Source organism: Trachemys scripta, chromosome 8 (genome assembly GCF_013100865.1).
Source record: "Trachemys scripta elegans isolate TJP31775 chromosome 8, CAS_Tse_1.0, whole genome shotgun sequence".
Taxonomy (NCBI): Eukaryota; Metazoa; Chordata; order Testudines; family Emydidae; genus Trachemys; species Trachemys scripta.
The window spans coordinates 5,281,719-5,353,807 of NC_048305.1; the positions used below are offsets into that span (position 1 = coordinate 5,281,719).

The following is a 72,089-nucleotide window of genomic DNA, read 5'->3' on the forward strand; positions in this document are numbered from 1 at the left end:
TTCTGACAAGACAGGATCAGCATCCAAACTATGCTCCTAGAAACTAAATGTTGTCTCTCAAAATGCTCGTGCCCAAAAATACCTGATATTAATAACAAGGACAAATACAATCCTTTGCTGGTACCAAGCAAAACAATTTCATAGCTTAAACAAATGCAAGCATGAAGAAGCAAGCTTGACTAATTCTAGCTGTTGAACTACAAAAACAGATCTCTATTGAGAGAAAATCAGTCTATTTGCTATTGCCTGTTGCCATAAAAAGCAGATTACTAAAATCAATAGTGACTTAGAAATCTGTCCCTGGAAAAAACAATTTTTCTCTGTAGCTTCCAGCTGGAGGTAGCTTTAGTTAACTTTGTAAAAGCTTTTAGACTGAGCTTGCAATGCCTGGTCTCTCATACTGTGACAAGAACAAGGATCTTGCAGCTGGTCTCGCATCCAATATTTCAGATTCACAGTTCTATTCACGCCACATTTCTAATTCAGTAAATGCATCAGGCAGGGCAGCTGATATGAGTAGCCAGGACCTCCTTTATTATCATATAATCTGATGCATATAGCTGGCCAATGACTATGTGTGAAAGGAGGGGCTTTCTGTCTAAGGATTCCTCACAAGAGAACAGCTGTTATAACAGCAAAACCTCAGCTGAGTCCAGCCGTATACACTCACTTATATCTCTCAGTGTCTTTGTGCTGTCAGGTCCAGCAGGGCATCCGTGTGTGGCTCTCTCTTCCTTTCTCTGTTTCTAGAAGTGAGGAAATTGCAACAGACAAGCCTTAGCTAGCCCAAGTAAGATTGGATCTGAGTCGAGATACTTTCCAACAGAACCAACAATGGACTGGGTCACTAATATCTCATGGTTTGATCACCTATCTCTGAAGGAGGAAGTTTTCAGGAGATACTTAAACAGCACCGAGGACTACCTAGCCTTTTTATGTGGACCCAAACGGAGCCATCTGTTCTTGCCCATGACCTTGGTGTATGCCTTGATTTTTGTGGTTGGGGTGACGGGCAACCTTTTAGTTTGCCTGGTGATCCTTAAGCACAAGAACATGAAAACGCCTACCAACTACTATCTCTTCAGCCTTGCCATTTCAGACCTGTTGGTGCTGCTCTTCGGGATGCCCCTGGAAGTCTACGAAATGTGGAGCAACTACCCCTTCCTGTTCGGCCCGGTGGGGTGCTTCTTCAAGACAGCCCTCTTCGAGACTGTGTGCTTTGCCTCTATCCTGAGCATGACCACGCTCAGCGTGGAGAGATACATAGCCATCCTCCATCCTTTCCGAGCCAAGCTGGACAGCACCAGGAAGCGTGCCCTGAGGATTATCATCGTGCTCTGGATCCTCTCAGTCCTCTTCTCTCTGCCCAATACCAGCACCCATGGCATCCTGCTGCAGTACTTCCCCAATGGCACACTGGTCCCTGGCTCGGCTACCTGCACTGTGGTCACGCCCATGTGGATCTACAACTGTATCATCCAGGTCACTTCCTTCCTCTTTTATGTGTTACCCATGGCTGTCATTAGTGTGCTGTACTACCTGATGGGGCTGAAAGTAAGTCCAAATTCAACTGTGTTCCTTCCTTGTGTAAAAGTGCCCGCATCGGCTGTCTTTCCATCCATAGACAAGGGAAACCATTTCAAGTGGTAGCCCCAGGAAACAATGTACCAAATTCATCCCTGGAGTAACACCACTGTAGAGTTAAAACAGCTACCCAGGGGATAAATTTGGCCAATATATTTTAAGTGTCATTGTTTTAGGTCTCAATTGCTGTTTACTGTAATATGTATTAATTCTCTTCCTCCTTCCTCCTTCCCCTCCCCCGCACATTTCCACATTTTTCAACAAACAGAAAATGTAAAAAGAATAAAAAGGAGGGTGATTGTCGTGACAGAATCTTATGCATTATTTGCCTCTCCCTTGCTTGTGGCTTTAGAATTTCCACTGCATCTTTTCTCTCTGACACAGGCAGGCAGTAACTGTGGAAAGAACAGCGTTGTAGCCGATATTCTTTTATTAAAAATTCACGTGCAAACTGCCATAAATCGATATGCTGCTTCACTACTGCAGACAGCACGTTCAGCAAATGATTTCTTTTCAGTGAGTGAATTTCTAGGGAGACACACATTATGCTAGTATTTCACATCTATACTCCCTCCAGACACTAGAGTTGCTTGTGAAGGAACATCAGTGTATGAAGATGGGGTGGGGGGGAGGGGAACAACCTATATCTTACTGTACTAATGCACCTTTATTCACTGCACAACTAAGAAATATACTGCTATTAATACTGGGTGGCTGTATTATTTTTTTCTATTTTTTTTAATATAACTAGTAAATCTGAATGTAACTTTGGCTGTAAGGCAGAAAAAACCTAGCTTTGCTGCCTTGCACAGAAAACCTGGGGAGGCACATAGATGTATGGACCATGACACTAATCGTACTAAGAACAAGAATCAGCGGTCGAATGTTTGTTGCCATGTTAATACATAGCCTCAGCTGTCTACTGCTTTGTGTCTCTTAAAGGGGGAAGAAAAGACTCGCTTGCAGCATCAGTGACCATCGATGAAGATAAACAGCCTAAAACTTATAGCAAACCGCAGAACTTTGAAGGGGCAAATGGGTTAAACTTCTGCAAAACTGCAATTTAGTGACTATTGTGGGGTCTTGGCACGGTTTCACTCAGTATCTTTACCTGCACTTCAGGGCACACTGCGCACTAATTTCTGTTTTCTTGATAGTGTAATAGCTGAAAAGCTTAAAACGGGGAATGAAAAGCTTTTGCTTCACGTGAAGAACTGTAGCTACTCACCATTGCCCCAGACATTCCAAGTCATCATTCAAAGCACAGCTCACACGCACTGATTTATGAATGTTCTGTTCTGTTCAGTCCCTACCTCATAAGGGCTGGGTGTCCATTCAGTTATGCCTATTTACTTTGTTTTATGCTCATAATACACCGCTCCATTTTAAGCCACGTCTATCCCTGGCGCAGATCAATTGGCTTCAACACAAGTTATGTCAGGGCAGAATGTTTAATTTTTAAGTGGAGGGGATTGACAAACGGTCCAGTGAGATCATTTTCAGGCATAGATAATTTACATCTAGTCAGTGATGAGCATGAAATCAGTTAATAAATCCAAGGGTCTGCCCCCGTCTGAGCGTCGTGTGCTTTCGGTAATGCTGCAGTGAAAATTTTCAGAATTGACCCCGGAGAACAGCTCAGGCAATATTCAGGGGGAAGTTTCCTTTTAGTTCGGAGATTCCCAGCCAGTGCTCTGGAAGAGGGACAACTGGAGAGTCCAGCTGGTTCTCTCACTCCTGCCCAAACCCTCAATGGTAAGGAATACCCTGTGATACTGCATTGCAGGAAGAAAGAATGACCCATGAAGAAGCAGCTCCGTAAATCCACAGCAGGGTTGCAAATTGGCAAGTGTCCTGCAAAGTTGACAACTGTATTTAAAGTAAAAAATACCTCTCTCCTTCATTGTGAAACGCCTGCCCCATAGAACTCCTCCTGACTCGTCAAACTGGTTACCTCTACTGCCTGGGTTTGATTTCCAGTCTGGGTTGCTAACGTGTGTGCTACAGAGACCTCTATCCCTTGTGTTGAAAGAAAATGCAGCTGTCACTTAGGGTCCAGTCTTGCCAAGTGCTGAGTACATCTGGAGTACGGTGTCCAGTTTTGGGCCCCACATTACAAGAAGGATGTGGAAAAATTGGAAAGAGTCCAGCGGAAGGCAACAAAAATGATTAGGGGGCTGGAGCACATGACTTATGAGGAGAGGCTGAGGGAACTGGGATTGTTTAGTCTGCAGAAGAGAAGAACGAGGGGGCATTTGATAGCTGCTTTCAACTACCTGAAAGGGGGTTCCAAAGAGGATGGATCTAGATTGTTCTCAGTGGTACCAGATGACAGAACAAGGAGTAATGGTCTCAAGTTGCAGTTGGGGAGGTTTAGGTTGGATATTAGGAAAAACTTTTTCACTAGGAGGGTGGTGAAGCACTGGAATGGGTTACCTAGGGAGGTGGTGGAATCTCCTTCCTTAGAGGTTTTTAAGGTCAGGCTTGACAAAGCCCTGGCTGGGATGATTTAATTGGGAATTGGTCCTGCTTTGAGCAGGGGGTTGGACTAGATGACCTCCTGAGGTCCCTTCCAATCCTGATAGTCTATGATTCTATGAATATCTCCTTCACAATGCAGTGTGCCCTCAACACAGCCACTTGCAGGACTGATCTCTTGCTGAGTGGCACCCTGGCTCAGTCGGGAACCTGTCCTGGTTGCTCTAGCCAGATGGCTCTTGAGTGCAACAGGTCGCTGGAAGGATGAGGAGGAGAGACTGTGTCAAAGCGGGAGGTATGATGGGAGCAGCCATAAGGAACTGACAAATACACAGTGGAGCCACTTGAAAAGAAAAATCCCTGCTGTAGAAGGCATTCGCTCAAGGTCCCTGCCTTTCAAACGAATGGAACACCAACAGCGTAGTCAATATGAACCTGCAGCATGCTTTACCTTTCAATTTTGTGGTGTTGCTAAAAGTATTAAGCCTATATTGAGCCGTTTATTTTTAAGTAGAAATCTCCATTGAAATCAGGGGGGATTTCTGCTTATAAATTGATGGCAAAATTCACTGGCAATACAGACACCCACAACGACAGTTGTGTGTGTTCTGATGGCTCTGGTGATTGGTAAGGGCATATAAAACCTTTTGCTTCTGCTTTGCCTGTTCGAATTCTGTGCAGGTCAGTAGTAGCTGAAAGTTATTGCTATCTGATGATGGTTTGATGTCATGGAAAATAGGTTCAAAACCTCAAAAAAATTCTCATGGGACAGGAAAGCTGTTTCCCACCCTGCCCTTCTCAGATGCTGTTGACAGTGGATATATACGTAACTTTACATGCAAGATCATAGATATACCTCTGAGCCACACAGTCATAAATGCAAGGCAAATTCTGAGGGGATCAACCCGTTCTGAGGTAACCACATAACACCAATGTGGTCACCAAGGGTAGGTCTACACTTACCCAGTAGTTCGGCGGCAAGCAAATCGAACTTCTGGGTTCGACTTATCGCGTCTTGTCTGGATGAGATAAGTCGAACCCGGAAGTGCTCGGCATCGACTGCGGTACTCCAGCTCGGTGAGAGGAGTACCGCGAAGTCGATGGGGGAGCCTGCCTGCCGTGTCTGGACCGAGGTAAGTTCGAACTAAGGTACTTCGAACTTCAGCTACGTTATTCACGTAGCTGAAGTTGCGTACCTTAGTTCGAATTGGGGGGTTAGTGTAGACCTGCCCCAAATCTCTCTGTGGGAACATATTCCAGGATTCTGTCCCTGATCCCCATGGCCATCAAACAGCATGCTGGGAAATGATGTCAGGAGAGCAGTGCCAGGAGATTAATGTGCACAGTTATCTGATGCATATTGTATGCAAAACATTTTTGCAGGTTTCATTGCCTAAATAATTTGTTGAATATAAATCATTCAACCAGCTCTCTATAAGCTGAGCAAATCATGGGGAAGGGGAGGGAATACTGAATAGCTTATGGAGGTAGGGAAAATCCCACCATCTATTAGCAGTGCAATCAGGGTGATAGAATAACTCTCACATCACAAGACAGTGTCCCCATCTGAGAATCTCCCATAGATTCATAGATTCTAGGACTGGAAGGGACCTCGAGAGGTCATCGAGTCCAGTCCCCTGCCCGCATGGCAGGACCAAATACTGTCTAGACCATCCCTGATAGACATTTATCTAACCTACTCTTAAATATCTCCAGAGATGGAGATTCCACAACCTCCCTAGGCAATTTATTCCAGTGTTTAACCACCCTGACAGTTAGGAACTTTTTCCTAATGTCCAACCTAAACCTCCCTTGCTGCAGTTTAAGCCCATTGCCTCTTGTCTTATCCTTAGAGGCTAAGGTGAACAAGTTTTCTCCCTCCTCCTTATGACACCCTTTTAGATACCTGAAAACTGCTATCATGTCCCCTCTCAGTCTTCTCTTTTCCAAACTGAAGAAAAAAGCTTTTCCATGACTGAAGAGACACATTGGGCCTAGGGGGCATTCATCTGCCCCCATGGTTGCCAGTCCTCTGCCACCCCCAGACCCTGGAGAAGGTTTGACTGAGGAGCCCCCAACTGGACCCTGTCTCTCCCCATCATGGTAGCTATGAACCCTCAAGAGAGCCAGACAGTGGGAGGTGTAGTGGTCCTTGAGGATCTCCGTTTTTATAAAGTGACCCACAGAACAAAAAAATTGGAGAATTACTGTTACAAATCTTGACCTGAGGAAACCATCACTAGAGGGAGAGGATAGGTCTGTTTCCATGCCTATCCAGTCCCTGGCCCTTTAGTTGATACGGCCAATTGCTGTTGTGAGAGACAAGGTGGGTGAGGTAACAGCTTTTATTGGACCAACCTCTGTTGGTGAAAGTTACATGCTTTCGAGCTCCAAAGGGCTCTGCTTCCTTCCTCAGCTCTCTAATGTCCTGAGACCAACACAGCTACAACACTGCCAATTGCTGTTGTGACATCTGTCCACCGGAAATCAAACTCCACCCACCCAATTCACATCACACTGGTGCTCCTAGACGCCATGTTGACAGAGTGTTTTATTATTGCATAGACAGGCAGGCAAGGCTACCAAACTTTTCATCAGACGACAACAACTTTTGGTTTCTACTAACTTCGGTCAGACTTGAGCCAGTGACCTACAGAAGAATGGTTCCAGTGCTTTCAGTGGACTTGTAACAGAGGGCAGAATTTCACACTATAACATTTGCTGCCTCGTAGAACATACTCCAATATATAAATATATGGCTAAACCCCATTTCTGGTTCCTTGCTCCACACATCTTTTATTTTCTCAGAGCATCTATGTGGAATTCGTTTTCAGACAGCTGAGCTAATCTCACACATGGTTCATTGCATTTAATGTTAGCATTGACACGAAGATGACAAGAATGCATGCAAAAGCCCCTACTCCATCTATCTAGTAGTCATTTCTAAGGCACACATCACGGCATTTTCTCCCTCTTGATGGCTCAGTTATGCCTTCTCTTTGATCATCCCACCACAACGCAGTGTCCCTGGAGAGTCTGAAGATCAGGCATCACAGTGCTATCAAAGCCACTGCATAGAAAAAAAAACCCCACATTTCTATGGTTTATTACTCTGTCCTAGCAATACATTCTCTATGGCTTTTGAGCATTCTTAAAATAAATGGCTGTTGAGACTGAAAAACCACTGACGGGAAACTAAAGTTTTTAATCAATCTAAGCAAACATTTAGGAATGTTTACGTATGGTCCATATCAATCAAGTTTATTCCTTAAACAACTTTGATTATGAGTAAAAATGGCAAAGAAAATAATGAAAAACATGGGAAAGTTAAGTTGCCTTGACGTTGCATAAAATATTATCTATTTTCTTCCCAAGTGTGAGTCCTACCTTATAATTGATCAATATAAAAACATGCCTGTCTTTTATCACAGTTAAAACATTCTTGACAAATGTATAAGATGTAATTAATCATAAAACATGAAACAGAAAACTAAAATGTAAGAGGTCAGGTAAAAAGATGAAATATCCTCTTCTCACGGGAATATTTTATTAGTTCTGTTATTTTTGGCTTCTGTCTCTATGCATATATTTTCCCATATAATAAAAGCTTAACTGCCATTCTGCAGGTACTGAAAAATCTTCACTAAAAAAACCTGACTGAATAGTCATCAGTTAAAATCAAAATGTCTGGGTCCCAATTAAATGGTCTCTACAGATGATCTCAACTATAGCAGGTTGAAAGTTTAATGACAAAATACTTTTCTGTCAGAAGATGCCATTTTATCAGAATGAAAACATTTCACGGGAACAGGTCAATTAAATTTTCTCTGGGAAAGTATTGAAATGAATTGTTTAAACTTTGTCAATTTTGTACCATTTTGTTTCAAGTGTTATTTTTATACAAATTAGTAATGTAAATATTATATATTTTATATTATAGTGTCTCAATGTTAGTAACATGAAACATTTGACCTTATTGAAAGGAAACATTTTGACATTATCAAAATCAAACAAATGAAAGATTCAGCATTATCAGATCAAAAGTTCTGGTATTTCTGAATTGAAATTTGGAATTTCTGTTCTGGGTGAAATTTAGAAATTGATACTTTTTCTTCTAATTTGGAAAGAAAACAACTTTCAAAATGTTGGAATTGCCCATGGGATGGAAATTCCATTTTGCAACCAGCTTTACTTCCAAATAAAATCACATCAAAAGTGAGTTTCCCTCTGATTGACCAGTTAATGGCCCGTTCCTCATTAAACCATCTGATCTCAACTCTTTTCATCAGAAAAGCACTCCAGTAAATATTAGATTATCAAGAGTTAATTGGGATTAATTTTAATCTCATTAGTCATTTTAGTCTGGAGTAGGGGGAGATAACAAGTTGTCTCTGTTTGCTTTATCGCCCCATTTTTGTTGTTTAAAGGCCCAGGGGAATCTGCTCAGAAAGTATTAACTTTTTTTGTTGTAAATGATTGGTGTGTGTTTGAATCTGAGCATGTGCTGCACAAGGTTTCTCTGCTTGATGGAATACAAGGATTCTACTCATCAAATTAATTCCAAGCAAATTAGCCTAAACAGTTAGGGTTTGATTCAAAACGCATTGAAGCCCATAAGTATCTTTCCACTGAGTCCTTTCAATCAAGCCCCTAGTCAGTATTTTCAGATCACAGGGATTTTAGATGATTGCATAGGACCCAGGAATAAAATAGTAGTGGATATTTTGCAGGAAGACAAAACAAAACTGAATTTTAGTAGATTTTATAGCCCGAATCCTACTCTACACCAGACAATGAGATTTTTGGTGGTTGTTGTTTTTACAAACTGACTTAAAAGCATACTTTGTGTGTACATTATTTGAGATCCAAAAAATCTATTTGTTTTTAACCTAAATTTTCACTAAATCTTTATTTTGCCAGATTATAAGTGGGGGGAAAAAAAGAGAACCTTTCATCTGAACCTTTTGCAAAAACCAAACCAAACCAGCACATTTTTGCAAAGCCCAATACCTTGATTTGCCCATTCTAGTAATGGAACAAAACTAAATCCTTTTATCGTACCAGCCACATCCTTATTCTGAACTTTCTTGGCTTCAAACTACCCTTGATTTAAGGTTGATATTAGCAAAACCCAAACCAAACTGGCAATATTTTGTAAAAGCAAAAAATTGCTCCTTGGCCTCTCTTCCACAGTGTCCAAAGTGTCACTCCAGGACCAGCACTAAAGTCAGTTAAAACAAAATGGTTGTCCACATATACAACATCTCTTCTTCACTATAAGCATGCCTGAAATCACTAAGACCCTTCCTTCAAAGGCAGGTTGAACTCATTTAATGTCCTTTCTAAACCACCTAAATAAGTAGCACTGTAGAGCAAGATTTACTTAACTCAACTTTCCCAGAGCGGCTTACCATAGAATTGTCATGGGGAATTCTTAGTGTGGCCGGTCGGACTCCATACTGCTTCAGAGGAAATCATGCTGTTTCTTTCCCTCTTTTTCCCCTGGCCAGCTGAGAGGAGAGAAATCTTTGGCAGCTGATGAAATGGCTGTGAATATTCAGAGACCGTGCAGAAAATCAGTCACCAAGATGTTGTGTAAGTAATTGGTCCTTTTTCCATATGTATTATTTAACATGGGGAAGAAGGTGCAGAAAAAAAACCTAGAGAAGTTGAAGGTGAAGTCTGGGTTTAATTCACAGGTGAAATATGTTTGACGAACAGTTCACGTTAACTACAAACAACCCCTTCCCTAATTAGGCCCCATTGGATATCTCTGATCCAGAAAAGCTTAGATAGGGGCTTATAGACCATGGGACTGATGTTCATTGGGATATACATGTTGGGTTCCACACCTGGATTAGTAGAGGGATTTTCCCATCATGGTTAAGGTGAATTAGCAGCCATGTGTTCAAGAAGGTTGCACAGCAGCTCCCTGTGTTATATTCATCTCTAACCTGTGCTATTAGCCATGTGTGACTGATCCTGCATTGTCCTGATGAGTGCTAAAATTCATGATTGTCCCCCTTCCAGCAATTGCAAACTTCTGAAACAATAAATAAATACATACGTGTTATTTACATATAATCTTTCCCTAAACCCTCCAGATGCAGGTTGGCGAATGTCTGTTGCACAGGCATCACCTCCCCTGGCATCATGTGCTGCACCTTTTTAAAGACAGCTCTTGCCAATCTACATCCATCATTTACCCTTGCTTTCACTCATCCCCACTTCTATCAGGTCCTCAATGTTTCATGGCAAGATGTGGAGCCTCACGCTGGCCTACCACTTGAGCATCTGAGTTCCAACAGCCTTGAAAGCACAAACATCACTTCCTAACTTTGGGCTGTCTTTAAAACATACACAGCCAACCACAGCTACCAGGCAGGCCCTGCAGTCGGAACAGGAACTACCCAAGAAACCTAAACCACTCAACACTTTTCAGGAAATAGCGTCTCCCGGTCAGAAGGCTTTGAGACAACTTTAACTCACCATTTGAAACCTGGCACTGGTATTCTGAATTCGGCCGGCATTTCTTTCCTATCTGTCTGCAACGCCAGTTAGTCTGTGCCAGCAGGCTCAGACGACTGAGTAATCCAGCTGGTGGGGAGGGAAAGGGGCAAATTCTTAACCTGTTTGGTGCTGGTCAGCATGCCAGGGATCTCAATGGATGCAACCCAGTCTGAAAATCATAGGACAATCCCTTGGGTCTGACTCGCCACCCTGCAAGATACAAGCAGCGCCCCCTGGAAATTAGCCGTGAGCTTTGCTTTTGCAGTGAGAGAGGGTGACCGCTCAAGAGGCCTTCAAGTAAGAGCCCCAATGATAGCATGAATCCTGCTGGCTCCTCCAAAGTTTGCTTAGGGTGAAGCGCCATATAAGCTAAAAACCACCTAACTATTATCAGCTCCACTAGAAACTTATCAGAGTATTTTAAAAAATCAATATTTGCTGACTGCAGACCGGAGAGAAATTGATTGGAAATTTCTCTTTCAGTCTGCAGTTAATTTTGCAGAGAGCATGGTAGACAGCAGAGGGAAAAGCAAAGCTTATGAACCAGCTGAGATGCACACTGGACAAATGCTTGTAACCACCTAGGACTTTTCATCCTGCTTACTGAACCCAATTCAATCAATGCAAAGTAACAGGCCATATACTTCTGTAATTCTCTCTCTTTTCCTTTCTCCAAATCAGTTGTTCTAGTGATGGTATTTGCCATATGCTGGGCCCCATTTCACATCGATCGACTCTTCTTCAGCTTCGTCGTGGACTGGACTGAGCCGTTGGCCAATGTGTTCAACCTGATCCATGTGGTGTCAGGTAACTGTTTTTATTGGGGTTTGCTAATCAGTAGAGCTGGGGGAAAAAATTTTTGTGAATAGGCAACCTGTGAAATTTTTTTCAGGCAACCTGTGAGTAAATTATTCAGAAATATATTGATACTCAAATGTTATTCCTTAGTTATTAGAGAGACAAGGTGGGTGAGGTAATATCTTTTATTGGACCAAATTCTGTTGGTGAAAAAGACAAGTTTTCCAGTTACACGGGTCCTTTCCTTTTTCTTCAGCCCTAAAGAAGAGCACGATGTCGATCAAAAGCTGATCTTTCACCAACAAAAGTTGATCCAATAAAAGATATTATCTCACCCACTTTGAATAATATAATTGAGGAATGTTTGCAGAGTTCTATCTGTTTTGGTCCCAGAATATTTGAGAGACAGAGTTCTTTCCAGTGTCTCCATTAAATAGATTATACTTTATTATATTTGTGCATTCAAATGGGTGGTAGGTGTTTCACAGAAACAAGTCAAGATGCTGTCTTTGCCCCCCAAAAGCTTATCATATAAAGTCAGACATGATGTAACACATGGGGATAATAAATAAATAAAATTGGGGAACGGAAAAGGAAGGACAAGGGTAGCAATAATACAAATGCATGATTGTTCTCTTGAATCAAGTCTGCATCCAGATGCTTCTATTAAATGTTTTTTCCTTGCATTAAGGGTACTGAATTAGTTCACTTTATGTAGACAGTATAAAAAAGGAGAGACGAATATTATGACCCATATTTTGTTCTCAGTTAACGGATGTAAAATTGGAATGACTCCATTAAGTGTGGATGTACACTGGTATAGCAGAGCAGAATTTGGACCCATATAATACAAGGTACCATAGAGTCATAGAGTTTAAGACCAGAAGGGACCACCAGATCATCCAGTCTGACCTGCCGTACATCACAGGCCACCACCAACAATCAGCCACCCGTACACTAATCCCAACAACCAATATTAGACCAAAGTATGACAGCCTGCAGGAGACTGGGCTGTTATGTGCCACAGGCAGAGCACAGGAAGGACCAAGGTGCACCAGTCAAGGAAATAATTAAGTGAGAGAGACCCAGATACACCAGGCAAATGACAACCACTCATGTGCTGCAGAGGAAGGCAAAAAAAAAACAAAAAAACCAACCCTCCAAGGTCACTTCCAACCTGACCTGGGGGGAAATTCCTTCCCAACCCCACCTATGGGGATCAGTTAGACCCTGAGCATGTGAGCAACAATCAGCTAATCAAGCTCCTGAGAGAGAAAGAGAGTGCTCAGTGCCATCTTAGAGCCCTGGCCCTCACCATCCAATCTTCCATCTTCAGCCATGGCCATCCCTAATGCTTCAGTACAAGGAGATAAAAAACCCTCCCAGAATACATTGGTGCAATATAATGTCAGTGCAATCAGACCCAGTTATAGCCCAAAGGCTTGATTTTGCCCATGTGTTGCTTGTCAGAAGGATTTAGGGCTCCGCTTATTTACACAAGTGTGAGTAAGGGTTGTACAATTGGGCTCACAAAGAGAATGGCCATAGAGTAGTGGTGTGAGCCAGCAGTCTCTCCACTGAAGACCATGCAGTTACTCTGAATTTACACCAGTGAAACAGAGGGCCAAATTTGACTCTTAACAGTTAGTTCTTGCCTAACTTCTCATTGCAAGGGACTTCTAAAAAGTATGTGCTGTCAATGGGCCATATCTTCTCTCCCCTGTGTGTCAAGTGGTACTTCACCAAACACACCCAAATTAGACCTTAGCCAACAGGGCACAGTGGGTACACCCCATTAGAAAACAAGGAGTGGAAAATGCTAATCAGGGAGTGCAGCTGAAAAACATACCTGTGTTGAATGATCTACTTTGCACCTCCGCTGTGCTGCTGGCAGATTCAGAGGAAGTAAGGCAACAAAGCGCTGCTGTCAAATATACCGCCCGACAGTCATTAGTTCCCAGAGCATGCAGTACCAAACAATACCGTGCAATCAACCCCCACTAGCAACGGGGCTTGTTCCTGAAGTTCAGCCTGGCATTCGTTGCAAAGCTTCTCAGGGTCTGATAGCTACTGTTGGGGATTGTGTTTAATCTAAAAATGGTGCTAAAAATCCTGAAACGTCCAGGATGCTGCTGGTTGTTTGAATACTCACAAATGATGAAAACTAGGATACTGCAAATCATAGTGAGCCGAAGTCAGTGCTTTGAACTCATTAAAATATTCACCAATCAACGCCGTTGCTATTCAATCAGCTCTGATGTATACATGGTAACAAACATGTTCTCCTGGAGGATTTCTCAGCCAAGCCATGAATCTGATCAAAACTACAGACTTTACATTCTCTCCCCCAGCTGAGGTTTATGACTAAGGTTTTACATTACTGCCAGCAAGAACATTAAACGAACTAGTTTCTTCAAGAAAGGTGTAGCACAGCGGAGATTCACCCCTGCGGCGCCTCCTGCTGATCGTCCTGGGGAATTAGCTCTTTGACCCAGGAGTGCCCTCTGCAGGCCAGTGATCCGCTTGCCATTGGCCCCCATGTCCCTCTTTTATACTGCTCCCTCTGGCTTCCCTGGCCGCCTTATAAGGCCCAGTTGCTTGGTTTGGGGCGTGGCCCTAGCTGCAGCCACTTCCCCAATCAGCCAGGGTTTTACTCCCTGGCCCCGCCCCAGCCCTCTGCAAGGTTTCTCCAACCCCTTCCGGGCTGGAGCGGGTGTTCACCCCGCTACAAGAGGCATGATCTTAGCCTGCCACGGGAAAATGTTGGCTGTGCTTCCAAAGTGGAAATGAGGTGACCAACACAGATTCAGCATTGATGTTGGTTTTTCAGGAGACTTCCTTCATAGTTCTGATTCCCCTTCCTCCACTCTTCTGATCTTATTGTTTTCTAGTGCCTTTGGAGCTGTATATCTCATTGTTACATTAAGAAGTAGAGACTCTCTCTTCTGAGCATATTCTACCCACTAATTAGATGTCTCCCATGCTTTGTTTTTCTCTCTTAGGTGTTTTCTTCTATCTGAGCTCCGCTGTGAATCCCATCATTTACAACCTGCTTTCCCGTCGTTTCAGAACGGCTTTCCTCAATGTGATCTCTCCCCGGTGCGGGCGCTGGCGCTCCAAACACCCCAGAAGTGAGATTCCAGCCCAGCAGAGCATCTTCCTGGTGGGGGACTGCAATCAGGTGGACTGTGCTGAAGACGCAAGCTCCCTGTGCATGCACAGAACATCTGTCTGTAGTTCTCATCTTTCCACTGGCCTATGACTTTATTTAGTGCTATGAGTGGGACAAAAGTCAATGAAAATAACTTTTTTTTCTTAAAAAAAAAAAAAAGGGCCTGATAAGCAGGTGTCACAGGGTTTGGGGTGCAATCCAGACCAGTAAGGGGTTGTCACCTCTTCCCCAGTAACCCTGGGTGCCTCACTATGCTTTGCTGCAGCATGTAAGTTGCACCCTTAGGCCTGGTCTACACTGTGGGGGGGGGATATCGATCTAAGATACGCAACTTCAGCTATGACAATAGCGTAGCTGAAGTCGACGTATCTTAGCTCGACTTAGAATCACTTACTTCGCGTCCTCGCAGTGTGGGATCGACGGCCGCGGCTCCCCCGTTGACTTTGCTTCCGCCTCTCGCTGAGCTGGAGTTCAGCAGTCGACGGGAGAGCGATCGGGGATCGATTTATCGCGTCTACACTACACGCGATAAATCGATCCCCAATAGATCGATCGCTACCCGCCAATCCGGCGGGTAGTGTAGATGTACCCTTAGTGTCTGTGTGCTAGACAGTCCTGGTTCAGCAGCTCTGATCCTAGCAGCCTGTCTACAGCCCCACAACATCTTTGCTTTGACAAGTTTCCTATTTTCTAATGCCAAAGCTGACTTCAGCTTTGCTAAGTGTTGTGGGATGCTTGACATGGGTGGACAGAATTGTGGGAAGAGCATAATACATTCAGATAACATAACCTCCCAATGCTCATATATATGTATAATGTATATTACATTAATACCATGTGCATAATGCCAATTAATGTGGTGTATACTACACCTAACATATATGTATTTGCTAACATGTGAGAGGAAGGGGGGAAGTCCTTTCCCAACTAGCTCCAGTACTAACACCATGAGTAAGGGGGAGCAGGATTTCACCTGAAGTATAAAAACAAATAAATTATTCCTGTCATCTTGAGAGCAGATATGGTGGTCATGACTCTTCTTGATCCCTTTGAGCCTGCCCCCCACTCCAGCCACTCTGGGGCTCCAGAAGGGCTGGGAAGTTGCCTAGAAATGACCGCTGATTTCGCCGGTCTGTGAAAATCTCTAGGTCAGATAAAACCAGCTCCTACAACACTCTTTTCCTGGCCTCCAGCTCACAGGGCACATCCCTTGAGGATGGAGTGTGTTCACCAGTAAATGCAGCTGTTACAACAGCCCTGTGGGGCATAAGCAAGAGTAGCTCTGACGTGGCTCTAAAGTACACCAGAGACCATCTTCATGCACAGCTATCTCTGGACTGAGGGACCTTGGCCCAAAAATGGCATAAAACCACCTTTAGTCTATCAATCTTCTGAGATGCCTAAGTGCAGCTGGGATGCAGTCTAGCCTAGGACTGGAGGCAGAAACTCTGCATGATAAATCATAGAATATCAGGGTTGGAAGGGACCTCAGGAGGTCATCTATCCCAACCCCCTCCTCAAAGCAGGACCAATCCCCAGACAGATTTTTGCCCCAGATCCCTAAGTGGCCCCCTCAAGGATTGAACTCACAACCCTGGGGTTTAGCAGGCCAATGCTCACTGAGCTATCCCTCCCCCCAGCCTTGTACTATGTTGTATTTGCAGATTCCTGCTGATTATTCTCAAAATGTCTAACAGCCTTTCCTAGCTCTTGAGGGGAGACAACAGGATGCACATGGAAATGCAGAATTTGTTCTGTCATTTCATGATAACTGTGTAGCTGCCCTGCTGGTATATAGTAATTACAGGTGGCTAAATTTGTCCCTGCTGGTTTAATTCCTCTGATTTCAGTGTTGTTAAATCAGGGGTGAACTAAGCCCAATAGGTCTACGTCTGCCGCAGCAATGGGATTTTTACTTGACAGTAGCCACATGTTTTAGCCTGACTTACAGCATTGCTTCTGTGCATGCCAACCAATGGCCATTTCCCAGTGCAAGACCGTGAAAGGACCTTGTGGATAAGGGTGGTACTGTTGTATTTTTATCCATCTGGTCTCAGATTTGGGACAGTTGTATGTGACCGGAGGAGCCATGCAAGATCACCCCTGAGTGGGAAGATTTGAGGGCTAGGTCCTGCCAGTCACATGAACCTCCTGTCATTGCAGATACTTCACTTTTTAATGTATTGCCACTTACAGTTTGTTCCACTGGTCAGTCCTTAGCTATCATCAGGTCTATGTCAGGAGAACACTCCTCCTAGAGGTCTAAGACCAACATTAGGCTAATTACCACCATGAAATCTCCTGAAAGCTGGAGATATTGTATTGGAAAGTACTCACGAATGCACACTTCAGAAGCTTAGTGAGATCAGAAAATAAAATGTAATGAAGAAAACGGGGACTTTTATAAACGGTTTCACTTTAGCTGAATACAAGTGTTGCTGGGAAACACGAAATTCGGGGAACTTTTATGGGCCTCAATCTGAGCAAATCGATCAACACCACTGAAATCAACGGGGATGAGTATGGGCACAAGACTCCCTGGACACAGATCTGATTGTAGGATCAGGTCATATCGTGTTTCACAAGGGGAACCGAAGTGAATCAAGGAGAACCCTTTAAATGAAGAAATGGCCTGGAGTGCATCCAAATGTTGAAGTTTCTAATTGACCTGACTGTATTTCAGAGAAATACCTTGCTTGTTCATTATTACACATGTATTAGAGCTGGATTCAAGCCACGGGCTTGGAACTTGCTGCCACAGGAAGTCATTGAAGACAAGAACTTAACAAGAGCTGTAAAGGGACTGCACACTGACACGGATATCAAGGCTATCTCGAGTAATTATAATTTAATGACAACAAAAATTTTGGAAGGGACATTAAGCCTTGTGCTTCAGGGCTTAAATCAATATCTATATATGGGTACGGCTACACTGCCCCACTACAGCAAGTCTCAGAGTGCAGGTCAACTGAATTGCGCTTGCAGGGCTCGTGCTAAGGGGCTGAAACTAGCCAGGCTCTGAGACCCTCCCCCTTGCTGGATTTCAGAGTCCTGGCTCCAGCCCAAGCCCCAGCCTGAGCCCAAATGCCTATGCTGCTATTTTTAGCCTGCTAGCTCAGTTGACCTGGGTCTAAGACTCACTGCTGTGTTAGCTGGATTTTTTTGCGGTGTAGACATACCCGATGAGACCTGTGTGGTGAGACCACATCTGCTACTGTAGGGTTCTTAGATCTTCTGCTGAAGCATCTAGGTCTGGCCACTGCTAGAGACACGATACTGGACTGGCTGGAACTTGGGTCTGATCCAGTCTGGCAATTCCTGTGTCCCGAAGATCCATCGGTCCCCAGAGTTCAAAGGGAATTGGGTCTGAAGCAGAACACTGGATCCGTTTCTAATAACTGGGCTCTTTATTAAACAGCAATTGGGATGAATCGATCTATATATGAACAGGACTCGTTCTAGCTGGGAAAAGAAAGCGTTTGCAACTCCCTGAAGGCTCAGTCAAAATACTTTACTACCCCCAAGTGGACGCCTGAATAGTTTCAATGATTTACATTCGTATCCATTTTTTGTATGCTTGCTCCTTCAGTCAATCATTAAAGCTAATTTGCACTGCAGATGTCAAGTGTACATTGCATCTCACCGAGCCCCCATCTTCGGGATGATGTGTCACCTACACACTTATCCTGTCACAGCTCACTGGGCCCTGCAATGTAACTAGAAATGTGAGAGTATTTGCTCACTGGTTCATGGTATTTACTAGCAGGCTGCACTGTCCCTGAAATTACCCATGTTCCATCTCACCTTCCAGACTAAAAAGGAGTATCAAGCAGGGCACAGGTTGTCTACTACTACCCAGTTCTTACACAGTTCTTTCCATCAGTAGATCTCAAAGCACTTTACAAAGGAGGGCAGCATTAGCCCCATTTTACAGATGGGGAAACTGAGGCAAAGTGCAGGGATGTGAGTTGCAAAGGTCACCCAGCAGACTAATAACAGAGATGGAATAGAGCCCAGGTCTCCTGAGTCCCAGTCCAGTGCTCTCCCATTGATCCTGTTCAACATTAGGGGCTGTATTGTGACTACCCCTGCATGGCTGCAGAGAGGTCGCAGGGAGCCCCTCACTCCCCAGTATACATATGTGAGGGGAAGCCACAATACTGTAGCTAACCCTAAGTGCAAGAAGGTGGGAATTGTCAAGTGTTACTGGTGACACTATAATCCCAAAAGAGGCATGGCACTGAATGGAGAGTATGGCCAGCGTCCTGCACCCCCTTTTCCATCTTCCTGTCGGTACTTGCTGAGAGGAGCAGGAATCCCTGGTGCTCTCCAGTGCCACGGAGGCATTCTGCTCGCCTCTGGCCTGCTTAGGCAATTTGCCTCCAGCCACTGCGACGACATCTCTGCTCTTCCCACCAATGCACCTCTGGCTGGCCCTGAGCCTCTCGCGTTCAGCTGAGACTTGAATGTTATTCTTTAATATTTACAGAGCTGCACAAGTGCACAGTTGCTCCCTGCAAACTACAAAGTCCAGGCACCAAGGTCCTCATGGTCTACCTGAGACAGGAGAAGAAGTCTTACACATTGGGCCTAGGCTGAGAGGAGATAGCATGTAGACAGGGGGCTTCCTAGGCTTACACATACTTGCATGACATTTCTGGGAAATCCCCCTGTAGTATTTCCTGGCTGTTGGCAACACAAATATGTGATTATATTTAGGGCTAGATTTCATCTTGTACTGGTGCATGGGGGAGGCAGGTACAAGGAGCTCCCCATTCCCCTTCCACCCTCCTCGTGAAGGACCCAGGAAACCACAGCCTCAGATGTCAGGGAGGTCTCCATCCTAGCACCTGAGGATGTGCGAGCAGACCCAAATGGCAAGAGTGGAGCCGAAGGTGGAGGGCCAGGCAGCCATAAAGCAGGGAACCTCAGGAGAGGTCAAAAGGTTTACTCCACACTGGTGAGCTCTGGGAGATGCTGTATCTCTTGAGTAGAGCTGTCTGGAAAAGGCCAATCTGAGGCGGAACTTTTGAGAAGAAAAAAATTCTGAAATGTCCTAAGAAAATTTTTCCATTTTTGACAAAAAGCAGGGGGGGAAGAAACTGAAAAGCAACATTTTTGTTTGTTTGTTTGGTTTGTGGCAAAAATTTTCAGTATTCAAAAAACCAAAGCCAATTTTTTTTAACCAAAAATGTTTTTTTTTGAAAAACAAACACTTTTGCTAAAAACTGCAACTGCAGCTGCAAATATTTACCAAAACCCACAAACGTTGATCAAAATGAAAATTTCTCTCTGAAAATTTTGGTCAAAACCCCACTTCTGTTTTTTTGACCAGCTCTCCACCGGAGGCACGTCCCGCCCAGAGTTCTCTGGAGATGTGCACAGCACCCCTAGGACAGGACTGTATTCAGATCACATCTGGCACTCCTGGTAATATAAACATGGTTTGTGCAATCCAATTTCATCAAGAGAATGTTATAATGTGTTTATTGAGCATTTCACCAAAAATGCATCCGATGGCTCTTTCCCTCTGATAGCCATTGTAGACTTTACTCCCCCAAGAGCCATTTTCGTTGGGTAAGTGAACATTCTGCTTTAAAATTTGACTGGCTGGCTTTTTTATATTGGGTAGGAACTTGAAAATACTGGGAAAACGGACAGGGGTGTTGATAAATCCTAGGTGAAGCCGATACATTAATTACATTTATTTATATAGCATATTTCCTGCCTCCGAGATTGGCAGCAGCAGCCACACGCCCTACCAGAGTGCCGGGGGAAATAAAGACAGGGCACTACGGGAATAGAAATCTATAAGTATTACCATTCATTGGAGCTGCCACATGGCAGCGGAAATGATCTGCCAGCTATCGGATGTGGCTAGGATCTACCTCATCCTTCTGCCAGCTAGTGCACCTGCATATGGAAGGATAAGGCCTTTTCCTGTAGCCATATTGTAAGGTCTGAGGCCTTGGTCTGCAGCCATGTTAGGAGAGCAGCAGCCATTAGCCAAGACCCTGAAAGCCACATCCTCACATTTCATCTAAATTACATTAAAACAATGTGATATCGGGCTGTTAAGAAGGCGCTTCTGTCCTAACCATACCCACCATCACCAGATAAAGAAACAGATCTTAGACTGCTATCAAAGTTTTCATTCCTCATCGTATCTGGCAAGCAATCACTTATCAACAGTTGTGACCGTAAAATCTACACTTCTTGTTTTGCCTTTATGGTCCCCGCCGCTCTACTGTTTGTGTACGGTCTCTGTCTGGTTCTTTTAGTTATGCAACAGACAGGAACAATCATTTTGCTAGGTGTAAATCAATTAAGGTGGTGGGGCATGATTGGTTAAAGACTTGTTTTAAAATAAGCTAGGATTGGTTAGAAAATTGTTCCGTGATATTTTAGTAAAATGATCAGTTAAGGTACAGCTAAGCAGGACGCAAGTTTCACTATATAAACTGGGGTGCAAAAGGAAGTGCTTGGGAACCGACTCCAGGATACAGCCCCACGATCAGAGCTGCCAGACCTCAACGCTCTGCCAATGACACTGTGCAGAAGCGGGAGTTCCCCAGATGACCTGACCCTGACTGGCCGTCAAGAAAAGTTCATGGGCCTTATTGGGAGTGGTGAGCGCTGTATGCTTAACGTGTGTATTCTGTTTGGGTTAATAAACAGAGGTGAAGTAGGATATTACTGTGTAAGGCTCTTTCGCTGGTTAAAGACCCTGCAACCCCGCAGAGTGTAAGGTTACACCTTGAGCCCTAGGACCTGGGTAAAGATGGGCGCCCCTAGAGTATCCAAGCAACAGAGATTGTTGTGTTAGCTGGGGCCCCAACGTTGGCTCTTCGGCTTTATTTTGAAGTCAGAACCCACGCCCCTTTCTCCAGCTAGTAATAGCCAGATCATCCATCTCGCTGTGGCTCTTTCCCCTAAAAGCTGCTCGGTTGTTTGCAAAATGCCAAACGCCCCAGTGTGAAAATCGATCACGTTACAGGGCAAATGATAGCAAATTGTAAGGCTTCTGGGTCCTTAGATAAAATGGACGGGAGAGCGAGTGGAAAATATGGTACAGAAAATGAGACCGAGCGAAAATCCGAGGCGCTTCCTCTCTTTAATACACTGGGAGGAAATGGCGAAGAAAACAAAACAATGATCCAAGGAAACTGAGGAGATAAAAAGCCTGAGGGCCATTGTCCTCAAGAGAGAGCTGGTTGAGCAGTAAGAAAAAGAGAAACTGTTGTATAAAGAAAGGCTGGAATTAGGTGCTTTGTACCAGTGTGGGAGAATAAATACCCCAAGTTGCTATGGCTTTGACGTAAAGTAGAGAGAGCCAGCACACTAAGTAGAGAGGCAATCGTGTTAGTGATCGCTCCGCTCAAAAGAGTGGCTACCAATGGTTTAAACATGTGTGACTCACTAAAAGGAACATGATTTGAGGCGTTCAGTAACTCAGCCCATCGGCGCCGACTCTGTGAGTGCTCTGGGGCTGGAGCACCCATTAGCAGCCCCCCTATCAGTTCCTGCCCACCCTCCCCGCTCCTCCCCCCCCACCACAAACAGCTGTTTTGCAGCGTGCAGGGAGGCTGGGGGGGAGATGAGCAGGGACGCGGCGTGTTTGGGGGAAGGGCCGGAACTGGGCCAGGTGAGGCCTTGGGAAAAGGGGTGGAATGGGGGCGGGGCCTGGGGCAGAGCTGGGGGTCAACCACCCCCCGGCAGTTTGAAAAGCCTGCACCTGTGACCAGGACCGGCTCTGGCTTTTTTGCCGCCCCAGGCAAAAAAGCCTCCCGCCGCCCCCCGCCCCCTGGCGGGGAGCGCGGCAGGGGAGGGCGCCGAGCGCGGCCCTGCTCTCCCCGACCGGCCGGAGCGCCGGGAGGAGGACGGCGAGCCCGGCCACGGGCCCACTCTCCCCAGCCAGCCAGAGCGCCGGGGGAGGGTGGCCCTGCTCTTCCCGGCCAGCCGGAGCGCCGGGAGGAGGGCGGAGAGCCTGGCTGCGGCCCCGCTCTCCCCGGGTGAGCGCTGCCCCCCTCCAGGTGCCGCCCCAAGCACATGCTTGGGGGGGCTGGTGCCTGGAGCCGGCCCTGCCTGTGACTCTGTAATAGACCTCTAACTATTCACTATGTGCAGGAGGTCAGACTAGATGATCATGAGAGTCCCTTCTGACCTTAAAGTCTATGAATCTATGAGCAGGAACCATGGTACAAACCCCCTGCAATCCACTCAGCTGGGGACTGGGGAATCACAATATGCTCCCTCCTCCAGGTCCCTTTTAAGTATTGGGCAGCATTATGAAAAGCATACAGCCGGCATTTGTCAAAACATACAAAAGAACAAATAGTCAGGCAGACATCTCCATGTACAGACAAGGGAACTTTGTTCCTCCAGAGGCCATTTGTTATATCACAGCCCTGCTTTTTTTAAAAAAAAATCCTGTTTGTTTTTGCTATCTCGCAAAATCTGGCAGTCAGCAAAGGGCTAGTCAGTCACTGCTGCAGATGAGCAAAGCGGTGTTTGCATTCTAGAGTATGAAAATCGACTTGTTAACTAGTAATAAGTAGGCAAGAGGACTTGGATTCTACATGCTTGGAATTTTTATGCATAATTTTGAGTTGAGGACTGAGGATGGTTGTTGGAATCACTGATGTTCTCTCCCAGAATTTGTGTTCACAGGCTAAAATATTAATTAAAACGAAAACCATGTACAGCTGTGAAATCAATGGAGTTATGCCAGCATCAGAGTGGAATAATTTGATGGTGAAACAGGCCCATAGATACTTTTCTCTTTGGGGTTACATCTACCATGTAACAACAACTTGATCTGCTAAATTCTTATTTTCTCTTTTGACTGGACCTACCACTAAAAATTATCACTAGCAAAAAGAAAAAAAACGTTACTTAAACATTTTTCATTCTCACTTCAAATTTTCAGACAAAATAAAAGGTGGGTTTTTGTTTTGGTTTGTTTTTTTTCCGGGCAGTTTTTCACCCCACATGAACTGTATTTGCAAAGCAAAACCTCTTACGTTTATACCGCTCTGCCTTTGATGTTTCCTCTGTCATCGCCTATATGGTGCATGAGACCAAATTATCCCTTTGAATTTGTACTTTTCTGTAATACAGGAGTGGAAAAGGCCTCTTAAAACTAAATCACTAGCAGAATCATGTTCCAAAATGCTAAACAAACAGCTGAACATAAAACGTTAGTAAACAGGGACCAATCCTGCACTGGACGGGAGATGAATTAGATGACTTACGGAGTTGGAGTTCTTTTCCATCTGGAACTTCAATGAGTCTATATGATTCAAAGTGCTTTTTTAAAAAATCAATTCTGGTAAACAACAAAGAAACCTTGAGCCCTGTCATGCAATGAGCCTCTAGTGCTGCTACACAAAGTTGTTTGTTCTTGTGATAATAAGAGTCTCTGAGCCGTGCTAGATGCTTGAAGAAACAATCTTTCATGATGGCTCTGAACAACAGCTGGGACATGGACTGGAGCTATATTTACAGCCCGTGTAAACAGAGACGCTTAGTGTCTTCGAGGCATTAGCAGCATCAGGGGTTGTGTGCACACATAAAGAGAAAAATACTCCCTTTGGCTGCAACAAGCCTAGGCCAATGGCATCTTCATGCTCCTCTTTCATCAGTGTCTCAGTTAAAAGGAAAACTGGCCCTTTCCGTCTTCATACTCTACCTGCTGGTCATTCATTTGTGGATAGTGACTGCATGGAGGGTTGGATGATATGGAAATACCACGTGTAACATTATTATTGTTTATGATATGCTGATAATGTGCCTGGCACTCTACCAACAAATAAGAAGCCAATTTTCCTGGGGACCACCTTAAATGGGCAGCAGTTTGGCCTCCAAATCCACAGCTCCCCAGAGATTTGCTACAGGAATGGGTCTCCTGCTAACTCCGCACTGCCTCCTGTCCCTTCCTCCGCTGATAAAGGTTTGGCCCATCTATACTAGCAGCTAACCTATTTTCAATCCTGGCTGGGGGAGATCAACTGGGATCCATTATAGAAATCTGCTCTCAAAACAGGGCCACCTTCCTAGCGTACACAGGGCCTTTGTGTGAGATAGTCATCATGGGGTTTCTTACTTCCCCAAAGGATGTTTTCTGGTAACGACACTGGATTGGGATTCCGGAGATCAGTGCTCAATCCTGGCCCTACCACAGACTCCCTCTTTGAGACCCTGGCTGAGTCCCTAGGGGTTTGTCTGCACTTCACTGGATGTCCCACCTTGGCCTCTGACACCTAGAGGGTCAGGCGGGCTTAAGAACCCGAGCTTCTGCCAGATCCAGAATGTCCACACTGCCATTCTTAGCAGCTCAAGCCCTGCTAGCACTCACCTGTCTGCCCAGGCTGGGAGACTAGATTTTCAAGGGAACAAAGGGCAGTTCGACCCCCCCATTCCTATTGACTTTCAATGGCAGGTAGTCATGTAACTGCTGCTTGTGCCTTGGAAATCTCCCCCTTAATCTCTCTGGGCCTCAGTTCTCAAACTTCCGCTTGTTTGTTTTGTCTTTGTCTGTTGTGAATATTTAGATTGCCACCTCCATGGCGCGTGTGACTGTACAGCGCCTTTGGGGTCTGGATTTCAGCTGTGGTCTCTTGACACAGCTGTGGTCTCTTGACACAGCTGTAATACAAATAAATGTATGTATGAAGTACTTTTATTACTATTTACATACAATATAATTTAGCTTTATTAAACAAAAATATTTAGGTTCTCCTGTTGTTTCGAAACCTCATCCCACTGTGTTCTTACCAATTATCTCCATTATAATTCTGAAAACATCCATCAGATCACCACAACGCCTTCTTGCTCCCAGGAGAATACGTCCAACTCCTTTCAGACTTTGTATCAGCTTTCTTGCCCTCTCTCTAAGGCAAAAATATGCTTCCTCTAGCAGAGAGACTAGTAGGTACTGTACCAAATATCCCAGCAAGGATCTAGCCAGTGCTTTAAACAGTGTCACTAATATTTTGTATTCATAGAAACTAGTATCAAGTTTGTGGAAATATCTTTGACACCATCAGGCTAGTGCAGAGCTGAAGTTAAAAAATGCAGTGACCTCGGGGGTAATCCTTTCCCTGATCAGTATGCTGGGTGCTTTTCTTATATAGCACATATTCCCTCGCTTGAGTCCTTGCTCCCAAACTAATTTGTCCGCATTGAACTATATTTGCTAACGGTGGGCTCAATCACCTAAACAATCCAAATCCTTTTGAATTGGATTGCATGGTTTCTCATTCTTTGCTCTGCCTTCTATGTCATTTTCCTTCTGTCAAACTCCCCCACTCTTCCTCAACTGGCATAACTTGGTGTGCGCTGGAGCAAAGAGGTTGTGATGAAGGGTTACTCTCTCTCTGGGATTCCTGCAGTGAGCAGAAGAGTGGAAAGTGCTTTGTTCTCTTCTTTATATTGAGCTGTGAGTAGCTTCACACTGATCAACCCCCCGCTGCCGCTCCCCTGACAAAACGGCCTGCTGGAAAAGCCAGATCTCCAGTGAAGGTCGAACGTGGGGATCTTACAACCATCTCACATGGCCATTTCCTGTGAGACCACATAACCCTTGCAAACGCTGCCAGGCAAATTCGTCTGACTGATCACTTTCTAAAATCAAATGTATTTTGTCTATTTATCTCCCTGGATTATACATAAACTACAAGGGACCAAATAAGGGTAAAAGACACCAAGTTGGCACTAGAGATACCAGTGTTGTATGCAGTGTTATTGTGGCCATGTTGAACCCACGATATGAGAGAGACAAGGTGGGTGAGGCAATATCTTATATTGGACCAACTTCTCTGTTGATGAGAGAGAGAAGCTTATGAGCTACACAGAGAAGCTTGAAAGCTTGTCTCTCTCGCCACCAGAAACTGGTCCAACAAAAGGTATTACCTCATCCACTTGTCACTTTAGAGACACAACCGCCTTTTGTGTGTGTGAGAGTGATTATCCAGTTCATTTTGTATGTGTTAATTTGTACTCCCAGAAATTGGGCAGGTGCCTTTTTTAGCTCGGAATGTGGGATTTCTGAAAATGATCTTGCTGCCTTACATTAAAGAACTGCTCAATGTCCTTCTCCGGGAGACATTTCCTGTCTTACTGTAAATGCACTCTGCGATGCTGCCCTGGAAAATACCAGGCCTGCATTAGAAATCCAGGAATTTCTAAGGCTATACAGGTAGCTATTTATTACTATTTTTGGTCTCCCATCATCTCGTGTTCTTTCCCTAATCTGATCAGTGGGGAGGAAATATTCCAGGATCTCCCATTCTTTCCATCCCATACAGAATTCCACTGGGATTCCTTCTTCATCCTGCAACTATATTTACCAAGTGTAGGGTTCTCACACTGTATTTGTATTCTAGTCCCGATTTCAATTACCTGGGCAATCTTTTCCATTTTAGCTGAAAGAGAGAATAAGAAAACACCAAGCTCCTTATTAAAACACACAGCAGGGGGAATGTGTCACCCCAATATTTGCAGGAAAGCTCTGTCAATTCAAACAAGCTCAGTGATAATAACTTATGTATTTACTTAAGGCTTGTGATTGTTAAGCACTCTGATCTCTTTTTTCCCCCCTTTAGCTCAGCGGTGACATTTTGCATGTTAATTCCCAGAGTAAAGGAATGCTGCCCTCTCAGATCTCCATGTGAAACTCCCAATGGGAAGAAAGTGGAGGTGAGGATAGTTTTGTGGATCAGAGAATTGATTTTTGCCTTTATTTGGAAAGTGATAATGCTTCACTCTCATCTGTAGATCTCAAAGCACTTCACAAAGGAAGGTAATCATAACTATCCTTATGTGACTGATTGGGCAAGTCACATTGCTGCTCCATGCCTCAGTTTCCCTACCTCACACATCAGTTAAGCAGCAGCACTGGTAATAGAACCCAAGTCTCCCAGCTCCAAGGCCAGTGTGCTGACCCTTAGACCCTACTGGCCCCCACCTATCAAAAATGGTCTTTCTTTCCCCTTCTTTTTGTGGTTTTTTTTCCCTGCAGTTTTCCAGAAGTCCTGTCCTTTTCTTACCTCCTTCATTACTCTGCAGTTTCTCTCTATAGCACTCTCATTTCCATGCCAGCTGTAATATGTGTCCTGTCACTCAGCCATTCAGCTCATAAAAATGATTTATTTGATTTTTCTGGATGCAATAAATGGGCCTGTTTCTTAGCAACCCCCTTCCTCCACACCCGTTGTTATTTCCAACTCATTATCTTTGTCCATGTTCAACTCCAAATTAACTTAATTGCAGACAGATTTCAGATCTCTCAGAACCAGAAGGGGCACTTGTAAAACATTCTTCCAGTCAACAGAAAATGAGGGCCTTGGCCTATGCTAACTACACTTGGTGAAAGCCAATTCAACTCTGTCTGCCTTTACTCCATGCTTAGACAGCACCCCAGACACTCACATCTCCCTCCTTTCTTCTGAGCCACTTGGAAGCTGTGCATTTCATGAGACAAATGTTATCCCTTTTGCAACTCACCCACATCAAATCATAACCAATAGGCTCATTTCTAGAAATTCCCCTTGGAACTCTTCTCTCTTCAAGAAGCCAAGGACACTGTGGTCTTTGCCCCCGTCCTTTTAGCATGTTTAACTAGATGCAGCGGGCCAAATTCTGATTTCTAAATCTAGACTAACTTGCCCTAGTGTAAACAGATCTGAATCTGGGCCAACGTGAATCACCTGTAACAGCTCCACCCTGGGGGTTCTTGCCTCTTAGATGAATTCTAATTCCTTTCCCTCTCCTGTCCTCTGTGCACTGCATTAAGGAGCATTCACAAAAGTTCTGCTCCTGCCTCAAGTGGGGGATACACCCCAAAGTCACCTGCTGAAAGGTGAAAGTGATGATACAGGTCTAAGATCAGCTCCTGACACCCTGGCTTCAGTGATTCCCCGTTGGTAGAGACTTGGCATTGGTATGAAGAGAACTGCAGGATGCAGGGATCTGTTCATTGGGGTGGGAGCCAGGCAGCAGACAGCTCCAGATTGCTGCTGCCAGATGGGGAGAGACGGCTAGTAGCCTTCCAGTGGAGATGGTGCTGCTCCATGGGAAGGGAGTCACTTCGTGCCAGGCAGGGAGGTTATGCAGAGTTTGATTGCAGGGATGGTAGGAGTCACTGGAAAGAGAGAATAGTGGGGGTGTTGAGAGGAGAGCTGCCCAGAAGGTCCTGGGAAGGGTCCTCAATCCAAATGTTTAATCTTTATTCAGACAGAGGAGAACCTCCGCCCAACTCCAAACGCTGCATTCTTATTCATCGCTCTTTCTCGATCTACATCTGTGGTTTCTCAGCTTGTCTGTCCTCTCTCCTCCGCTTGAGAGCCAGGCTCAAGGTCGAATTCATCCCTACTCATCTTGAAAAAGAACCAAACCCTCAAGATGAAACAGTTTTTGACCACATAATTTCAAAGTCTCTCCTTTCTCTCCCGTCATTCCCCAGAGAGATGGCTTCTTGTTACTTCACCTCCTTCCTTCTCCCAGCAACTTCTCCCCTAGACAGATTTCCTCTTTTCACTGTTACTCTCTAGAGAGTGCCGCTCTAGGCCACAATCCTTCAGTGTATTCCCCCCACCTTCTTGCTCCAAGCCCCCTTAGGTCTTTGCAGAATTGAGCTCGGGTAATGTATCTACAACAGTGTCATGCTCATCGAGCTGCTGACGTTAGATTCTTCTGCAGACTAGAAGGGTACAGACAAGGCTGGTTGTAGCTACCTCCTCTGAAGCCAGCCCACTGCTGCTCTAGTGAGGGAGTGCATGGATTATACATGCCACTGGAGGTCACTCTTGAACCATGAAAAGCTGCACCAGGGTCTACCTCTTTCCCCCTCACCCCCGCCAGGTTTAAGCAGCTGATCTTCTTTCCTGCCTGAGGCTGCTTTCCCTGTATAAAGGATAGTGCCCAGCACAAGTCATTGTTCCATTCCTGACCTTTGACAAAAAAAAAAAATCATGGACCATTTTCCAGTTTTCCTCCCAATATTCAGCAGTCTGTTACTGGAAGGAACGTTACCCATGGGGAGTGATGTGTTCTGTACACCTGGGCAGGAACTGAAACTTTGCATGATATGTTGGGGTGTAAATGAACTTTTACAGGTGCACTAAGATTGGAAGTAACAAGGCAGTTACTCACATGACGTCAGCCAGGCCCCGATGAAGCAAAGTATTTCCGGATAGGCCTGTGGGTAGGGAGAGAACCAATTCAATATACCAGCATCGCTCTGACCCCTATGCAAACGCTGCATCTGCTGGAAAGAGAGTGTGTTCCTTTATACTGTGGTGGAGCTGAGCAGAATATAAACTTGGACTCGGAGGGCTGAGCCACCATCCATGCTGGGTCCCAGTTGGCCGTGTATAAACCAATGTGGGGGTCACAGGTAGTGCTTCATGCTGTCAAAAGGGACGCTCACGTTGTGCTCCTGAGTCCATTGTCCAAGCAAAAGCAGATCCCTTTTGTCTAGCCCGAGTCCCCTTCTTTTGGTCTTGCATATTTTCATGGAGTCCTCTGTGCTTTACTTCAAGGAACATCCCCATGACACAAGGCCACTGTGTTTTGGACCTGTGGGGACCACACAGTCTGAGGCTCGGTGTTGGGATCACCTGTTGGTTACTGATCCATTGATCACACTGAGTTTGGGCCTGTGACAGGTTGGGACTCACCACCATGGCGCCTCCCACTGGTTGTTCCGGGAATTAGCTCAGTCCTTGGGGAGCACCCTCTGCTGGTAGTGTCCCGTCCATCCTCTGCTCCTCAGTTGCGGTCTGGACCCGCATTGCTCCCTGCTCGGCAGCGTCGTCTTCAGGACACTGCCCTCCGGCAGTGACCCCTAGTCCATCCTCACCCCCTTCTGGGGGGAGGGGGGTGGCACAGTTGTTCAGCAGTCCTTGCACTGGCCTCAGTGGCCAACCACAACCTCCAAAATTTAGCCCCTTGTCTCAAGGGCCAGTTGCAGTTTGTCTCAGCAACCCTACTGCATGGCCAGGTGCAGTACAAGGGGGATGAGGGAGACCCAGGCCCACCCACTAATCTGGGTCCCGACCCAGGGACCCTCTAGTGGCAGCCTCCCTGCCCTCCTTCTCTCCCCTTGTCCAACTGTCCCTGGGCCACTTCCCCTCTGGCCCCTCGCACCCTCTAGGCCCTTTCTCTCAGGGCCCGCAGTCTGGCAGGTATTGGGCCAGAGCCCTACTGTACTGCCCCTGAGCCTGCCCAGCACTGCTCTGTCCAAGGTGCTGGTCTCCTGCTCCAGAGACAGACTGACTACTCACTTTCTAAGCAGCCTTCTTATAGGGCTGAGCCTGGCCCTGATTGGCTGTCTCCAATCTGGGCCCTGATTGGCTCCCAATAAGCCCTCTTCCTATTGGCTGTTCCTCTGCGCAGGCCCCCTCTAGCATGGGGGTCGGGCAGCCACCCCACCACAGGGCCCCAGACTCTCACTATTTCAGCTTCATGTTGGGCTTGTCTCTAGCCTAGCTTTGGCTCTCGAAAGAATGATAATTGAGGGGGCCATATGCCTCTCTTCCAGCCACAGGCTCTAGACCACATCTTCACCTGAAGGGCATGGAGAATCCATGCACCTGACTACCGCGCCAAGCTGAAACAACAGCTGAGATATATAGAGGTCCAGAGCCCCCCAACTTTGGTTCTGGCAAGTGCATGAACAAGAAGCGTCATGCCACTTTGCTGCGAGCAGCTTAAAGCCTTGCTTTTCTCATTAGCTCAGCTGCACAGTGCTAGGAATATTGATCCCCTGCTGCTGGTTTCCTTTTCCGTGTGCAGTAAAGTCTCCTTCAGTGCTAATGATGTGGCACTGATAAAGTCTCATTAGCAGGAGAATGATGAGGGTCCAGCTACTTTTAGGTCTCCTGTCTCCCATTCCCGTTATGCTGTGTCCCACTGCATTCCACACCGTCCCCAAGAGCGAAAGCTAGGCACTCTCGCTCCTCAAACAGCAAAACTCTTTCGAACCCGCAAAGTTCAGGCCTCTATGCTAATGATGTTATATTGGATAGCTTGTTGCCTTCAATGCAGACTGTGATATCCAGTGGCAATACACACCCCTGTGAACTCAGCTTAATATGAACTCCTCAGGGCTGGAGTGGGGGTGCGCTCATTTGGGTGACAAGAGGAGGAAGGGATAAAGTGCCCTTTGGTGTGCAGATGTTTTTGTTGTTATCACTGGGAACTGTTGACCTGCGCTTGGCACGGGCAGAATTTAGGGGGGCCGAGGGCCATTGCCCCCCACACTGCAAGCTTCAGCAGGTGTGGAATTTGCTCCTCCCACGTGCAGCCCCATTGGCCTGACTGGAGCTGCCCCCCGCACTACCTATGGCGCTTGGTACTACTGGGCTTTCTGCAGTGCCCAGAGAATGCTTCTTCTGCTCCATGGGAACAGAGCTCGGCCAAGGGCTATGTAGCTGTGAACTCTACCTTTGCTTCACTGCAGCCTGCCCATTGCTCAGCCTGAAGGGATGTGAACAGCTGTTTCATCGCTGCTGGGTGTTGCTGCATGTGGAGGTCAATGGGACAGGAATGGAGGGCAACTGAAGCCCCGTCAAGTCTACTCGCAGACCCCCTTTGGGTCTCCAGTTATTCCCCACCACAAAGCCAGATACCTTTGGCCCTGGATTTAGTCACAATGAGACCCACGCGCCAGCATCTGTGCTGACCGCACTGGCGCAATAGAAGAAAGAGGCAGGTTGTCTAGGCCGTCCCCCGGATGGAAAGGGGGTGAATGAGGCATCTCTGCAATTAATGGGAAAGTAGCGTTCCCTTAGAGGTTATTTCCCCCCTTTTCATTCCGTACCTTCAGGGGTTGGAGTGGCTTGTTTAACTCCATTAATACCCTGCAGAATCAGTAGATGGCGCCATGGACCATGGATGCATTGGCCCAAATTCTTTCCTGGTGGAACTTTGCTGATGTCTACAGATTTTTTGCACCCACAATGAATTTGGCCCTAGCCGCTTTGAGAAGGCCTTGGAGAAATGAAAGCACGAGTGAAAAAAGAGCCCAGAAAGAAAAGCTCCGTGGCACCTGGGTAGCAGCGAGCTGGTCTGTGCTGCAAACTTGGCATCCTACGGCCAGACAACTTTGAAATGCAGCAGGCTGCTCGATAGAGCAAATGAGCTGTGACATTCACTGTGTCTATTGTAGCTTACCCCTCCTAGGGCTGTGATAATATTAATGAATTATCGCCCAGTGTTGCCAACGCTCACAATTCTCGGTGTGTTGCGCAAACCCCCTGCTCCTGGGAGCATCTGGACAGGTGAGAATCTCAGCTTTCATTTAACAACGAAGTAAGTTTTCAGGCCTTGTGGTTGTGGAAAAAATCCTGAAAAAACACGACCCAAGTGCACCCTAAGGGCTCAGATCCTGGAAGATAAAAATCATGAGGTATAATTTAAAAAAAAATAGTAAATTTTAAGCCAATTTCATGATTTTTAGCAGGCTTGACTCATGATTTTTAAATCTCTGGAGTCAGTAGGAGTGGACTCCCCGGCACAGGTCTGGGGTGCTGGTTGGGGTGATGCCATCCGGATCTTGGCTCCCTCTTTGCCATCCGTGGTACAACCGTATCTGCTGCAGGAGCAGGTCTTCTCTGCTCTTACCGGCTGAGTTTCGGTAGCAGTGGTGAACTTCCACAGCTAAGGAAAAGATAAACAAACTGCGTCCCCATGCTGTGCTATTGGCACAGGGGCTGCAGTGCTCTCTGTGGTGATAGACCAAGGCATATGGTGTTTGCGGCGTATGAAATTGTAAACAGTTTTTCAGCAGAGGGCAGCGTTCCTCACAGAGACTTCAGGGAAATTAGACAGCCTTTCAATCCATTTATCAAGCTGCCCGCAGTGCCCATTTCAAGGCTGGTGAACCAATAATAAGCACTGAGCAAAAAAATATCAAGGTGTATCTAGAACAGCATATATATATATATATAATCAGTGCAATCTTTTGGCTCTCCCCAGCTGTTGCTTTTTATGGGATGGATTTCAATAAATGCATGAAATGAGCTGGTGAAAATGATACATTCCTTCTCAAAGAACTATCGAATAAAAAGTGCTGCATGCCCATTCGTCCCTCTCCAAGTACCCACAGATGCAAAGGTCCCCAGGGGTACCCTCCATAGTACCCTCCACTTCATGACAGTGCATCATCCAGCATTATGGGCTACCCATCAGTCCCTATCCCGTGCCCTCGCCTATACCCACGACCCCTAGAGCTACATGGAAAAATACATGTGTGACTGATGTATGGGGAGCGCCTTATGGAAACTCTGTTGCATCCATCAATTGCCTTTCATTAAACTTCAACACAACTGAGCATCCCCATGCCACCAAAGCTAGCTCTGTGGATAACTAAAAGGAGGGACAACATCCTAAATAAAAAGCTCTCCCCACATCCTCTCTGCTTTCATAAGGAGCCCTGAAAGTTGCTCTCACCCCTTTGCTCTCACATTGTGGCAACACGGACTCTGTGTCCTCTGTTTCACCTTCAAATCAGGAACAATGAATCGTGGGTCTGGGCCCTGTGCTAGCTGTCAATCATTTTCATGGTTACTGTGAGCACCATTGGTTCCTACTGGGATTTACTGCCAGCTGCCATTTGCATCACTGATTATCCCTTCCACTGTCCATGCAGGGGAACAGTGCAGGCTGGATGGCTCGCCTGGCCCGTTGGTGCAGTTGCATTTTGCTGCAGCCCTCTGGGGAACAATCATGAGTAGATTTGCATTAACTCCTTCCAGTGCAACTTGGTGGGCAGGATACTAAACACACCTATCTGCAGGAGACGATGAGGGTTTTGGCACTGTTCTTCCTGAGTCTACCCTTCCCATGTCTCATTAAACCACAGAAACTCATCTCTGAGCCTGATTCTTTCCCCAGCAGACACGGGTAACTGACTTATTCAGATCCCATGAGGGTAGAGAACCCAGAGAAGGAGAGAGGTAGGGGAGCATAGAGGGATGGAGAAAAAGAAAGGAAGAGAGAGTAGGATGGAGAGAAAGGGAGGCTGAAAAGAACAGAGAAAAATAAGGAAAGAAGGGATGATAGAAAAAGGAAGGAGGGAGAGAAGAAAGATGGAGAGAGAGAGAGATCTGATTGGTTTACACTGACTTGTCCTTCATCAAATGCAAGCGACATCAACAATAATAGAACTCAGTTCCTCGGCAAAGGGTGAAATATTTCAAGTGCTGCTCTCGGCTTAAAAGAGCGGCATAAGGTGTTTTATTTATATTTTTGTGGTGATTAAATATAGAATGTGAATAACAGAAGGAATAAAAAAGAAGGAAAGGGAAGAGTGGGAAAGAAATCAAAGACTGACACCTCCCTTGAGTGTGGACAGAAAATAAATCAGAGGCCTCAGAACTTTCTCCTTGCTGCAGCTGGGTCCTGGCTCCCCCTGGTTGTTTTGTTGGTGGTTCCCCGCCACCCCCTTCTAAACCATAATCCCATAAAATGTAAGGTTATGAAGCTGGCTGTGAATAATTCATGAGGCAGTTATAAAATGTTTACAACAGGCCATTATCAGCTAGCAACTAAAAAAACAGCACAATGTCCTCCAGTGATGTTGACAAACCCATTGTGACTGGGTGTTGCATTTTTTTATTGCTCAGGACTGGACTGAACTGATCTTCAGTTCTCCTTGCTGGCTTGCAAAACACACACACACACACACACACACTGAAGGGATGCAATGATTCACACACATGCTGAGGGGCTGTGGTCTCAGACACACATTTGCGGAGGGGCTACGGTGATGCGTGTGCGCACACACACACACACACACTGAAGGGATGCAATGATTCACACACACATGCAATGAAGGGATGTGGTGACATATTCACACACATACTGAGGGGATGTGGTCTCAGACACACATTTGCGGAGGGGTTACGGTGATGCGCGCGCACACGCACACACACACACACACAGTGAAGGGATGTGATGACACACCCACACTGAGGGGCTGCAGCGACACATACACACGGGGAGGACGTGGTAGGACACAGGATACTTCTTCCCTCTTCCTCCCATTGGGACTCATGAGATTTTTGCCCTCCTCCCCAGTAGACTCCTGAGGCCAGATTCTGCTCTCAAGGACACCAGTATAAACCCAGGGCACCTCCACTGACGGTAATGGGATTACTTCAGATTTACACCAGTGTCACTGAGAGCAGGATTTGGCCCTTGGTATTCCTCTTTCAGACTCTGTCCTAGGTGGCCAGAAGGGCCTAGATCCTATCTTGTTCTAGAGCAGCAAGGTAGTGCTCTGGCAGTGCAAATCTGCCCTAGGCCCAGCAGAGCTGAGCTCCCGAGGATTCCCTCAGCGTAGGGGAATGGCTGGGTAGAGAGCAGCTGCTTTGCCACTCTCCATCTGGACTAATAAAGTGGGGTGGGAGTAAAGGGGCATGGCCTGAACTTCCTGACGCTCCTACCTGCTGGAATGGCCCCTGGGGACTATTGGTAGCTAGTGCAGATAAGATCCACCTTCAGGCTGCTCTAATGTAAACCAACCTGGCAACCAGACAGACAGCCTGCCTTTAAACATCACAGGCCCCCCGAGGTGACACAGGGAAGCAGAGCACCTTATAAGACGTGATAGCCAAGTATGGAGAAGTAGGGCTGCTCTGTGCCTGCACAACAGTGAATCCACGACCCTCCCGTTCTAGGATGGAATTGCTGCAGCCACTAGGGTAGATACCTATCCCCTCCATATGGATGCATTCTCATTCCGAACCCCCCGACTTATTTAATGTGATTGTTCCATTTGACTGCCGTATGCATGCAATAGATCTTCTGTATTTCTTTACCCAGGTGCATTTGCCCCAGAACACTACCCCTTACCCTCTCTCGTGCACTGAAGAGAGAAAGGCCAAGGTCTCACTCATAATCCACCCAGTAGCAATAAAAGTCTGCATTAGGCAATGCCTCGTTACACTGGACTCACAAACAATAGCTCTCCAGCCTTCCCCTCTCTCGGAGCCAGGAGGCATGTCACATATTCTGAACAGGTCAGCCTGGCTCTGGGAGCTTTGACACTGAACTAATGTTAAAGAAAGCAGCCTGGAGCCCGAGGCATTGTGGCTTGATTAACCACGTGCACCTTTGTAGAAGGATTAGGAGGACTCTATCATTGTGATGTTTGAATCTTAATTGAAATCCAAAACTCTAGGCTCCACTGCCAGAGGACTGTGACAGGAACATGCATAGAATATCAGGGTTGGAAGGGACCTCAGGAGGTCATCTAGTCCAACCCCCTGCTCAAAGCAAGACCAATCCCTAGACAGATTTTTGCCCCAGATCCCTAAATGGCCCCCTCAAGGATTGAACTCATAACCCTGGGTTTAAGGAGGCCAATGCTCAAACCACTGAGCTATCCCTCCCACCCTGAGTCTGGTCTGTTACTATGGGAAGGGGGGGTGGGGTGTCTGACTCCACAAGTATTTTTCATCTCTACATCTTCTGTCCAGAAAAATAACAAGGGACTGTATGGGTCCCGTGGCTATCACAGTGTTTGGATTCAGAATTTCAGCTGCCTTTTCAGAACCCACTTGAAATCTGATCATTGTTTGGACGCATCAACAAAACAGCCGTATAATTTCAATAAGAAAAAAATAAAACAAATACTCTTTACACAAAGCAGATGGCCCTATGCCATAGAGCTGCAGATAGATGCTCTCAGTGGTAGCGTCATGCCATTTGCAGGGTGAGTCTACAAGGACCTGAGTCTTAGTAACGTTAGTATTAAGACTAACACCAGTCTAGTACTAGAATGAGTTGTGTTATTGGGTCAACTCCTAGGTCTGGCTGTTGACCCTAACTAAGCAGTGCATAGATCCAAGAGTCCCATGCTAGTCCTTGGATTCACTCTCAAGGCTAACAATGCAGTGTAGTACTGGGAGGACATTGATACTGTTAATGGTACTGAGTTTTGAATGAGAATGTCAACTGAGGCGTCTTCTCTGGTGAAGGAAAGTAAAGACCCAAATGGTGCTAATAAATAATATATGGAGATATACCTATCTCATAGAACTGGAAGGAACCCCAAAAGGTCATTGAGTCCAGCCCCCTACCTTCACTAGCAGGACCAAGTACTGATTTTTGCCCCAGATCCCTAAGTGGCCCCCTCAAGGATTGAACTCACAACCCTGGGTTTAACAGGCCAATGCTCAAACCACTGAGCTATCCCATGCCCTCTTGTTTGAAAAGAAATGGGAGTGGGGTGGGCAGTTGGAGGAAACACCCCTGGAGTCACAAGTACAAGCGGAGTACAAGATATTACTGTACAGTCTAGGGCTGTGTGAGGACATAACAGCTGATGCATTTGCCCATGATGTCCCTGTAGAACCAGTGTCTAAGGTCTTGTCTACATTTAAAATTTAGGTTGACATAGCTATGACCCTCAGGGTTATAAAAAATCCATACCCCACGCACCGTAGCTAGGCCAGCCTATCCCAACCCCCCCATGTAGATGCAGCTAGGTCCATGGGAGAATGCTTCTCTCGACCTAACTACCATTGCTTGGGGATGTGGTGTTCCTACCCCTTCCATCTGTGTAGGCTTCATTTACACTACAGTATTATGCCAACATAGGCTAAGTCTACACTGTGGGGACTATAGCAGCAGTGCGGTAGCTAACACTACTTTATGAAGTGCTTTGAGATAATAAATAAATTAATGGAGATATCCTATCTCCTAGAACTGGAAGGGACCTTGGTCATCGAGTCCAGCCCCCTGCCGTCACTGGCAGGACCAAGTACTGATTTTGCCCCAGATCCCCCAAGTGGCCCCCTCAAGGATTGAACTCACAACGCTGGGTTTAGCAGGCCAATGCTCAAACCACTGAGCTATCCCTCCCCTGAGTATCCCTGGAGTATGAAAGGTCCAGTGTAGAATGAGCCAAAGACAGCAGCTTTCTGTCCTAATGTAAGGACAGAGGGAAGCAAATCGTTATGAACCATTCCTCTTCGAATCCCGATTGACCGCGCACCTCCAATGACTTCACCAGCTGGCACCGGCCTTTATTCAGAATTACCCCAAACCACAAAGATTGATTTCCAGCCTCAGCACTTATATCTGCTGCGTCCTGCTCTTCCCAATGCACTGAATGGAGAGAGACGGTTCAGATTTGACTGCAATTTAGCATTCATTTGCATTTTTAGATTAGCTAAGCTGTGGACCGTTGCAAAGCAATGACAGAGAATTTTTATAATACTTAGTCTTGTGGGAGTCTAAAAATGACAGTATGGGAGGATTGCACTGAAAGGAAAAGCAGTTTCCTGCACCTTAGATCTCCACACCCAGTTCTCTATTAGCACAGATAGGTCTGTCTGAGGTTACATGGCATCTCCAGAGGAACCCATATGCTGCAATCATTCCGTAATATGTTCTAATCTCCCACCCACAAGATCCTAACCCTTCCCATCTGCTTCCCCTGCTGGTCAGTCAGGATTTTTCTTTAAAAGGTAGCTGTTGCTTTGACAGTGTGGCTTGGGCAGGAGCCTGGGCTCTCAAGCACACCCACAGGCTTGAGAGCTCTGTCCCAAGTTGCAACGTCTACACGACTATTTTTAGAGGGCTAGCCTGAGTGCCGCTAGCACACGTCTGTAGAAGTGGGCTGGGAGGCTTGTTGTTACATGCCTTTATCAGTGTAGACATGCCCTTAGTGCCTGAATTGAAGCTTAACCTTCCTCTATTCTGCACTACAAAATCTATACACTATCACCTTAGAGCTGAAAGTCAGTACTCAGCCCTCCTTGAAAGCAAGGAAATGGCAACTGGCGTGGAAATGAAGTAAACTACCCCAACGTTTGGCACTCTGCGCTACTGACCCACTAGCCCAACTGGTTCTTTGCCCATATAGCCACACTAGCATCTTACCAAAGGCTGCAAACGACGTACTGTACATCTTGACAAATTGAGTTGATATTTTTCTAAGATTTCGCACTGTATGGCCTTTAAGTGCCAGGTGAATGTCCCAGTTTTTCTCCTCTCTGCCCGCCTTGCTGGCAGAATAATTCAATTGATACACTAACTAAAGATCACATGATTTGGTGTATTCCATCCCCTCGAACGCTGATATCAGCTGAGCACATTCCAAAGAGGGACACCAGATTCCAACCCTGGAAAGTGAGTTACCAGAACTATCTGAGATAGGTGTACAATCGTCCATCATGGGGTGCCGCTGCTCTGCCCCATTGCACACTATCGGCTACCCTCTGGCTCAGTTTATTTTCCTTGCTGTCCTGTGTTTTCCTCTCTCTGGCATCTATCTCAGTGTGATTTCAATTGTTCATCATGGGGAGCAACTTCCCCCACCCAGCTTTACCTCGCCTTTGGCCAAAATCCCCCTTACCGCCACACTCTTCCAAAGTAGAGGCAACCATCTCAGGAACTTGCCAATCAGCCAGTTATGCATGTCTGGCATGATGATGACATGCTCAGACCTCTGAGGCGGTGCTTGGAGGAGGGACAAAAACCAGAATGATGGGAACAAATAAGTCGATAATGAATAGGAAGTGGATACAATAGAAGTCCACTCACTTCCATCCCTGTGGACCAGCGGGCACGCTTCTGGGGCTTCATTGTAACGAGCTGTAGCTGCATCTATTTGTAGTCATCACTGTTGATCAGACCTGAGACCTCTGCACCAACCATATGAATCTTTACTACTTGAATTAGTTCTTGCTAAGTACTGACCTTGCTGGGATAAGCAATCAGAGGGAAATATGATCATATGCACCGACCTCTTGCATTGTATCTACATTGAAGAAAATGGCATGGATCATCAAGGGTAATTGTCATATGTTATAAATGGATTAGCAGAGGACCTTACCATGGAATGGTAGGATATTTACTGTGTAAGCACCAGATAGTAGCAGGGTATTCATATGTTTATTACTTAATATCTCAATTGTCCAGAAAATAATGACACATTGTGTCCTCCACACACACAGGCCATTTGTCTTTGGGGAAAAAAGCAAGAAAACTTTTCAAGCGGCCTCCAACAGGTGGCTACAACTTGTTAATCATTCTACCTGCATCAAATGCATTAACTCCATGACCGCACAGTAGAGGCCTCATTATTCCAACAGCAGAGTGAGCTCGGCTGCCTTTCCCTGGAGGCCCCCCCAAACCTTCATTGTTTTATTACCATGTCACTCCTAGTTTTAACACATATTAATCACAGAGTTACATTTTTTTATTTCACCCCCTGGAATTAAGCGGCCTGTTCTAAGCTCTCTGTTTGGAGGACAGAAAGAATTTCTTAAACCTGAGGAATATGAAAGCAAAAAAAATAAATGTAATAGGGATGGAATGACGAGCCGGGTCCTTTTACACATGCCGTCACTAGACTTACAAGTTACATGTTCACCTTACTGATTTTTTTCAAGGTGAATTATGTGTTGGTGGGCCGGGGTTGGAAGCTGGTATTGCCACTTAATACACTGCAACCATTCCGTGGATAAACATTCTTCAGAGATGCCAGGCTAGCCCAAACACATACCAATGGGGCTCAAGTGTGACGTCACGAGAAACCAATCCTAGCCATCTTGTTATCATCTTATTATTATTTATTATCATTATTGTATTATATTATCATATTATGATTAGGACGGAAGACCAATGCATTATGAAGCACAGTTACCAAGGAACACCACTACACGGCCACTGTTCACATAGTTGCTAAAAGCTCTGGTGGTGCAATAAGATCACCAATGATGGACATAAGCTGAACATCCTGCCAGACTATCTTAGGGCTGGTCTTCACTACGGGGAGATGGATGCTGCTGCAATTGATTCAGCAGGGATCGATTTAGCAGGTCTAGTGAAGAGCCACTAAATTGACAGCAAAGCGCTCTCCGGTCAATCCCAATATGCCAGGTCTCCGCGAAGAGTAAGGGAAGTTGACCGGAGAGCGTCTCCCATCGATGCAGCGCAGTGAAGACACCGAGGTAAGTCGACCTACACTACATTGACTCCAGCTATGTCTATAACGTAGCTGGAGTAGTGTAACTTAGGTCGTCTTACCCCCATCGTGAAGACAAGCCCTTAGGGACCTGGATGGGGCTTGATGTGCAAGGAGGCTGTGACCCTTTAGGATTTGCCTTGATGGGGCGGAGGAACCCGTGTGATCACAATCTTCTTGCATATTCATTCCTCTTCTTGGTGGAAACCATTCACCAGGGTCCTCACGGTGATGTGGACACCTGGCCAAATGGGGGACCGACCTGACAGCCCTGGCTCATTTCACGTAAACCCCATCTAACAGACGGCACGGCTTTCAGGCAAAACCCAGCTGACCCAGATTTCAGCCAGAGACCTACCATCCCCTTATCAGTGCTTTGTCCCGTTCAGCCTCATTGCTGTGATAATCCCCTTCCCTGCAGAGGCAGATCAGTGAGACAGGTGCTACGTAATAAGAAAAACAGTGGGAAGGAGACAGAAATTACACATGGAAAAGGTTGTTTCTCCCTTTGCCATCTCCTTGGTTGGGATGGAATGTATTATGGCCTCCCTTTCCAAAAGATTGAATTGTATCTGAGAGGCATTTGATTGAAACAGCTATAACCACCCAAAGGCTGCCAATGCAGTTCAATGCAATATTTCTTTGACAAGATTCTCATTTCATTCCCATTGCTGACACTGCAGTGCAGTAGAGGGGCTGGGTACTGCACCAGCAAAGGTGCCGTGCTTTGCAGAAGATGTTACCCCCCAACACCCTTCTGCACATCTCTAGAGATTGTCCAGCTACCGCATGAGTTAAATCACTGCTTGAAAAGGGGGGCCGGGGTGGACGTCAATTCTACTAGTCACACCAGCATCCCCACACCCAATGAAACAGCTTCTAATATCCAGCACCACCTATGAGCACATTTTCAGTCACTGTACTGAAAAATAACTCAAGAGCCTATTCTAAATCTACCGAGTACTCCCAGCTGTCCCCCATCTAATTACCTATTATCTGAATACTTTACAGGTCAGACTTGCAACTGAATAGCCAGACATTTCTCCCTGCCCCCATTCTTATTCACATGCAGTGCCTAGTAAGAGACTAGGCAAGGTAGAATTTAGTGGTTAAAACAGCAGGCAGACTGGGCATCAGCAGATCTGGGTTTTAATCCCAACTCCGAAGCCAACTTTCTGTGTGATCTCGGGGGAGTTACTTACTTGTGGCTCAGTTTCCCAATTTATAATACTTCCCTATCTCCTGGGGCATGGCAGGATTTAAGTAGTATACGCAGAGTGCTTTGAAATCCTCTGTGCTCTGTTAACTGCTGAGCCTGTTTACCAGTCTTTAAAGTGCCTAGCACACATTCGATGCTGAATAAACACTTACTATAATAACCAGCAGCAGTTGTACAGATGATTTAGAACATGATGCGGCAGAATGACAAAGCTAGTGTGTAAGTTAGAATAACCAGGCTGCAGTCACAGAGCAATCTTTACAGCTATCTGACCATTTGAAAAAGAACCTTGGTGCTTCCTTCTCAAGGCACTTATGTCTGAGCAACCAATGAAATGTGCAAACAGGAGACTTGGCTTTAAACATGGATGCTGCAAAGGAAGCAGTGTTCATGTATTTAGAGGCAGGATGCAAGTCTCTAGCCAATCAGTGTGAGGTGGAATCTTTTCCCTTGACTGGAAGGATGGTAACGGGGGCACAAGACAGCGAGGCGGGAGGAGATAAAGCAGAGAAAATACAAAGTTCATCAGTGGCTATCAAGGATGCAGAGGGGCCCTAGAACTGATATTGTTCTACAGTTACAGGGCAATTATCTTGGAATTTCATGATCAATTTTGAAATATACACGTAATTTTTGCATTTCCCAATTTTTTTGTTATTTTATCTTTTCTGTCCAATCTATGGTCCAGATTTTCAGACTTGCTGGTACATAACCCAGAGTGCAAAAAAAAAAAAGCATGTATTATTTGTGTACAACGGTGGCAAATGGACATGCAGATTATACAAGCCTGCAATGCTTGAAAACCTAGACTTATATTAACAGTGAAGTGACAAAGAAATAGCAGGGTGCACAGTTGCCCAATAAAATAAAGAGGTACCTAAAAGTCCATATTGGTTTAAAAGGCATTGCTTATACCACGAAGGTTTCAGATCTGCCTTTGAATGGTGCAGCTACAAGGCATGACTGTTTCGGCAGCTGTTTTATTATGTTTGAGCACCAGAGGGCACTTGGCTTTACAATAGAATGTACTGATTGGCAGACCTCATGTTCCAAGTCTAGACCCTGTTCTCTTCTAGGTGGCCATAACCCGTGTAGGGATGCAGAAACATCCCAAGTTCCATCTTTGTGGCAGGGGGGAGGATGTTTTTCAATCGGTGGAAGAAACTAAGGCCTTTTAATGTTTTGGCTTAGACCGAAAACAGAAAAAATTGAAATTTTTGGCAAATCAAAAAGTTTGGGCTGAACAAAACATTTCATTTTGACAAAGATCAAAACACTTCATTTCAGTTTTGACCATTCTTAAATGTTTTTGAACTTGCTGAAGACTAAAATTAAAGGCCATTTTGAAATGAGAAGTCATTTCTCAGCCAAAAAAAACCAACATTCCATATTAAAAATGGCAGAACGAAATGTTTCCATTTCTTTGTCAGAGGTCTCCAGACTCCATTGTGCATCTTAACTCAGTAGCTTATGTTCATGTAATCAGAAAATACAGTGCTATGAAAAACAGTGACATTGTAATTCATATTTGCAATAAGGAAGGTTGAGCAGCGTTAATGGGATGTAGGTAGGGTGACCAGATGTCCCGATTTTATAGGGACAGTCCCGATTTTGGGGGCTTTTTCTTATATAGGCACCTATTACCCCCCACCCTGTCCCGATTTTTTACGCTTGCTATCTGGTCACCCTAGATGTAGGAACCTTGAACCAGATTCAGCAGAAAATTCTGATTGCTTTACATTGATCCAATGACACAAAGCAGCCAGAAACCCAGATTAATCAGCTAGTTAGTTGTGTGTTAACAGTTGCTTTGCACTGTCAGAGTGGAACAAAGCATCCAGAACATACTGGAGAATCTGGCTCCTTATCTGTGAATTTCCACCCTTCCAGATGTTTTCTTTTATCCACTTTAACATTCTCGGTCAAATTCTGCTCTCAGTTTCACCAGTGTAAATCCACAATAACTCCATAAACATCAGTGGAGTTACTCCGGATTTACACTAGTGTACATGGCAATAGATTTGACTTTCAGAGCCAGGTCCTCAGCTGGTGTAGATCAGTGTAACTCCGTTACATCAGTAGAGCGATGCTGATTTATGCCAGCTCAGAATCTGGCCCTACTGAATAACTATGTACAAATTAACTGTAGCTTAAAGTTTTTCATCTGTGGATTCTAAATTTGAGGAGCTCACAGACAAAGGGTGAGGAGGTCAGGTGGGGAAGGATTAACAGAAGCACACTCACCAGAAAGGAACATTCTGTTTTCATGCAGATATCCTCTGGAATAAATAAAAAGAGATAAGCAATAAAGCAAGCATGATACATGGACAGAGTTGTCACTACACAGAATTATTCAAAAAGTTTTCCATGAACCACGGGCATTTGCAAGAGGGAGTATACAACTTCCTAGCACCAATCTTCCAGCTCAGACATTCAGGGCATAACTAGGATGCATCCTGCAGGAGAAAAATACATAATTGACCCATAATCTATAAAGCTGGTGAAAGAGACACAAATTCTCTATGTAACTGGCTTATAAATCATTCCAGGAGTGAGTAATGATACAAGGACAAGCAATTTATTTTAAGCACTTGAGAGTTTATTTACAGGAAACACACCAGTTTAGCTATATTTAAACTCCTTTGCTGGTCTTGCCAGTATTAGGGTGACAAGTGTATACCGTGATTTATTCCTCCTCTTTAACTTCTTAAATTTTTCAAGAAAGAGGCAGCTTCAAAAAAGAGCTCGTTCCAATTAATACAGAGAGAGAGAGAGAGAAATATATACTGCCCCCTAACCCTCCACTCAGTGAAGGAAGGGGAAAGGCTTTAAGCCACCTCTATCCTCCCCAATACTGGGGCTGGCTGGTGGAGGATATGGGGGGCAATTTAACCCTGGCATAACACGCTGCCTTATAATGGCCCCTTGGGGACCAATGTGCCACTGAGGATTGCCAGAGTGCAGTGTGCTCCAGACAGGCCCCCATTACACTCCCCTATTCATGCACATTATCTGTATATATACACACACTCTTCTGTGTATATGCTGGATCTGCAGGCAATGCAATGCGGCAGCAGGAATAATGCCGAGCATTTCCCGTGCATAGCGCGTTATATTTCTAACGTGTTACAGGAACATTAGCTACTGCATAGTGGAGGCTGGAGACTCCTGCACTCCCTCAGGAAAGGGGAGGAGCACCTTCTTAGTCCTCTCCCTGTAGTAGGATAAGGTCTTTGGGGCGCACCTTTTGCAGGGAAATCCTTTTCAGTAGCTGCCTTCATGGGAGTGGGAGGGAGGCAAGGGGGTTGGGTGGCGAATTTGATTCTGGGCCCTTAGAGCTGAAGTAGCCTATGGAGTGGGGGCAGATTCAGGAGCGAGGGAATTTGAAGGGCTTTATTTGGAATCTTCCCATTGGCAGGAGCAGAAGCTGAGGAGAGTGACGCTTGGGAATCCTGCTCACTCACACGAGATGGGGCAATTCCCTGCGCTCAGAAGCTCCCTCCCCAAACAGAGGGCATTGGGGTTTAGCCACTTCCTTTGCCTTTGCAGGAGTCATCTGGGCCTTCGCCGGCTTTCTGCGGTTGCTGGCGCTTCTCTCTGCCAGGGCACAGACACCAGTGACAGTGGGTGACTGACTACAGTAATGTCCTCCCATGTGTGTTGTGTTTAGACGAGCGACGGGCCCATCTATTTCTGTTTATGTGACTCGTTTTTAATGAGTGGGATTTCGGAACGTGAATAACAAAGTTTCAGGGAATGACATACAGAATCTAGGCAGCTCGGTGTTCCCATTTACTTTCATCCTAATGAGAGAGACTCCTGCCATACGCAGAAGGATTGGAAAGTGAGCAGGATGGAAATGGAGAAAATTACCCGCCACAGCACTCTTCAAGGCTATCAAAGGCGATATAGAAACACTTAGCTCTGATCTGTGAATTTTATCATGGGGATGTGGAACGAGGAAGATGAGAAACCAGAAATATTAGTGATTTCTCTCCTCGCTTCCCAAGAGTACAAGGTATCCAGGCAGAGAGAGAGAGACAAAATAGCAGCACTAACATCTTTTCTACATAATTTAATACTCTACAGTATAAATCTATATCTGCACATACATTTGAACGTGTGTGGGTGGGCGTTTGGCACATTCCCAAAGTCCTTATTCAGATGAAACTTCCACTGAACAGCAGTTTTGCCCAAGCGATGTCTCTATATTGGAAGATACACACACATGCTAATTCCAAGAGCTGTTCATTTGTTTCTAGCACTGTAGACATAAAACAGTAATCTCTACCTTGCTACCACCACATCAGATGGCATTACCTAACACGTCCTTTGTTAAACCACCAAGAGGAATCACTTTCAAATTCTAAATCGTGTTTTTTTCTCTTTTAAAACCTCTGGGTTCTTTTGTCTTCGTTTTCAGTTGAGCGGTTCTGAAACAGTCTGGACTAACAGAACAGGAAACTTAGCTCCTCTATTTATTCATGGAACAGGTGCAGCCTGCAGCACATACAATACTGTGTATCTTCACCCGCTAGTGAAATTCAGGTCTCTCTCATACAGCCTGTGCTGCATTTTTACTAGCTGTAGTAGAGGACACGGGGCACGGATCAGTGTTCACATCACACCCCCCATCAGTACCTGGCCCAGGCCAGGGAAGCTCACGATCCAACCAGCAGGCCAAATTCGGTGATGAGCCCTGGTCACCTGCCACCTGAAGCACATTGCGCATACGCTCAGAAGTAGTAGAGGACAGGCAGTCACTGCCACTCCAGATGATTGCAGTGTACTCTACGTGGTGTTACACTCGGAAGACCAGACAGAAGTGTCAGCTAATGGCTTGCTTGGTGGAGAGAGTTGGTGTGAGAACATTATAGTGAACACCATGCACTGCACTGTTGTACTTCTAATGCACAGAGTTGGTTTTATTCTCAGATGTCCCTACCTAACAGATCACCTAATGGTCCGTGCACTGTCACGCTGACTCAAGTGATAACAGCTTGAGGTTCTCCCTGCTAGCCATGAACTCTCAAGTGAAGGCAGGAAGTTTTTGGTGGAGTGTTCTCAAGTAAGGAACTCAGTTCCACGTGTCCTAGCCCAGGTTTGCTGGCCTTCAGAGTCTGGTGCAGGGCTCATCTTTTCAGCCATGCCTGGCAAAGTGGGGTGGGTAACAGAGTGATGGCTGAAGAAGTGGGCTGTAGCCCACGAAAGCTTATGCTGAAATAAATGTGTTAGTCTCTAAGGTGCCACAAGTCCTCCTGTTCTTTTTGCGGCTACAGACTAACACGGCTGCTACTTTGAAACACGGCTAATAGTGTTGCCACCTCTGGATAGTGCTAGTTAGTGTTTATTTTTAAAGACAATAGTCTTGATCCAATATTCCTTTTGTGATCCAATACTCCTGTTGAAATGCATGGGCTACTCACAAGAGTAAGGGCTACAGGATGAAATGCTCTAAGCATGTCATTTATCCAAGTGAAAGCATTCTGGCAATTGAGACATATCAGACTGGGGAATATAGATAGGCCATTCGGTCTAGTATCCCTCTTAGCAATTCTTACGAAATAAAGCCTCATTTAAAATGCAAAAGCACTTTTGTAATTACAAATAAAAACAAGGGAAGAAAAATGCAGATGACACCATTTGCTGCTGAAGTAGAATTCTGTCTAAATAGAAAGTTGTTCAAAGTTTTTCCCCGAGGCACCAGCTGCTTTTTCAAGTACCACTAAACGACAGCACAGGCAGACTCACTTAAAAACAACAAAAGGAGCGCCTATAAATTAGGCCAAAAGAAAATATTCGTTGATAGTAAATAATAGCATGAATCTGCGGTGGCGGTTCACTGGTTCCATAGATAGGACACTGGAAGCAGATGGGTATTCACCATGATATAAGTTACTTGTACAAGGATATAACACGAGGCAAGGGAGATTTCTCTTCCACTAGGACTAAGGTAGCAAAATCCTGCCCTTTAATAATTTACAGCGACGGAGAAGCCTGCTGTTCGGTACATGTTCTATCCATTGTAAGGCCAGTGTTTTGCCAGGTTTTTCCCATGAACAGATTGGCAGCAGCCAGTTTATTACAACCGTTTGAATGAGGTTTGACAATGAGAACAAACGGGGTAAGGTAAAGCGTTCACCCTCCAGAAGCGGAGTTGTTTGGATTGTATGGCTCAGGGACACCCTTGGATGGTATTTACCGCTGGGCTGAATCATAAATGGAACAACGTGGGTTGGACTCATAAAAGTCAGTCTGCGGAACAACAGCATGGCAAGCTGCCTTCTTACAGGGATGGAGGAATGTTTGAAAGTCAACCCCCATAAATTCCACCATGAGCAAGGTCAGGCCAAGAACTGAAGTCCGGATTGAGGAACCTGACTCACCTGCAGTAGCTAAGTCACTTCAGTGCGGCAAACCCTGCAAAACTTTTCCCATTCCCTGGCATATTTTGATTGCTATGAAATAAAATTATTTATTAAATACCATGGATACTAGCAACTTCGATTTTTACCATATGGCGTCTATTTTATACTGACGGTTTGTGCACACACTCACACTCATTTTCCCACACACTATGGGCTTGTCTACATGTGGAGGAATTATAAGATAGACTTGAAAATCATAAATAAATAACACCTCTTGGGTTTGCCTTTGTACATTTCGAGCCTTTTTAGGGCATGCTATGGTCACATTTCTGTGCTTTCCTCTGCAACTACCAGGGCTACGAAAAACTTTTTTAAAAATAGACAAATGATGATATTCCAGATATTCACATGACTTCAGGAGCATGGACTTTAAGAGAAATACCTATTATTTTGAGATTCACGATAACATCACAAGAGTTGGTAACACTGTTATAGAAATGTGCCACAATTTTACACATCTCTGCTATTCTAAACGGGAGAAAGACAATAGAACCTACTGACATATCCTACTGTAACTGGATTGAGTTAGCACAGAGTTGATTTCTTGAGTTCTTCTCCTTTATACAGAAGAAAAGAAACAATAACCTATGGGAAATCAGCAGAGCTGGACGAAAGTTGGATTTTCCAGTCCAGGGGAAATTCTGACATTTCAAAAATTTCTTTCAGCCTGACTCAGAGTGAAAGATTTTGGAAATCTGCACAACATGAAAATTCAAAAGCAAGTTAGTTTTGGAAATCTCAAGCTTGACTGTACTGAAGTGCTTCAGTTTAATTGTATTATTTTGACTTTTATATTATACTATTATATTTGATAATAATATATGATATAAAAGTCAAAACAAAGTGATCTGACCGTATCAAAACAAAAGGCTTCGATACATTTTTCATCTAATATTTCGATGAAATCAGCACTTTTCCGCAAAATATTTCAATGTAATTGGATCAGCGTTTCTGACAGAAAAGTGTTCCATCTGAAAATTTTTAGCCAACTCTAGAAACCAAATTAGGATGGGGCAGCTGGTTCAGTCTTGAACCTGAAACCAAAACTGAACCTTTTTCCAGGTGAGAAAAAGGCTAGTTAAGCTGCCCTCTCCTCCCAACGACACCCAAGTGACCAAACCTACCTTTGCCAGTCCAGCTATGACCATAAACTCTACTGGGTTTGCCACAGTCTTCAAAGATCATGAATTCTGGTAGAGTAGATTGAAAAAGGAGGGGGCACTTTCCCTGCACTGACAAAGGAGAAAGGGGAGCACTGAGGTGGAGCTCCTCTGTTTTTAGCAGAGGGCTGTGGTCTCCCACATATCCCCACCCCCCAGCATCCACCCTTGCTTTGCCTAACTGCAACCCCATACTTCAGAGAGGAGGGAAAATACTTCCTAGGGGGTCTCTAATTCCAGGATGTTCTGGAGCATGCAGAATTTGAATAGGGCAGTGGCTGGCCAGTGTCCAGCAGACCTGAGAGTCATCTGCATGGTGGTGGGCAGCAATTGTCTAAGTAGAGACGGAAGCACAGAGGGTCAAGAGCTTACGCAGGTTCCACGTCTCTTACTGAAGCTGCATGTACCATCCCATAACCCACCGTACCCCTGCAGTGCCTCCTCTCAAGCACTGCAAGAGCCAGAGAAGAGAATCTGGAGCAGATCTGCTGAGAGATGACAGCAAGTGGCTTCCTGCTGGTTATGAGTCAGAGGGGGCAAAAGCTCAGGAATGACTCCCTACATTAGCAGAGCCTGTTGGGAGGATGAGGTGGTAGAAAAACCAAGATGCTTCACCTGATTTGTTTAGATAGATGGATAATGCAGCCTGCTGGGGAAAAGGAAGATGTGGGGGGCATCAGAAGGATTGCTGGGGGATCAGTTTAAGGGGTGGGTAGGTGAGCACAGTAATAGGTTTGGAGGAGCACTGGAACATAAGGGACTTATCCAAACCTTCATATTCTTGAGGTTCTTCCATTACAAGGTAGAACCACATAATGGGAAAAGAGGAAAGGCAGAACTATAGACATATATTGTCTTTGCACTCACCTGCAGTGGCCATTGACATGAGCACAAAGCCCACTTAGATTATTTCCATGTCCTGCAGTTCAAACACTTCCGATTAGTCTTCCACCTGTGATGACATTTTCTGCAATTTGTATAAGATCCAGGCAAAGCCTTGCTTGCTATGTGACCTTGCAATGTCATGCAACATATAAGCGGTGCCATGCGTTTATGGCAATCTGGTATGGAAGAAGTCCAAGAGCCAGTATTGCTCCTGAAAAGTTCACAGATTTGAGCAAGGGGTGCTCTGGAGGGAAAAGAAGCTGCCAATTGTTTTCTGCGTTGACTCTTTTCACACTCTCCAGTCACCCTCTCTCTAGCCCAACAGAGAGTGGCATAAACATCTCCAGGGTCCAAACGTTGTCCTAACGAGTTTGAGTGGTGACCTCAAAAACTGACACAGCCAATGTTCAGAACTTTGGTCAGAAGGAACAGCCCCTGGTACAATTTTTTGCTCATTCAGTCTTGTTCCACCTCCAAGCAAAATCTGCCAGAACTGGCTGTAGTTTCGATTTGATTCTTTTTCTTCTTCTTTCTATTTTTTTTATTTTGTTTTGTTTTGCGCCGGCCTCTCATCTCAGAGGTGCATCCCTGGGGAAATACATGTCCCTTGTACTTTTTATTGTGTGCGCATAATAGAACATTATCTGCATAATTTATCTTTCACAACATATTCTTTTCCCTCTGGCTAAGTGTTTTTCTAAAATACATATATACACACACACTGTGTATACTGAGAAATAGAGCCAGATAGCAAGCCTGTCCCATGTGAAAGCCTTATAATATCCAAAACCTGAATTGCTAAGCTTCATCCTTTATGCCAAATATGACTGCATAGTTGGTCTGCCTTATACCTCTTTCTTTATTTGCTAGTGTGCCATTCTCTCCATAAATCTAATTAAACCCTTGAAGATTGTCTCCAAATAAGATTTGGAATATGAATGCAACCTACAAAGCAAGGGAATTCAGTGAGATAAGGCTTAAAAATCTGCCTTTAGCTCACCTGCTTTCACCTAAGGATGGTGCTATACAAAGGATGGGTAAAATTTGCTCTTTACTGGGCGTGGCTGGGATGGGGTGAAATGTAGAGCTGCTCATGAACTAATTATAATGAACATCCTACTTGCCTGCAGTCCAAGCCACAGTGAGGCAGACACTGCTACCTCTATGCCAAGGAGCATGTTCTCCAGCTCACAGGTTATAGATGGCACTATACATACTAGCCAACGGGGCGGCTGGCCGTGCCTCCTAAGCAACATGCTCTTGGGGCTGGGTTGTTCTACTCAGCACAACTGCCAGCCAAGGGCTCTAGCGTGAGAAGGGCATCCTACCTTGCTGCTACGGAGACAGAGTGGGGAGATGAGAGAGAAAGCTTACGTAAGGTGCTGTGATGGGATCCCAAAACGTTTCTAAGCAATAGTATTGGTAGGTTTTGGAGCTATGTAACTTGTTTGGAAGGAATGTCCCCCACCCCTGCCAAAATCACCCAGTACTCAGAATGGTTTGGTTTGAGGAGTTACTGAAATTTCAAAAAGTCGAGAGGGGTAAAAATTCTAAGGAAAAAAAAATGGGTCCAAATTTTCCTGGTTTTCAGGGTGTGAAACATTCATGCAATTAAAATCAGCTCTGCCATTCTCCACACTTCCCCTCCCCGCCCCCTGTATTTACAATGGCCGCTTTCCAGAGCAGAAGATCCTAAAGGCCCCGCTCCTGCAAGAGAATCCAATGAGTGTCTTCCCCAAAGAGCCTACCTGCCTTAATCCAGCTGCAGGGTGGGGTTAATGGATGGGAGGCTCGCAGGTCCATCTCTGTCTTTGAGGAACAAGATCTGAATTTGGAATTTTTAACAAAACCTGAAACCAGGAAAAGTGTCACTTGGTTTGGAGTGTCCTTGCAAACAATTGTCACAACTGTAATAGCTTCTAATACTGATGGGTGTCATCATGTTGGCCTTGTTGATTCTCTGGGCTAAATTCAGCTTTCAGCTGCAGATAGCCCCACTGAAGTCATTGAGAATGTACAGGTACAAATGAGACCAGGGTTTGGCACTAAGGGTCTGTCTACACTGCAAAAGCTGTGCAGGGGTTAGTTATTGTTACCCACACATGGGGTATCGAGCCAAGTACGTACCCAGGGCCTGTGGACCTATTCTGAAGCCACGCTGCATTGTCTTCACTCCTATTGTTTTCCACACTAGCTAGATTCAAGCTAGCTCAGATAGGATGGCCAACACACAGCTTTTGCTATGTAGACGTACGCTACAAGTAAGGGCTGGTCCACACTAACCCCCCACTTCGAACTAAGATGGGCAACTTCAGCTACGTGAAGTAAGTCGAAGTATCTTAGTCTGAACTTACTGCGGGTCCAGACACGGCAGGCAGGCTCCCCCGTCGACTCCGCGTACTCCTCTCGCGGAGCAGGAGTACCGGCATTGACGGCGAGCACTTCCGGGATCGATTTATCGCGTCTAGACAAGACGCGATAAATCAATCCCAGAAGATCGATTGCTTACCGCTGGACCCGGAGCTAAGTATAGACGTACCCCAAGATAGTATTGCTATCTCAGGGGATTGGTCCTGCTCTGAGCAGGGGGTTGGGCTAGATGACCTTCTGAGGTCCCCTCCAATCCTGTGATTCTATGATTCTATGCTGGCAAATGCACATCTCCTTTTAAAAACCATAATCACAGCCACCGTTTGTAGCTTTTGTTTAAAAAAAAAATCTAATGTCAAAATATCTGATATGAGGAACTAAATCTGGGAACCAGCTTTAGTCAGCAAGGGTTTTCTTCAAAGGTGAATGTCTACAGCCCAAATTCAAACCAAGTCAACCTAAACTGAGGAGGAGCAGTGAAAAATCCCCTGATCTGGCTCACCAGAGCCCAGTTAATGTCACCATCACAGGGATGAATGGCTTAGACTAGGAAATGTCAATGTAATCAATTGTAACTGTTGTGTGCATGCTTCTTCAAACAGGATCCCCCTAGTGAAATGGGCAAAAAGTCTCCTGTTTCAGACACGCAGTGGCATGAGGACGGTGAAATTGACCTGGATTCTGATCAGCTCAGCGGGGATTTTATTAAAGAGAATAAAGGCGACACATCCACTTCAGGGCTGGGATGCAGCACGGAGCTTGGAGTAAATGGTCATCAAGTTGAGTTGCAAGCCCTTGAAAAAGAGGCTTTTGTTTAGAAAATGTAACTGGCTCTTATCTCGGGTGACACCGATGGGCAGGCTCTGCTGTGCATTTGCACTGTTCGGCAGAAGAGATGAACTCCTGACTGGAGAGAGGTGGGGAAATGTCTTGTGGTGGGAAAAAGTCTTCTTGTCGCTTTGGTTTCTTTGACAGTCTCCGAGGCTCTGAGGTTCCAGCACAGGAGTAGAGAATGAGGAATAAGAGAGAAGGGGAAAGTTTCTATTGAAACACACCAGAACTCCCCAAAGAAGGAGCCATGAGAAATAACATACTTGCTTCCTTCCTGCTGGAAGCGGGGGGAGGGGAGGAGATGCTGTAGCAGTTATTTTGCTGCATGTCCCTTTAGGAGTCTCCTCGAGACTATCGAATCCAACCACTTCTAGCATCTCCATCTATTGTATTATTTAAAACACACCCGCGCCGCATGGTGCTCCATGTCCTGTGAAGGAGTTGTAATTCCCTTTCATGTGCAAGAGAAAGCTCAGACAGCCCCAAGGCGAGCATTGGGGCTAGGGAGGTATATCACATCCCGGCCCTGTGGTTCCCAAACAAAGCCTAGGACAAAACCTGCTCTGAATAAAGAGCCTAAGACATTGTCTAGTGAGAACTCTGAAAGATGCAGGGTAATCTGCCAGACTGCTTCGGCATCACATGAAGAATGACAGCTGGAGCAGATGGGAACACAGGAATTGCCAGGCTGAATCAGCCCCACGCGCCATCTAGTCCAGCATCCTGTCTCTCACTGTGGCTAGCACCAGCCACTGCAGAGGAAGGGGCTCACCAGCTGGCAGTTGTGGGATAATTTCCCTCCCTCTAGTCTTCAGACATTGGCCTAAGCCCTGCAGCATGGCAAAAGCAGTGCTCTGTTTTTGTGCAAGCGTCTCTGAGAGAAGTGAGTCCAGCCACCGGTAAACAGAATATATCACCGAGCTTCCCACCCGATGTTCACAGCAGCAGCTCTCCACCGGTCCCTCCCTGCGCCTCGAAAATCAACAGGAGCCGTCGGCTTCAAATGAGATACTTTGCGGGAAGAAGTTTCCACCCTGCCACCACCACCCCTCAAAATAACAAATTCCTCCCACTTCCTTACCCATGGAACATGACCCATTCTTTCCCTTCACAACCATGTCTGTCTAGAGCTGGACTTCGGTTGCTCTTTCTCAGCTTTTCCTCAGAGCTCTGATTGAAAGGTTCGTCTGGGCTTCACCGAGAAGGTATTGATAAAATGCGGGGCTCTGCCAGCCAGGAGCAGGTCCTGCTTGTTCTCTCATTTCCTTCCGCATTTGGGCAGTATTATCATCATCATTTGTAACGGAGGCGGATGGCTAATGCTGACCCGGCAGAAAGTAGGGTCTCCAAGTCTGGCTTTCTTTGAAGGTGTCCGGTGTGGATGTTTTCAGAGGGCAGTTCCGCTTGCAGAAGTGCAGGGAAGTTCCACAAAAGGGAGGAGAGAGATGCTGAGAGATGATGGCACATAAGGGCCAATGCTATTTGTCAAGTGAAGTAAGTACAGACTGGTATTGATCTGTGACAGTCACATGTGCAATGCAAAGCCCTCTCTGTTTAGTTCTGCTCGGGGGTAAAACAGGAAAGGGACTTTCTTCCCTCATTACATCAAAGCTCGGCGAAACCCTGCAATCACAGGGAACTTGGCAGATGCTACAGGTCATTCAGGTTCAGCCCATGAGGTTTCGCCCACTTCGGCCCATTTCTCCATTGACCTGCACCTTGTGCCATCATTTACATCAGCGCAAACTGAGCGCTAAGGGCTATCATTCTAATTTGGTAATTGTTTGACACTGGGGTAAATGACTACACGAAGAGCAAGACACTGGAGAATCAGGCCCCTTGAGTTTCACTTTTAGCTGGGGTTTGAATACCGCAGCACTTCGCCAGCCACAAGCAAACTTTGCTAATTGTAGGCTAAAAAAACATCTGCAGATCCTTCCTTGCCTTGCATTCAACTGCCCACACTCATGCTCCAAGAAAACCTCCCCCATTCTTCTCTCTTGCTTCTCTGCAGGGACGTATGAAACCCATCCTCACCTCCAGTGTCTTTGTGGGATGGCCACGCCCCCACCCTAAGCGTTTCAATGAGCAGCCAGCTAGCTTCCCCCCCATCTTCAGGCTGTAGGGATGGTGACACGATAGGCCAATCTGACCTCCCCTCTCCATGGGTTAGATCTGTTCTGGGAAACAGGATTGGAACATTTTCTGCAGTAGTGTTGCAGGGGGATAACTCCAGGCAGAAATTGCTGCTACGGGCGTAACTATCACAATACACAGCCCGAGCAGGGTCAATGTAGACGCTAGGGACATGACTACCAGCACCATGGCAAGGGCTCAGATGCCAGAGCCATGACCACTGTGGTGTTCAGTGATCACTCAGTGCTTAAGGTGTTTCCAAGGGCGCTGATTTATTCCATGTCCAGTTCCAACCAGCTGTGCAGAACAATAAGTGTTTCACAGTGTCCTGTGCTGACTCTGTGTCTGGGAAGCTCAGTCCTTAAAGGCACAGCCCTAACCCTCAACCCCTGCCAAGGCTAATACTGAACTGGCCTCCTGGGATGGGTCCATCACAGGCTGATGGCTTTAAGGAGCTGTTTGAGCCCTGAACTCCCACCGTGTCTAACATCATTCCTTCCTGGGATGGGAGAAGGTGGCAGAGGTGAAATGGTCCGAATAATTTACTAGTTGGGAAGCCCTGCATGACTGTGACCACATGCTCACAGGCCAACCAGGAATGGGCCAAAAGCAGCGAGCTGGCAGATTTGAATATGGCATTCTCCAAGTGGCAAACGGGTGGAGTCTAGACCCAGTGGTCTCTTATCCTATTGCACGTCTATTACAGCACTGTTGCTCATAGCACTGTGTCCTGAAAAAATCAGAAGACTTACAGGAAGATACCCCAGGTAGTGCCGTAGTGCAGACAGCTGACGCTGTGCTCCCCATTTGCCAGTCCCAAAGTGCAATTTCAAACCTCAAACCCACCATTGAGATCTCTGGGCTTGGGCTGCAGGATTATTTAATCACAGCGTAGGCTCAGGCTCCAGGACTCTGCAAAGTGGGAGGGTCCCAGAGCTCGGGTTGCAGGCCTAGCCCAGAAGCCTAACACAGCAATGAAACAGCCCCGCAGCCCGAGTCAGCGGGCACACACCAGCTGTGGGGTTTTAATTGCAGGGTAGACACACCCTAGTTTTCTTTGGCCAGGTCTGCGAGCCTGGGCAACCCAAAGCACTTTGAGCCCTGAGTGTTGACAACAGTTCCAAGGGCACAACGATCAGCTCATGGTAGGAACTCAAACGTCAACATGCAGGGAAAGAACTAATGTAAGAACCAGACACTTTATCAGCTTTAACCATCCTGGTGATTTAATGATTTGAAGAAAGAACCTGAGCTGTAATCAAACTTAATAACATCTTCTGAGGAAGACCAGATAACAGTCTAAATTGCTACAAGAAGGAATTAATTTTCTACCATTTTCTGTTTTAGTTACAATCTTTGTCATGAGAGTGTATCAAGAGGCCGGGAACCCTCTGTGCATGGAAATCACGGGGAACTTATTCCTCTCATAAGGCCTGCAATAAAGAGGGGAAAGGCCACTCAACACAGCCCAGTTGTCTTGAAAATCCCAAGTACACAGGGCCGGCTCCAGGCACCAGCAGAGCAAGCACGTGCCTGGGGCGGCACATGCTACGGGGCGGCATTCCGCCCATTCTTGGGGTGGCACAGTCCGGGGGGCTTCTTTTTTTTTTTTTTTTTTTTTTGGGCGCTTTCGCAGTTTGTGGCGGCAGTCAGAGCGTTTTTTTTTTTTTTTTTTTTGCTTGGGGTGGCAAAAATGGTAGAGCCGGCCCTGTAAGGACATTATCAAATGGATGGTTTCAGAGAGTCAGAGGGAAATTAAAATCAGAAGCAGCACCCAGCTCGTTAGCAAGTGACAGCTTCACAGCTTGATATCTATCTGTAGCATTTTGCACCCAGAAGGAGTAAAGAAGGGGTAGGCAAGGGGACTATAGGTCTCTCTACCCAATCTAATAGCACAAGACTTCCCCTTATGGCCCTCATTCAGCAGGGCATTTATCCACGTTTCTAGCATTAGCAACACGAGTGGTCCCACTGACTTCAATGGGACTACTCGTGTGCTTAAGTTTAGGCACATGCTTACGTAGCTTGCTGAATCAGGGCCTACACAGTCTCCTTTGAGGCAACCTGCCCTCGCCCAAATGAAATGGGTCCTGCTGCCAGTGGCAAGGAAGAGAAAACTTTTCAATGAGAAAACTTTTCTATACCCACACTCTGAGCTGGCTTACAATCTAACAGACCGACAACCAGTGCTATCATTATCAGATAATGGCCCCTGAATGAAGAAGGCAGCAGTCCAAGGCACAAAGCCTGCAGCCTTTTGATTATTGCTGTATAAATATATCATTGTTTGTGAAACTGACCTCTAAGCAGTCTGTTTCCTGCTATCAGTGGTAAAGATAGTAAATCTCCAGGGTGCGCCGAAAGTAATTACTTTTCTTTCTACATTGGGAAGAGATTTCCTTTCATTCAATGCTGCTCTTGTCTGCGGCTTTAATTTACTCCCTTTTATCTGTATTAAAACAAATGGGGATTGCACTGTGAGTTATGCCAAGTGAAGCCTAATCCAGAACTCCTGCAGAAGTCAGACTTCCTCTACCAAAATGAGAAACAAGGGTCTTCTTTGTGTACTTGCCACCAGAATCCAGGTGTCCCTGTGGAATTCACACCTGAGGTTACTTCAAGCAGCCACTTGGTGTCACTCTTGTTTGCCCAATTAGAAAGGAGCAAGTGTTTTCCTTACCTTACACAGCAACAGTTGGGCTTCCAAAGCACATCACAGAGATGCATCAGTTCCATGTTTTTTTTCAGGAAATGGCTGATCTTGCCACTTGACAGGGAGCTGGAGGAACTGAATCATGAGCAGTTTTCAACATCTTTTGAGTTCCCAAAGAAAAAATGTCCCCATGTTCTTAAGGGACTGCAGCCATGACTGCTGGCTGAATCACTTCGGAATTCTCCACCATTCTGGACTGGAAGACACCTCCGTCTATGGAATAGGTTTCCTTGGAAGTTGACCTAGGACAGTTCATCTGTGCCACACATCATGTCTCCTCTGATAATGCCCATCTGTCCTGGATCAGGAAAACTCTGCCTTGTGCATATGAAATAGGAAAATGCCTCCTGAAGATCCAGGTTTATTACTCATTGCCCGAGCCAGGGGATCTTTGAAGAAAGGGTCACAGTTCAGGGCTACTGCACCTGTATTTCCCCTCCATGGTCCAGCAAAGGCACCCATTCTAGGTTCCCAGCTCCCCAACCATCACTTCTCTAGGATGGAGAATCACCCTATTGCCCTCCTGACAGGGTTTTTTCCAGGCTGCAAAGTTCCCTGCCTACACTGTTATAATCCCCAGCAATGAAGCGGGACTGCTTTGGTGTCTCCTCAGAAGCTATAACCAGAGTAATTGCCCCTAGTTAGAAGTTACAACTCAGCCCTTTCTAAGCCAGTACATTTATTCTTAATGAAAGTAAGAAGAAACTGACGGTTTGGGGCGCAATGCCTCCAACGTTTTAATAAGTCTGGGTTGGATTCATGTACATCCACACCCATGTAAATAGGTGTAACTCCATTGAAGTTAATAGAGTTATACCAGTGATATCTGAATCAGGCCCTCTCCACACTACTTCGCCTGCTGTATGATGATGATGGTGATCTTTTATGTGTTACGGTCTCTCTCAGAGGTAGCCAATCAAGGCAGGAAACCCATTGTATTGGGCCCTCCCTGTACTCCCTAAGCAGTCTGGGAGTACAGAATACAGTACTCCTAAGGTTTGCCCTGTGCAAATGCAGTCTATAGAGGAAAACAGAAAACAGTAACAAATTAAAATGTGCAGGAGAAACTTCAGCCCACCATTTAGTATTTTTATTGGTGTCCAGGTAGTTAAGCCTAGAGTTAAATAATGAATGACCAAACACAATGCATTTTTAAAGCAGGAGGAGGAGACCGTGGTGTTGCTTGCTGGCCTATCAGCCAGCAGAGAACATATTGTGAGACAAATGCACTGATCCGCAGCAACTGTCTTTTCTAAAAGGAACTTAATTAGGTTAGAGTGACCTCTGAGAAGTGCCAGGATTTTAAAAGCAAAATTATAATGTAAAAGGATTATGGATATTTCTATGTAAATTGCCCTTGTTTTACACAGACCGTTTTGCTCAGCACAATGTTAATTTTGCAGCTCCACCGGAGCTGCAGCCTGCAAGGAGATAAAGAGAAAATGATGCCGTAAAAGCTGATGGAGACTTTAGCCAAAGAGAATGATAAACTTGTTTACATAAAAATACCGGCATCAACATCCTCCAGCATAGGCATGCCCAGGTTTCTGACAGTGTTGCTCAGAGGGTGAGGAGGTTCCCTTCAACTTTGCACAAGTTCCAGGCTCCCCTCCCTTTCTGTGACATGGGGCTAGCCCTATGGGTTACACAGGTGTAACTGAGAGCAGAATCCCTGACCTTGGTGCTGTAATCACCTAGGGTACTTCAGTTCTCCTCTCGCTTCCCCTTTCTCGTGGGTTCTGCACACAGAACAACTGCGTGAATTGTTGTCTGAGAAGGAGCAAGTGTCCCTTTAAGAGAAAAGCACCGTTGGACGCCTCTCCAAGATGCAAATCTTAGCTCTCTGAAGATTCCCTCTGCACCATACCACTCCTAAGGTTTGTTTTTGTTAGCACACACCATCCTGTATTGGGTACGTTGGGGGTGGATGGATTGCACAGCTGTGTGCAGATTCTCAGCTGATGTAAATCCACATTGCTCCTTTGTCTTCAATGGAGTAAGGGTCCCTTACACGGACTGAGACGCTGTCTCATTGAATCCATATATTTTACGCTAAGAACTCTGGGATTTAGCTGACCACACTGCTTCCCTCCCCCATGGACTCCTTCCCACCCCTGTTCCAGTGAAGGGGTGGGAGCGCGTATGATGCAGGTTGTTCTGATGTCATTCCCATTTAAGTGAGAGCAGCACACTCACTTCAACAATCTCAGCCTGGTTTGGATGTGGGTCTTCCGCGTGATAGGTGAGGCCTTAAGCCACGGATACCGTCTGGTTACAGGATAGAGGGCATGGGTGGGGGCGGGGAGCACACACAGAACAATGGCTCCCTTTTAGCACATCAGTCGCCGTACATGCACCTCCCTCCTCACAGGGTACAAGAAGGTGAGGCAAGGTGTATGCAACGTCGTCTCAGGCAAAGCTACAACAATGGCGCAACGGAAGCCTTTGCTGAAAGGATTTTTTATGTAGAGTCTATTACCGTTTTGAAACAAAATCCTAAAAGAAATAGCAGCTTCACCTCTGAAATACTGGGAGTCTCCAGAGCAGTGGTTCTCAACCCATAGGCCACTTGTGGCCCAATCAGCACACAGCTGCGGCCCACGTGACAGCCACAAGGCCATACAGGTAGTATGTATGTTGTGTGGATGCAGCCCACATAACACATAGAGAGCAGCACATGCGGCCCACAATGGTAAATAGATTGAGAACCACTGAGGGTACATCGTGCCTGAGGTGGCCTTCCACTGAGCAGACTGGGACGTTGGCTGAGGTGACCGTATGTCCTGTCTTGTTTTAGTTGCAAAATCCTAATACACCCTTTTAGTTCTGAACTCACAGCAATGCAAAGGTTTCGTACACAGAAAAGCGCCTTGGGCAAGAGCTTTCTCTTGTCTATTTCAAGCTGTTCCCACATGCAATGTTGTTGAGCCTGCTGCGTCAATGAAGCATCCACCTTGTTCCTATGGCTTGCGGTCCCCAGGGAGTCGCTTGGGACGTCGGCGAGCATTCGTGCACAGCTGCATGCGCTGGTTACTCTTAACACATCTGTTTGAACCATGCGCAAAGCATGTACCCCACCCTTGGCTGAACCATAAAGGAGTTGAGCCCTCTTCATTGGGCTAAAGAAACTCCAGATTTAGAGGCTCCATTAGTGGCCATGCCCAGATGGAGGGTGAGGAGCTGCTAACTGTGACCCATTGGGTAGTTGATAAGTGGAGCAAACAGCTGTGTCTCAAAAACAGGAAGTCAAAAGAGTAAGGCTTTTGGTGGGATGGGGAGGGGACGTGTTCCTGGAAAGCAGGAGCAGACCTGAGCCAGAGGACGATACCAAAGTTCCCTTCTTTACCTCTCTTCACCCAGGAACAGGGCTAAGTGGCTGCCCTGCTGTGAGGGGGCCCTTTATTGTGTGGTTTGATTAGGCCATCCTTAGAAAGGAAGTTATGAGAGACTGATGCCTCCCAGGAGGAAAAGGAGCTTGGACTCCTGGTTCCTGGAGATCGGGGGAGGTTAGTTTGCTTTTCTACCTCACCTTAAAAGGGTTGGTGACCCCACCCCAAAGGGTAGGGCAGTGTCCCTATTACAATGCCAAACATTTGCCCCTCCGTATCGACAGTTTCCTGAGTGAATCGTGGCATGACCTCCTCCCTGCTGGAGTTCTGCATTTAAATATGGCTGAAGTCACACATGTAATGAGGTGGGCACTCTCGGCCTGCCCCACCCCAATGCATGGTGGGTAACTGATACTATCCACCTGCGAGCCAACTCAGCATACCTGATGGCCTATGACGGGGATAGCGGAGGTTGCTATTAGAAACCAGAATCCCAGTGCACTGGCAGAGGAATGCGTGGCGCTAAGACTGGAACAGCAGGAAGCGCCCCTGGGTAAAAGTGAGGTGCATTGTCAGAATTGTTTGTAGAGAGCTGCTCAAAGGTATAGCTGCCCCGTCGCCTCAGACCTGGCCCTGCCCTTGGCACATACTTCCTGCCCTCCTGCAGTTTGCTGACAGGATAGACTCCACCCGTGCTCCATGCTGCCACAAAAGCACTGGAAAGCAGCTGTAAGGCCCTGACTGGGGAATGCACCCAGTAGGAGCCCCCAACGCAGGAGACATTCCCGGGAGTGGTTGGGAGGAGTGGAAATACTGGCGATAGGAAGCGGTGTGGCTGCAGCGGTCCCGAGCCCGGCCTACTGCACAGGTTTGTAAGTAAGCTTACAGTCAAGTAGAAGGCATGAGACAACAAGTGGATGCTGGCAGATGGTGGAGCACGAGGGAGCAAGGAGATCACATTGGTCATCAGGATAAGCTGTGGGCTTAGCATGGGTGCTACCTAACCCCTGTCGAGTTTCAAACTAGTCTCTGAACTCGGACTATGGCATCTACCCTCCGTTTGCCTGGCTCCTGGAAGTGCTCTCAGTCCCTCACTGTCACCATCACTAAGCGTTACTACGTCCATCTAAAGAAAGAACATTAGAAGAACAGCGAGAATCTCCTCTAGTAGCGACTGGCTGAGTTCTAAGCCATGGCTGGCCCTCCCAGCTGTGCGCTCGCTGCTTGACTTGCCAGGATGGTTTGGCCTAAATCCAGGTGTTTAAAGCCTTTGATTTTTTTATATAAAACAATGGGGAAAATGGTATTTTCTATTTCATTTCATTTATTCTCCTTAAAGCTGCCACTTTTTAAAATATGAACCGAGCGACTAACATCCATCTCAATTAAAAATAAAACATTATTCTTGCAAAGAAAGAGGGTGCAACAATGGTCGCGTCAGCTGAATAGTGCCGAGAGATTTGCCTGTCCGAAACCCAGGGGCTGGCAGTGAGGTATTATTAACCCAGGTACGATTCCTCAGAACTCCACCTGGCCGCAGTCATAAATTCCTGTCTCCATTACAGCTCTGCCAATACTAGTTCCATGCTGGCTGCACACAAGCTTTATTGTAGGCTGATGTGTATTTCAAAAGTGCGCAGGCAGGAGTGACAGAATGGGGTTGGGACGCTGGGAAAGCCACATTATTATTTCATCCTGAGCTGCAAAAGGAAGCGAGGCAGAGGCGGATACAAAAGAGAGGACAGCTAGCTCTGTGGACCGTTCCCACAAAGGTGAAGAGAACTTTCCTGTCAGGTCCTGTCTAGGAAGGAAAGCTTTTTAAAGCTTCCCCACCTTTGCTGACACTGATTCTGTTTCACGAGTGTTAGGAGTCCTCCTGTAGGTGAGGCCCCAGCTGTTCCCATTGTTTTAGCCACAATGTCTCCTCACCTGCTCCAAGCCGGTCTAATCAACACTGCTTAGAACACTGATGCCAACCGGAGACTCGTCTACACTAGGGCTCCCAAAGCGATGAAGTGATGTTAGCAAAGGCTGGGGAGTTTGGAAAAATGTTCCTAGCATAGACCAGGTCTGCGGGGTCATAAAAGAAATAAGTATGTGGGGACATAGGACAAAGGAACCAAGCAAATGTCGCTGCTGGGCATGTGATTGATTTAAGAGCTCTAGGGGACACAGAGCTGCCTTCCACTAGTGAAACGCCTGATCCGTCTTTGCTCCTCACCATTCTTGGGATAAGTAGCTCAGCAGCCTCTTTGTTGAACTGCTGGATAGTCCTTCACCAAGCTAAGGCTGCAGATTCCCCTCTCCCCTGCTATTTAATTATCAACACTTAACAAAGACTTCAAATATCCTTCATTGGAGCAGGATTTGTGATCCTTCCGTCAAAGCTCTCTAGCACACCTGGCGTGCCCCAGCATTGCCCTCTACGGGACAGCAATACAACTGAACAGATGAGGGGAAAGGACTACACAAGCATGGATTATTGCAGAGGTCCCCAAACTGTGGGGCATGCCCCCCTCCAAAGGAACGTTTGTGGGGCACAGGCCAGCTCCCACAGGGGGAGGGGAGGGAGCTCTACCCAGCACCTCTCCGCTCCCAGCTCTGCTCCAACCACAGCTCTGGCTCCCAGCCCAGCTGCCGCTTTGTACCCAGCCCTGGCCCCAGCCTTAGCCCCTATCCACACATCCATTCCTGGCTTCGGCCCACTCTTGCCCCTGTCTGCGTCCCCCTCCCCACGGGACGAGGTTGATATGGAAATTCAGGCCAGAATATCAGAATATTGATGCTCAGGCCAGAGATGTTGGCCATTGAGCTCAGAAATTCCGGACAGCTCTCTGGCTTCGGGTGTACACAGTCCACCTCTCAGGAGTTAGGTTAGTGACATGTCTAGCTGGCAGACGGGTCGGTCCTGGGCCAGTTTTGTTCAATATCTTCATTAATGATCTGGAGGATGGCGTGGACTGCACTCTCAGCAAGTTTACAGATGACACTAAACTGGGAGGAGTGGTAGATATGCTCGAGGGAAGGGATCGGATACAGAGGGACCTAGACAAATTAGCGGATTGGGCCAAAAGAAATCTGATGAGGTTCAACAAGGACAAGTGCAGAGTCCAGCACTTAGGAAGGAAGAATCCCATGCACTGCTACAGACTAGGGACCGAGTGGCTCGGCAGCAGTTCTGCAGGAAAGGACCTGGGGATTACAGTGGATTAGAAGCTTGATATGAGTCAACAGTGTGCCCTTGTTGCCAAGAAGGCTAACGGCATTTTGGGCTGCATAAGTAGGGGCATTGCCAGCAGATCAAGGGACATGATTGTTCCCCTCTATTCGACATGGGTGAGGCCTCATCTGGAGTACTGTGTCCAGTTTTGGGCCCCACACTACAAGAAAGATGTGGAAAAATTGGAAAGAGTCCAGCGGAGGGCAACAAAACTGATTAGGGGACAGAGCACATGACTTATGAGGAGAGGCTGAGGGAACTGGGATTGTTTAGTCTGCAGAAGAGAAGAATGAGGGGGGATTTGATAGCTGCTTTCAACTACCTGAAAGGGGGTTCCAAAGAGGATGGATCTAGACTGTTCTCAGTGGTACCTGATGACAGAACAAGGAGCAATGGTCTCAAGTTGCAGTTGGGGAGGTTTAGGTTGGATATTAGGAAAAACTTTTTCACTAGGAGGATGGTGAAGCACTGGAATGGGTTACCTAGGGAGGTGGTGGAATCTCCTTCCTTAGAGGTTTTTAAGGTCAGGCTTGACAAAGCCCTGGCTGGGATTATTTAGTTGGGAATTGGTCCTGCTTTGAGCAGGGGGTTGGACTAGATGACCTCCTGAGGTCCCTTCCAACCCTGCTATTCTATGATTCTATGTTGCATTAATCCAGGTTACATATGGTCAACCTTCAACATGAAAGAAAGTTAGCAATGGGCACCCAATGACTTGTAGCTAGGAGTGGCGTTATTGACTATATTTATTAGCTGTGTGGGAGAAGGAGTGAATAGTGTGATGGCCAAAAAAAATGTTACCTTAACTAGCAATTCCTTTGATTTTTTTACTCATTTTATGACATGAAATGCAATTGAGAAACTTAAATTTCCACATTACTTTGTTAACTTAAACTTTAACCTGCACAGACCATAGAATGAGCATTCAGGGGTCGTGTAACCATTCCATTTCTCTCTCTCTCTAGCTGTCTGTCAGCATTTCCAAAGTGTCTATCACTGTAGTATCTAAGTACTTCTGAAAGCCAGAAATGCTTTAGCAGTTCAATAGAGCAAGACAATCATTGCATCCATGCTGGACTGGACATGTGTGTGTTAGATGCATCACTGATCATAATAATGTCCTTAGGTATTAGTGAGGGGTTCGTGTGCTTTTCCAGTTGATGTTCTAGTGAAAATCAGCGAAAATCACTGCAGAATCTAGCCCAGTTTAAACAGTCAGGCTGGAGGGACATTGTTAAAACCCCTCTGGTATATGCTGACTGCAGATGGACTAATACAGATCTATACATGAAAGGCATGGGACCCAATTGCCCATAATAACAAGAGGACAATGCAATCAGTCTTGGAAAGAATAACAAATTGCCTTGAAAATGCTCAGATGCACCTGCTTGATTTTTGTCAGGGAAAGGCCTGGGGGTTCCCCTTCCAACCTGAATGGGAAGTGTGTTTTTATGAAAAGCAGCCATGTTGCTATTATCGTTTGTTTGTATCCTTGCAAGTGAATGTGTTATCAATGGACATGAGAAATTCACAGCACATGGAGGAGCCAGGAACAACAGGAGCAGGTGGTGATCAAACTGTCTCCTGAGAACTCGGTAAATGTGCTTCAGCATCGACCTGCAGCAACCCTCTCTGTTCCATCCGTGTCCACCCTCTGTATGGATATGGAGGCAATCACCATGTGCCCCAGTCAACCTGCAGCACCCCCTGCTCTTCCAGTCTTGGGCCCTCCAAAATCACTGCCGATGAGCTGTTTGGCATTAAAGGTTTGTCCCATATGTGGCAGGGGCTCTTAGCTAACAGATATATACAAAGAAATGAATAACATTGATATATAAAGTCAAAGTTCAGTCTACTCTCCCAGGTATACAAACCCCCAGACCAGAGGTGGGCAAACTACGGCCCGCGGGCCACATCCAGCCCACGGGACCATCCTGCCCGGCCCCCGAGCTCCTGGCCCTGAAGGCTAGCCCTGGCCCCTCCCCCACAGCCTCGGCTCACTCGCTCCGCCGCCGGCGCAATGCTCTGGGCGGTGGGGCTGTGAGCTCCTGGGGCAGCGTAACTTCAGAGCCCGGCCTGACCGGGTCTCTGTGTTGCACGGTGGCGGCGGCGGCGGCGGCGTGGCTGGCTCCAGGCAGCGCGGTAAGGGAGCAGGGGGATTGGATAGAGGGCAGGGGAGTTCGGGGTGGTAGTCAGGGGGCGGGGGGGAACAGGGGGTTGAATGGGGGCAGGAGTGCCAGGGGGGCAGTCAGGAAGGAAGGGGGCTTGGATGGGGCAGCAGGGGGCAGTCAGGGGACAGGGAGAAGGGGTGGTTGGATGGGGCAGGGGTCCCGGGGATCAGGAGTGAGAGGAGGGGTTGGATGGGGCAGCAGGGGTCCGGGGGCGGTCAGGGGACAGGGACCAGGGGTGTGTGGATGGGGCAGGGGTCCCGGGGGGGGGCGTCAGGGAACGGGGGGGTTGGATGGGGCAGGAGTCCGGGGAGGGGGGGAAGATAGGAGGTAGGGGCCAGGCCACGACCCCCTCCCCTCACCGACCCTCCATACAATTTACGAAACCCAATGTGGCCCTCAGGCCAAAAAGTTTGCCCACCCCTGCCCCAGACACACACACGCTTCCAGCCACTGCAAGAAAGACACACAAGCAAAGGATTCGCTTCTCAGCTCTCACTGGCCACCTTGCTCCATAAGCAAATACACAATCCTCTGTGGACCCAGCAGCACAAGGTATCTTTGAATAAACATGAATCAATACCAGCCACTCTGGGTTTTATAATAAACCATTAACTGTAGAACCGGCTTCTTTCAATTAGCTTCTCTGCTCCAGAGAAACTAACTGCTCCTAAACGCAAAAGTTTAGCCCTTTTCCCAAGATATTTCCAACCAAAGAGCAAGACTTGGATGTCTCAACATTAATCCAGGGTTCACTTCAAAAAAATTCCAATATAGCTGCTAAAATAATAATCAACTGATTCCAATTTATTCACTTAAGCTCAACACACATCCAGCCCAGATCTGTATTTCCTGTCACCTCTATGACTCCCCCTCTCTAACCAGGCACTCGTTGAAGTACCATATTTAAAGGAATTGCTTAGACCACAAACAAGTAATATCAACGCATGGGCCTTAATGAACCTGTTTACAGTCACTACCTTGAACAGGCCACTAGAGGGCTTTGTGTAACCCATTAGAAATGGAGTACTTTAGACAGCATTGCCATCACTCTGGTATCTTGAGCTTTGTCCACACAGTGCAGAGGCCCTCACAAACACACCTGACTCGTGCTCCTCCCAGCCTGGGGCCCCTTGAAAGCCAGATGTTGTCGCTCAGCAGTAACCAGTGTCTAAGCATTCTGGGGTGGGGACAGTAGGAAGCGGCTCAGGAATTCAATCTTTGTATGCCATCTGCTCATTGGAAATCTAGGTAGATGCTGCTTCTAGCTAAGGCAGCCGATGTCAGCGAAGCTCTGTTAGGATGCTAGGAGAATGCTGGACCTTCAGGTGCTGCACGGGAAGACAGGCCAGCAGGGTGGCTATGTGAGGTTACAGGCCTTCTTGCGACCTGGTGGGTTTGGGGACCGAACTCCCCACCACTCTCAATGGAAGGAGGAACGTGAACCCCTAACCCCCATGTGGGAAGCACCTATGACTGGTCCTAGGTTTGGTGTAGAAGGGCCTACGTTGTTCCATCTCCAACCTCAGCCCTAAAGCGGGACAAGTGAGATGTCATTTATGCCCCAGGAAAACCCTGAGCAGATCTTTTCTTTAGACTTCACCTTTCTTGGCTCATTTGTCCAAGGCACATTCACCCTGGACACCTTCATACCCCAGACAGGGCTGAACACGCCCTGTGGTCCTTTGGCTCCAAGTTTAATAATGAGCCAACCTCCCAAGCCTGAATGACAGACTCCCCATCTCAGAACTCTAATTAGGGATGTGGAAACACAAAGGAGAAATGGCTTTCACCCTCTCTCTCTTTCAGGAAAGGAAAGAAGAGAAAGGGAAAAAAATAGAACAGAGGCTTCTGGTTCTTGCAAAGACCCTTTCCTCCCCCCTACTTGGAGAGGTCTCCGCTCTCCTGTTTGCCGGAGAAGACTAACGGACCCTGTTGCTCCCTCCGTGCCGAGATTAATTCATCGACAGTGACGTGCCAACTCATTAATCATTCTGAAGAGCTGTGTCAGCAAGAAGCTGGCAAGGTGACTGCTGGAAATGGTCGGGCGAGAGAACCAATCACGGCGTTCGCTGCCCTGCCCATCAGGTTGCTGTAAAACAAGCAGATAAAAACCCTGCTCGGATTCTGAGTAGAGTGTAATGCAGAGGTTTGACAATCAGAAAGGGCAGGTGAAAATGAAAGGCTGTGGGGATGGGTGGGTGGGGGAACAAGGAGCTTCCTTCATGGTCCCAATGCAGCAACGGGTTAGAATTGCTGTCCGTTCAATCCCCCAGTCCCAGGATTGCTCCTGGCCAGCACTATTAGCAGTGATGAGGCGGTGGGCATGGTTCCAAAACACTTCAGCTAGCTGGCTGTCCAGCAAGGAAAGCTCAGGCTACCCATCCTTACGGGGCATAGGAAGGGTCATAGTCCCCATCTGCAGCAATAAGAGGTAGGTAGCATGTTCCCAGAGGCAGAGCGTCCCCAGCACTCTGGCTGGAGCAGTTCTGTTCCAGGCTGCTCACCCACACAGTCTGGCTTCTTAAAGGCACAGCTGAGCTCCAACAGAACGAAGAGATTTTTACATGAGCCCTCGGCTCATCTTCAGAGTGCTGTCATGTACAACGCCTAACAGCCAGGCCAAGCATCACCTAGCCAGGTGGCAGCTGTAACCAAACAGTTGGGAATGAGCAGTGCCCCAAAAAAGAACACACGAGGCATAGGTCAGTGGAAGGCATGGCGAGGCTCCAGAGACTGAGTGCTCAGATGAGCCAGCTCCTTTTAACTCAGCCGGTACTTGCACTACGCTCTCTATAAAGGGGGGGGGGGAGGGCAAGCTTCCATTTCATGACGTGCACCAGGAAATCTCAATTTCCCTGGGCTAAAATAATCCCATCAATGGAACTAACCAGCGGAGTAGCTCAGGCACCACAAAGAGGAGCATGATGGGAGACCTAGACAAACCAACAAGGGCTGATTCTCAGACACACAAGTGCTTTTCAGCCACTCTGGCTGTGTGAAGTGGCCTTAAAGGGGGAAGCAACGACCCCCTGAGAATAGCTCCTGTTCAGGGGGCCTCTTAGCTGTTGTGGAGCTGAGGCAAGGGCTCTTCACCAGCCCTACTCTCAGCACTTTGTGTAGGGGGCACATGTGAGGGGCTGTGGCACACTGCACCACGCTACAGCTGTTCTCTGCTTCCCATGGCCCATGGGGAACTAAGAGGCACAGGAAGAAGAGTGTAAACGAGAGCAGCCCTAGGGCTGCTCTAACTCACACCAAGGCCTCAACAGGGCTCTGAACAGCGTCAGAATATGTGGAAGCATGAAGGTGGCCCAAGGCCCAGCCCCATCTTACCACTGTCCCCGAGTCACTGAGAATTGGGCTCACAGACCACAGCAAGAGTGACAAATGTTAAATATCCCTGAGCTACAGCAACAGCGGCAAAACATCATCTACCCACAATCCTTTCCAGCCCTCGGTACTAGGTCACACAAGGTGACCTTGCCTAGTCCACCAGAGCTACCTCTCCTTGCTCCGGCCCTTTTGTTTTTCAGATTTATTTTTTTTCTCCTGTTTTTGCTGATCTCACTGCAGACCTCAGGGCTGGGAGATGTTATTTTTAACGTGTGATATAAAAGGGATCTGACAGCACCGTGCTGTAAAATGCCAAGTGCCAAATCATAAGGAAGTCTGTAAATAATATTTCAGATGTCCAAAAGGGAAAGCAAAAATACTGATGGTGCCCGAGTGCATGTCTAACCTCAGCCTCACTCCACACTGAGAAGTGCATTTGCACTTGGCATAAATCTGCACTGGGGTGTTAGGTTTTCAGTAGTTACAAGAGGCACCTTTGTGCTTTATTCCATTGTCTGAGGTACCAGAGAACCCTGCCAGAGTTAAGCCATGAGCAGTGTTTCCATATCAAACTCTGTTTGGCAGGCCTCTTAAAGGGAACCAGTGCCTAAATGCTGTGGTGCTAGGTGTGCTGGGCAGAAAGAGTGGTGGCCTTTAAAAAGTCAGCATTTGCCAGCAGTTACCACATTGCGGTATCTGCAGTTTCCCCTGGGGCTGGGAGAGGAGTGGTAATGAGAGAGGAGACTGGTAGGAGTCAGAGATGGGA

The 72,089-nt window shown here is 46.4% G+C and overlaps 1 protein-coding gene across 1 annotated transcript; it reads left to right on the forward strand.

Moving 5' to 3' along the window:
* Positions 1–659: 659 nt before the first annotated feature.
* NMUR2 (neuromedin U receptor 2) lies at positions 660–14,665 on the forward strand. Its single transcript, XM_034779818.1, has 4 exons — positions 660–1,554; positions 9,573–9,657; positions 11,254–11,379; positions 14,373–14,665. Exons 1-4 carry the CDS (start codon positions 835–837, stop codon positions 14,630–14,632), a joined length of 1,191 nt encoding a protein of 396 aa, XP_034635709.1. The 5' UTR covers positions 660–834; the 3' UTR covers positions 14,633–14,665.
* Positions 14,666–72,089: the final 57,424 nt, after the last annotated feature.

Coding starts and splice junctions, on each gene's coding strand:
- NMUR2 (XM_034779818.1), top strand. CDS start 835: ATGGACTGGGTCACTAATATCTCATGGTTTGATCACCTATCTCTGAAG. Junction 1,555..9,572: donor ACTACCTGATGGGGCTGAAA/GTAAGTCCAAAT, acceptor TCCCCTGGCCAG/CTGAGAGGAGAGAAATCTTT. Junction 9,658..11,253: donor ATCAGTCACCAAGATGTTGT/GTAAGTAATTGG, acceptor TCTCCAAATCAG/TTGTTCTAGTGATGGTATTT.